This window comes from Triticum dicoccoides, chromosome 4A, assembly GCF_002162155.2.
Source record: "Triticum dicoccoides isolate Atlit2015 ecotype Zavitan chromosome 4A, WEW_v2.0, whole genome shotgun sequence".
In the NCBI taxonomy this organism is placed as follows: Eukaryota; Viridiplantae; Streptophyta; class Magnoliopsida; order Poales; family Poaceae; genus Triticum; species Triticum dicoccoides.
The window spans coordinates 474112511-474184599 of NC_041386.1; positions in this window are offsets into that span (position 1 = coordinate 474112511).

Genomic DNA, 72089 nt, shown 5'->3' on the forward strand with positions numbered 1-72089 from the left:
TAGGTTTTGTATGACGACGTGGACAGTGAGGATGAAGATGGCTAGAGGAGGTACAAGAGGCAAATCCTGAGGGGGCTTTATGTGGGAAAGCATAGCAGGCGTATTAGGACCTGGAACGGTGGCTATCGATGCTCATTTTGCAACCACAAGCTTCATGACGCGTATCTAAGTGTTCTGGCGCATGCAAAAGGACAGACCGTTGGCTCCTTCAAGCAGAAGTATTCTCGCAGGGTGGCGCATGGCGCGTACGCCGAGTACCTAGAGAAGCTTCAGGATCGTGCCGGTATGTGAGATGAGATGTTGGATCAAACTATGCGCTTGAGTATGCTTAATGACGGTTGAACTATGTACTTATGGTTGAACTATGCTTGTGTACGTGCACGCTTATTATCTATGTCTGAGTATGTTTAATCTATGTTTACTTAAGTCTAACCATAGGATATGGATGCACTCAGTCCGGTTGATGGAATCTACCTCCGTCTTGGTTTATTGGCCCCCTTTGTAATTTGTGTTAAGTTTTGACCAAAGGTCTAACTGACAAAATGTTAGTGCAGGTCAGCAATAATTATATCGTTGGATGGGTATTTGAGCATAGTGTTCAATGATATAATTTTTGGTGACATGCATAAACATTTCCTAGTTAAATATTTGGTCAAAATTTGGTAAAAATTACAAAGGGGACCAATAAACCAGGACGTAGGTAGTACGTCAATCACACACGGTTCCCAAAATTGGATCTATGTGCAATGACTTTCATTTTGCCTGTTGCATCAATCACACACGGTTGGCTCTAGCAAATCGTCGCCTCCAAAATTCTTTGTGGGACAGAAAACCCTCACCACCCAATTCAAAAAATAAAAAGGAAAACCCTCACCATCCCCACGTCATAAAAAACCTCAGCCTGCCCGCCACCCCCCGGTCCCCACTCACACATGCACAAGCTCCTCTGCGTCCATGCATGGCACCACCTATCGCGGCGGTAACCACTTAGCTCGACGCCTGCCGCCGCCGCCAGGATACCGGCAAAGCCCACCGCATTTCGCCACTTCCGCTTGCCGCCGCCTATCGCCATCGACTTTCTCGACGCTACTCGCGGTCGACCCAACTCCGCTCGGTTGGAGAATCTGCCGTACTGAGGGTTCTTTCTCATGGACAACAAGGTAACTAATTTAATGAGATATTATCTCATCTCTTATCCCAGTTCATCCGCCTCCTTTAATCACCCAGCCAAAATTGCCGTGAATTCATTTTTCGAGCTGGTTTGAGGGTTTTCTTCCGTTCATAGAGTGTATAGTGCGCGGACACATCAGGACCTTGCGAGCTTCGCCAGACATTCCATCTCACCGTACCAGATGACTTGAGGATGCGCGCGGTATGTTCAATCTCACCCTAAATCGGCTGGCATGGCCTACTTTCCTGAACATATTCTAAATATTACTACATTTGGATAAAAGGTGCCGCATGCACCATATACGTCAAAGGGGATTCCCCCCTCTTCTTTCTATATTAGGCAAATTAATGATGTATTGTTCTTTCGATTACTCTCATATTCCCATGACATCATGTTTACCCTATCTGTTTAATTATAGATTTTTGTCCTTCGATTTCAAATGTTGTATGGGCCCATATTTGCATGTTACCATATTTTCTTTAACAATACTACCATTTTCTGAAGCGCGTCCCTTGCGATGCATCAGAATTTGTTGTGCACAATCTTTCCCTTTGCATAAATCAAGACTTCAGGGATGTCATACTACACACAAACCATGGATTTACAATCATTGCTACTGTAAGACTTGATGAACGTGGTGACTCCTATTTTGGCACTGGCTTTTGGAAAGAAATTTCTAAGTTTTATGAACTGAAAGCTGGCACTAGAATTGCACTGCACATAAAAGGGCCTGATCATGAGATATATGGTAACTTCCCCGACGATATGATCCGTCTAAACTTTGTTCGAAGTAAGTTTTATTTTCAACTATTTGCATGTTGACTTACCCAACAATATCAAATGAATTGTGTAGTATTTAAGCAACCATTTGTTATTCCCTTTTCTTACTATATTCCTACCTAATAACTTCTAGTTACCAATATACTTTTCTATTGCCCTGTTTTAACTAAATATTCCCTGTACTCCCATTTCTATCAGAAAGCGCCGCTGACAAGGAGACTCTGGAGGTGGAGAACGGGGTTGCCAACAAGCGGAGGCGGGGCGAGCTAGAACCGCAAGCTACTCCAGCAGGCCTAGACTTCATCAGCAACCTCCCCGATGACATGTTGAAAGTCATCATCTCCCTGCTCCCAATCAAATATGGGGCGCAGACAACCATCCTTTCCCGGCGGTGGCGCCCCCTATGGAACTCCAGCCCTCTCGATCTCATCGACACCCACGAGCTCTGCCATGGCTATCGCAAAAGCTTGGATGTGTTCTCCAAGATCCTCGGCAGTCACCTTGGCCCAACCAGAGGCCTTAGAATGGGCAAGTTCTGTTCCAACGGCAAGGACCGAGCCAAGCTTGACGACTTGTTCTGATCCCCCACCATAGATCGGCTCGAGCATCTCACTTTTGATGATGGGCATATGTGCTCGCTGCCAATGTCCGCACTCCGCCTCGCGCCCACGCTACGCGTCGCCAAGTTCAGGAACTGCCATCCCCTCCTTAATGACGCGCCCGCTCTTATTCTACCACGACCGAAGCACCTCGAGCTCGTCGCCATCTGCCTCTCAAACGGTGACATGGAGCGCCTGCTCAGTGGCTATACTGCACTTGAGTACCTTCGTCTTCAGGCGATCAATGGGTTGAGTACCTTCCACATCACCTCCATGACTCTTTGGACTATTTTCGTGTGTTGCTGGTGCGGCAGGAAGACATCACAAGATGTGTACCACTGTATGGTCACTGAGGACACACATGCACTTGAGAGATTACTTGTAGTTGATCAATAAGGTCCAACAAGAATCAATGCCATTTTGTGCCGAAATTGAAAGTGGTGGGCTAATCGTCTGACAAATACTTCGAACTTGTTATTGGATCCACACCTGTTCAGGTACAACAAACACCTTCTACCTCTCCTTCTACAAATTAACATTATTTCTAATTTTGAAGATGTTTGTTTGTCTGTCATTCAGAAAATTATTCCGACAAGCTTGACCCCAAAACTGCGCATAGTGAAGGTCTTGGCACTAGTATCTATCGGCCCCAACCTGGAGCAAGTTGTCAGTTTCCTTAGATGCTTGCCGTGCCTGGAGAAGCTATATATCGAGGTGATGTTCCTTTCCTGTTAAACGTTAACCATAAGGGAGTTCAATTTGTGACACCATTTTCCAAGTTTACAGACAATGTACTATGATTTCTGAAGGATTCTTTTGGAGGATTTCAGTACATATATCTTCCCCCCATATTGGTTGCTTGATCCATATGGTTACAATCAATAATCATCTCTCCTTTGGATTCATCTATACTAGTTTTCTTAGGGAACTTTTCACCCACTCCAACCTCTTGTGAAGAAGGCTACATTTTTCTAGAATGTAATCAAATGCCCATGTTAATCATGTCAGATTGAAGATGGCATGTTAGTGCACTTTACAAATCCTGCAAACCAAATAGGCATGTAGTAGTGTTCAAAACTGCATGTAGGCACTAACACGCTTTCTTCTTTTGCAGATAAGATTAGGCCCAGTGGTGGATAATGTGATACAATATAACAATCACATCGAATGCCTAGATCTGCATCTCTCAGAAATTACTTTGAACTCCTACGAGGGACCTTACCGGAGATTATTCGCCATGTTCTTTGTTCTCAGAGCAAGGGTGCTGAAAGTAATGAGGTTTGCCCTACATTTGTTTCGCAAAAATGAATGGTTTGTTGATCAGCGCCAGCGCCTACGGCAGAATGGAATAGGCTCCAAAAATGCTGAATTTCATTTTGGAACTTCAGATGATAGAGTAATCGGAAGTCATCATGTCAACCCCATACATGACTTCTCAGTGGCTGACCCCTTTGCAAAAATTGTGAGGTTTCAAAACCAGACTTAGAAGTGGTAATATTAGTTTGAACCTCTATGATATCCATGTTTAGTGGATCAGCGCGAGCGTTTGTAGCTGAGGAGCTGAATTTCATTTCTAATATCAGTTTGAACATTGCAATCTTCAAATTTGAGCCACATAACTCTGGAATTTGAACCTTGTAATATTTCGAGCTTTTGTGGTACAATCGTTGAAATGGCAGCGTATGAGACTCGTATATTGGTAGCACTATTTTGAACTTAATATGTAGTGGTCTTAGATTTTAATAACCATTCTTGAATCTGTTTACCTTGTTGATCTCACAAGACATGATATGTATAGCTAACTCGACTACGATCTTCGACATTATTGCACACAATTGGTTTCTTCCACTGTGTGCCCTGTAGAGCACAGAATTAATTATCGCACTCGAGTGTCCATCATCACCCTTGTGTGTAACTTTGACCTCATCACCCATGGGTAAACTTATGACCAAAGTCATTCCACACACTTAATTTTTACAAAGCTTTTTGCCAATAAACGCCCACGATTTGTCCCTCTTCTAGCCGACGCGTGGCCAAACTAGCCCGGCAGGAAGCTTGCGCAGTAAACTGCGCGGTAGCGTGGGAACATGCTCACCGACGATACATTTGGAGCCTTTTCGAGCTGACATGTGCAGTGCAGTGTGTTACAATCGCCATTGGAGCCGACGATTATAGGCCGGTCGGCCCCCATTTATTACAGCGGCCATTTAACCCTTGTGTCTCTTCAACCTTTTGATTGGGCCCCACCATTGCAAGAAGCACACCCACCGCGAGAAATTCTTAGAGGGTATCCTGCGCGGCTCCAATGGCGCTCCGAGCGGCTGTCAACGACGAGCACTAGTTCACCTTGCGTGCCATGGTGGACACCCACAGAAGGTTCATGGAACTCTCGATGGTGTACACCAACAACCCGGTCTGGGTGGAGCACTCCATCCACATCATGGAGTTGTTGCTTACTGAGGAGAAGTACAAGGTGGTCGGGTTCGACCTCGAGTACACCCGCGCTTGTGTCGGGTCTCGTCCCAAGGTCGTAGTTGCCTAGATGTGCGTGCGCCACCACGTCCTCGTCTACCACTATTGCCTAGCCACAAGGCCTTGCGAGTGTTTCGCCAAGTTTGTCAACAACCCCCACTACATGTTCTCTATGATAGACATCACCAATGATGTAAAGGCGCTCGAGAATTCGGGCATCGTCTGCCAGAATCTTGTCGACATCCAGGGCCAATATAAGATCTGGGGCAACAAGGAGCATGAGAAGGACTTACTTGTTCACCTCGCCGAGGCCATCATCGACCCCTACTACAGAGACATGAATGATCCATGCAACAAGGACAAGCGTGCCTGGCACTTGACCTGGATGGAGAAACTCGACAAAGCTCACGTTGTGTACGCGACCAAGGAGGCATACACGAGCTACGACATGTACAGGCGGATCGTTGACATGAGGAAGTGCCTCCTTCCCCAAAACAGCTAGGGATCCAGCCGGAAGCAGAGCAATGTCAAGCGTCGTCGCAACAATAAGTAGATGATTAGATCCTCGTTTCTCCTAGTTTAGTATGCATGTAATTGCTTACTTTGGTGTGTGTGGAAATGTTATGTGTGTAGTCACTTGTGTAATTGTATGCTTAATTTGGTTATGCAATGCTGTCTTTTTAAGTATATATTGATGCTCTGTAGACAGAGCGTATATGTTGTGCAGACAAAGAAAACCACATCGCACACGGACTAAACAATGGAACCCATCGGTGATGTTTTTATCAATCACTCACAATTGTATACCAGCAATCATTTGCTGAACACACACGGCTTGTTAGCAGCAATCATCTGTGTTGTTATCGGCCTTCGCACATGTTTCCGATTACAGACCAGTTTGCCGCGTATCACACACATCTTGTTAAGTTGAACCATTTCTGTTCTCTTGTCTCAATGCAAACAGTTCATGCGAGTGAACCGCATGCCGTATATCGCACACACCTTCATCTGGCTGACCATTTATTTTGTGTTGCCTAATCACAAACAGTTCATCCGAGTGAACCGTATGTTGTATATCGCACACACCTTCATCTGGCTACCCATTTCTATTGTTCCTCCTCATTGCAAATAGTTAATTGAACTGAACCGTATGCCTTGCATCACACGCACAACTAAAATCTGAACCGTGTTTGATGCATTCTCCATCGCAAATGTTTTGCATCTTTTTGATGGTTTTTTTACACCATCGTTCACGATTATTGCATTGCACACAGTTTCGTCGAAGGTTCTCTGATCGTAGTGTTGCGTTAGCAGCATCCTGCAGTAGTGCAAGGTGATGTACGGAATGAGTAAAGAGACTTGCCGGTAACAAGATTAAACTAGGTATGAAGACACCGATGATCGAATCTCGGGCAAGTAACATATCAATGGACAAAGAGAATTACGTATGTTGTCATAACGGTGTGACCGATAAAGATCTTCGTAGAATATGTAGGAGCCAATTTGGGCATCCAGGTTTCCGCTATTGGTTATTAACCGGAGAGGTGTCTCGGTCATGTCTACATAGTTCTCGACCCCGTAGGGTCCGCACGCTTAACGTTCGTTGACGATATAGTATTATATGAGTTATGTGATTTGGTGACTGAATATTGTTCGAAGTCCCGGATGAGATCATGGACATGACGAGGAGTCTCGAAACGGTTGAGAGGTAAAGATTGATATATAGTACGATGGTATTCGGACACCAGAAGTGTTTCGGAGGTTATCGGGTCACCGGAAAGGAGTTTCGGGCACCCCCGGCAAAGATATGAGCCTTATGGGCCAAGAGAGGGAACACACCAGCCCACAAGGGGCTGGTGCGCCCCTATAGTGGCCGGCCCTATGAGGAGGAGGAGGAAATAGGGGAGGGAAAGGAAAGTGTGGAGTAGGACTGCCCCTTCCTTTCCTCTCCCCCCTCTTTCCTCCCCCCTTCTTCTTACAAGGAAAGGGGGGCGCAGGGCAAGGCAGCAGCCCTAGGGCTGCCGCCAGGTCTCTTGGGGTGCTCTAGGGGCTGCATCCTCCCCTCCCACTTATATATACATGGGTAGGGGGTGTGTGACACCCTCGATTCAATCGTACACTAATCATACACACAAACGTGTATGATCAAGATCAGGGACTCACGGGAAGATATCACAACACAACTCTAGACACAAATAAAATAATACAAGCTTCATATTACAAGCCAGGGGCCTCGAGGGCTCGAATACAAGCTCAATACACAAGCATCAGCGGAAGCAACAATATCTGAGTACATACATCAAGTTAAACAAGGCTGCCTTAAGAAGGCAAACACAAAAGCAATAATGATCGAGGAGGCAAGGCCTCCTGCTTGGGACCTCCTAACTACTCCTGGTCGTCGGCGGTCTCCATGTAGTAGCCTCCGTCAGCGGTAGCTTCTGGCTCTAGGGATCCACCATCTGGTTGCAACAACTGGAAAGAATAAAGAAGGGAAAAAAGGAGTAGCAAAGCAACCGTGAGTACTCATCCAAAGTACTCGCAAGCATCAGATCTATACTAAGTATGCATTGGTAGCAAAGGAAGGTAAGTATCTGTGGACTGAACTGCAGAATGCCAGAATAGAGGGGAAGGCCTAGGCTATCAAAGACTAGCATCTTCAAGCAGCTCCAAGCATCTTGCAGCATGTAGAAGAGTATAGAATAGCAGTTTATAATTAACAAGCATGTTGTAACACTAACGCCCAGAGATCCTTCCTCGACTCCCTGCGATAAAGCAATCCCGGAGCCACATATCACAAGTATCCATTTCTAGTTGTAAAAGATCAGGATATAAGTCTGAACGTCTGTTACCATGGACACGACTATTAATAGATAATCTTCCCTGCAGGGGTGCACCATGTTTTCCAACACGCTTGATTACTTTGGCCGAACACACTTTTCTGGGTCAGTGTCCGGCCTCAGAAAATCAACACGTCGTAGCCCTACCTAGGCTCAGCAGAGAGGTCCCCGCCAGTCTACATCCTAAGCACTCCGGGGTCTGGGCCCATCGCCCGTTGCACTCCAGGTCGTTGCGAGCAGGGCGGATCCAGGCTCCACCACTACAGGATGGTGCCGGCCCATCCGTGCTGCAATGCTGAACCGAACGTCTGACAAAGCTTCGGCTGATAATACATCGCCGAGGCCCATAACTATTCTTGCGTGGTGGTTAGTGCATAAAGGCCAAAGGCCAACTCAGAACAAATACCCAAACCATAGTGTATCATTAGCTTGCGGAGACGAGCAGAGACTCACAATCGATGTGACCCCGTCGCCCCATCTCGTGGACTTACGGCAAGGACCCAGAATGCCCGACCGTGCCACATAATGATCTTGTGGGTTCTCTCCGATCCCACCCGACTTTCCAAAAGGTCTCAAGTAAAGTCAAGGTAACGGTGTGTCCAAACATCAAGGGGAAAACCCGAGGAATCACCCTTGGTGGATTCCACTCGATGTAATCGTCAAGGTGAACGTAAGAGGAACCACCCTCGAGGTTCACACTTCAGGGGTTGCACGACAGAGTCGTATTGGGAGTGGTAAAGGAGGAATCACCCTCGATGACTGCTATGTCTTGAGCTTGCGTTGGTTTCCCCGAAGAGGAAGGGATGATGCAGCAGAGTAGCGTAAGTATTTCCCTCAGTTTTTGAGAACCAAGGTATCAATCTAGAAGGAGCCCACGCTCAAGTCCCTCGTACCTGCACAAAGCGATAGCTACTCGCAACCAACGCGATTAGGGGTTGTCAAGCCCTTCACGGTCACTTACGAGAGTGAGATCTGATAGATATAATATTTTTAGTATTTTTGGTATAAAGATGCAAAGTAAAAAGTAAAGGCAAAGTAAAAAAGCAAAGCAAGATTAAAGTAATGGAGATTGATATGATGAGAATAGACCCGAGGGCCATAGGTTTCACTAGTGGCTTCTCTCAAGAGCATAAGTATTCTATGGTGGGTGAACAAATTACTGTTGAGCAATTGATAGAATTGAGCATAGTTATGAGAATATCTAGGCATGATCATGTATATAGGCATCACGTCCGTGACAAGTAGATAGAAATGATTCTGCATCTACTACTATTACTCCACTCATCGACCGCTATCCAGCATGCATCTAGAGTATTAAGTTAAAAACAGAGTAACGCCTTAAGCAAGATGACATGATGTAGAGAGATAAATTCATGCAATATGAAATAAACCCCATCTTGTTATCCTCGATGGCAACGATACGATACGTGCCTTGCTGCCCCTTCTGTCACTGGGTAAGGACACCGCAAGATCGAACCAAAAGCTAAGAACTTCTCCCATGGCAAGAACTACCAATCTAGTTGGCCAAACCAAATGGATAATTCGAAGATACTTGCAAAGATAACCAATCATACATAAAAGAATTCAGAGAAGATTCAAATATTATTCATAGATAGACTTGATCATAAACCGACAATTCATCGGTCTCAACAAACACACCACAAAAAGAAGATTATATCGAATAGATCTCCACAAGAGAGGGGGAGAACTTTGTATTGAGATTCAAAGAGAGAGAAGAAGCCATCTAGCTACTAACTATGGACCCGAAGGTCTAAGGTAAACTACTCACACTTCATCGGAGAGGCTATGATGATGTAGAAGCCCTCCGTGATGACGGCCCTCTTCCGGCGAAGCTCCGGAACAGGCCCCAAGATGGGATCTCGTGGATACAGAAAGTTGCGGCGGTGGAATTAGGTTTTTGGCTCCCGTTCTGATCGTTTGGGGGTACGTGTGTATATATAGGAGGAAGAAGTACGCCGGAGGAGCAACGAGGGGCCCACGAGGCAAGGGGGCGCCCCCCACCCTCATGACCGCCTCATTTGTTCCTTGGAGCAGGGTCCAAGTCTCCTGGATCATGTTCGGTGAGAAAATCACGCTCCCGAAGATTTTATTCCGTTTGGACTCCGTTTGATATTCCGTTTCTTTGAAACACTGAAATAGGCAAAAAACAGCAATTCCGGGCTGGGCCTCCGGTTAATAGGTTAGTCCCAAAAATAATATAAAAGTGGAAAATAAAGCCCAATATAGTCCAAAACAGTAGATAATATAGCATGGAGCAATCAAAAATTATAGATACATTGGAGATGTATCAGGCATCCCCAAGCTTAATTCCTGCTCGTCCTCAGTAGGTAAATGATAAAAAGAGAATTTTTGATGCGGAGTGCTACTTGGCATAATTTCAATGCAAATCTTCTTAATTGTGGTATGAATATTCAGATTAGATAGATTCAAGACAAAAGTTTATATTGACATAAAAATAATAATACTCATACTAACAAATATACCTGGCCAAACCTCGGGCCGGGCCGGGCTTCGGGCCGGGCCTAGCCAAGCCCGAGCCAAAAAACCTGGGCCCGAGCCCGGCCCGGCCCGGCCATCGGGCCTAGTTTTTGGGCCCAAGCCCGGCCCGAACATGCAAAAGCCCGCCGGGCCTCGGGCCTCGGGCCGGGCCCCTTCAGATAACGACAATAATGACGGGCCTGGTCCCGGCCCGGCCAGGCCACCGGGCTCAAAATCTAGGCCCGAGCCCGGCCTGGGAGCAGCGTCGGGCCGGGCCGGGTCGGGCTTTTTCGGGCCGGCCGGGCCAGGCTGCCCATGGCCAGGTCTACTAACAAAGCAATTATGTCTTCTCAAAATAACATGGCCAAAGAAAGTTATCCGTACAAAATCATATAGTCTGGCTATGCTCCATCTTCACCACACAAAGTATTTAAATCATGCACAACCCCGATGACAAGCCTAGCAATTGTTTCATACTCTAACTTTTTCAAAACTTTTTCAATCTTCATGCAATACATGAGCGTGAGCCATGGATATAGCACTATAGGTGGAATAGAATGGTGGTTGTGGAGAAGAAAAAAAAGGAGAAGATGGTCTCACATCAACTAGGCGTATCAATGGGCTATGGAGATGCCCATCAATAGATATCAATGTGAGTGAGTAGGGATTGCCATGCAACGGATGCACTAGAGCTATAAGTATATGAAAGCTCAAAAAGAAACTAAGTGGGTGTGCATCCAACTTGCTTGCTCATGAAGACCTAGGGCAATTTTTGAGGAAGCCCATCATTGGAATATACAATCCAAGTTCTATAATGTAAAATTCCCACTAGTATATGAAAGTGATAACATGAGAGACTCTCTACTATGAAGATCATGGTTCTACTTTGAAGCACAAGTGTGGTAAAAGGATAGTAACATTGTCCCTTCTCTATTTTTCTCTCATTTTTTTATTTGGGCCTTTTCTCTTTTTTTATGGCCTCTTTTTATTTGGGCTTCTTTGGCCTCCTTTTTTATTTTTTTTTATTTTTCGTCCGGAGTATCATCCCGACTTATGGGGGAATCATAGTCTCCATCATTCTTTCCTCACTGGGACAATGCTCTAATAATGATGATCATCACACTTTTATTTTTCTTATAACTCAACAATTACAACTCGATACTTAGAACAAAATATGACTCTATGTGAATGCATCCGACGGTGTACCGGGATATGCAATATGACAATGATGGAGTGTGTCATGATAAATGGAACGGTGGAAAGTTGCATGGCAATATATCTCGGACTGGCTATGGAAATGCCATAATAGGTAGGTATGGTGGCTGTTTTGAGGAAGGTATATGGTAGGTGATACCGGCGAAAGGTGCGCGGTATTAGAGAGGCTAGCAAAGGTGGAAGGGTGAGAGTGCGTATAATCCATGGACTCAACATTAGTCATAAAGAACTCATATACTTATTGCAAAAATCTAGAAGTTATCAAAGCAAAGTATTACGCGCATGCTCCTAGGGGGATATATTGGTAGGAAAAGACCATCGCTCGTCCCCGACCGCTACTCATAAGGAAGACAATCAATAAATAAATCATGCTCCGACTTCATCACATAACGGTTCACCATACGTGCATGCTACGGGAATCACAAACCTTAACACAAGCATTCTTTGAATTCACAAGTACTCAACTAGCATGACTTTAATATTATCACCTCCATATCTCAAAACAATTATCACGCTTCAATCTTTTCTTAGTATTCAACACACTCAAAAGAAAGTTTCACAAATCTTGAATACCAAGCATATTATTATTAAGCAAATTACCATGCTATTAAGAGACTCTAAAAATAATTTAAGTGAAGCATGAGAGATCAATAGTTTCTTTAAAACAAATCCATCACCGTGCTCTAAAAGATCTAAGTGAAGCACATAGAGCAAAATTATAACACTCGAAAGATATAAGTGAAGTACATAGAGCAAAACTACTACGCTCGAAAGATATAAGTGAAGCACATAGAGTATTCTATCAAATTTTAATTCATGTATGGCTCTCTCAAAAGGTGTGTACAGCAAGGATGATTGTGGCATACTAATACACAAAGACACAAATAATACAAGACGCTCCAATCAAAACACATATCATGTTGGTGAATAAAAATATAGCTCCAAGTAAATTACCGATGGAAGTGGACGAAAGAGGGGATGCCTTCTGGGGCATCCCCAAGCTTTGACTTCTTGGTGTCCTTGGATTATCTTGGGGGTGACATGTGCATCCCCAATCTTAGGCTCTTGCCACTCCTTGTTCCATGATCCATCAAAAGAATTCACCCAAAACTTGAAAACTTCACAACACAAAACTCAAAATAGAAAACTCGTGAGCTCCGTTAGCGAAAGAAAACAAAAGACCACTTCAAGGTACTGTAATGAACTCATTCTTTATTTATATTTGTGTTAAACCTACTGTATTAAAATTCTCTATGGATTATAAACTATTTTACTAGCCATAGATTCATCAAAATAAGCAAACAACACACGAAAAACAGAATCTGTCAAAGACAGAACAGTCTGTAGTAATCTGTAGCTAGCGCAAGATCTGGAACCCCAAAAATTCTAAAATAAATTTCTGGACGTGAGGAATTTATCTATTAATCATCTTCAAAAAGAATTAACCAAATATCACTCTACAAATAAAAATGAAAGCAGTTCTCGTGACCGCAAAAGTTTCTGTTTTTTACAGCAAGTTCAACAAGGCTTTCCCCAAGTCTTCCCAACGGTTCTACTTGGCACAAACACTAATTAAACACAAAAAACACAACCAAAACAGAGGCTAAATAATTTATTTATTACTAAACAGGAGCAAAAGGCAAGGAATAAAAATAAAATTGGGTTGCCTCCCAACAAGCGCTATCGTTTAACGCCCCTAGCTAGGCATAAAAGCGAGGATAGATCTAAGTATTGCCATCTTTGGTAGGCAATACATAAGTGGCTATCATGATAGTTTCATATGGTAATTTTATTTTCTTTCTTGTAAAGTGTTCCATGCCCTTTTTTAATGGAAATTGAAATCTAATATTCCCTTCCTTCATATCAATAATCGCACCAACCGTTCTAAGGGAAGGTCTACCAAGAATAATAGGGCAAGAAGGATTGCAATCTATATCAAGAACAATGAAATCTACGGGCACATAATTCCTATTTGCAACAATAAGAACATCATTAATCCTTCCCATAGGTTTCTTAACAGTGGAATCCGCAAGATGCAAGTTTAGAGAGCAATCATCAAAATTACGGAAATCTAGTAAATCACACAAAGTCTTGGGAATAGTAGAGACACTAGCACCCAAATCACACAAAGCATAAAACTCATGATCTTTAATTTTAATTTTAATTTTAATAGTTGGTTCCCACTCATCATAGAGCTTTCTAGGGATAGAAACTTTTAACTCAAGTTTTTCTTCATAAGATTGCATCAAGGCATCAACAATATGTTCGGTGAAGGCTTTATTTTGACTATAAGCATGTGGAGAATTTAGCACGGATTGCAACAAGGAAATACAATCAATTAAAGAGCAACTCTCATAATTAAATTCCTTGAAATCCAATATAGTGGGTTTAGCAACATCTAAATTTTTATTTCTTTCAATCCCACTTTCATCAATTTCATCATTAAGATCTAAATACTCCGAATTTCTAGAACGCCTTCTAGGTAAAGGAAGATCATATTCAATTTCATCAAGATTCATATTGCAAAATAAAGATTTAATAGGAGACACATAAATAACTTTTAGATCTTCATCTTGATTTTCATAGGTATTGGAAGAACACGCTTTAATAAAGGCATCTTTGGAAGCACGCATCCTAGCGGTTCTTTCCTTGCACTCATCAATGGAAATTCTCATGGCTTTGAGAGACTCATTGATATCATCCTTAGGAGGAATAGATCTAAGCTCTAAAGAATCAACCTCAAGAGAAATTCTATCAACGTTTCTAGCCAAATCATCAACTTTAAACAATTTCTCCTCAAGCAAAGCATTAAAATTCTTTTGTGAATTCATAAACTCTTTAACACTATTCTAAAATTCAGAGGGCATCTTATTATAATTTCCATAAGAGTTGTTGTAGGAATTACCATAATTATTAGAAGGATTACTAGGATATGGCCTAGGATTAAAATTCCCTCTATAAGCATTGTTACCAAAATTATTCCTACCAACAAAATTCACATCCATAGATTCATTGTTATTCTCAATCAAAGTAGAAAAAGGCATATCATTAGGATCAGAAGAAACACTCTTAGTAGCAAATAATTTCATAAGTTCATCCATCTTTCCACTCAACACATTAATTTCTTCATGCGCATGCACTTTTTATTTAGAAGATCTTTCAGTATGCCATTGAGAATAATTAACCATAATATTATCTAGGAGTTCAGTAGCATCTCCTAAAGTGATTTCCATAAAAGTGCCTCCCGCGGCCGAATCTAAAAGATTTCTAGAAGCAAAATTCAATCCGGCATAAAAAATTTGTATGATCATCCACAAATTCAAACCATGAGTAGGGCAATTACGTATCATTAATTTCATTCTCTCCCAAGCTTGTGTAATATGTTCATGAGCAAGTTGTTTAAAGTTCATAATATCGTTTCTAAGAGAGATGATCTTAGCGGGAGGAAAATACTTAGAGATAAAAGCATCTTTGCACTTGTTCCATGAATCAATACTATTCTTAGGCAAAGACGAAAACCAAGCTTTAGCACGATCTCTAAGCGAAAAAGGAAATAGCTTCAATTTAACGACATCATTATTGACATCTTTTTTCTTTTGCATATCACATAAATCAATGAAGCTATTCAGATGAGTAGCGGCATCTTCACTAGGAAGGCCGGTGAATTGATCTTTCATAACAAGATTCAATAAAGCAGTATTAATTTCACAAGATTCAACATCGGTAAGAGGAGGAATCGGAGTGCTAAAGAAATCATTATTGTTGGTATTGGTGAAGTCACACAATTTAATAGTATCTTGAGCCATCGCGACAAGCAAGCAATCTAACACATGAGCAAACAAAAGCAAACGGGCAAAAAGAGGCAAATAGATAGGGAGGATAGGGAGAGAGAGGGCAAATAAAATGGCAAGGGTGAATTGGGGGGAGAGGAAAACGAGAGGCAAATGGCAAATAATGTAATGCGAGAGATAGGGATTGTGATGAGTACTTGGTATGTTGACTTTTTGCGTAGACTCCCCGGCAACGGCACCAGAAATCCTTCTTGCTACGTCTTGAGCTTGCATTGGTTTTCCCCGAAGAGGAAGGGATGATGCAGCAGAGTAGCGTAAGTATTTCCCTCAGTTTTTGAGAACCAAGGTATCAATCCAGTAGGAGCCCACGCTCAAGTCCCTCGTACCTGCACAAAGCAATAGCTACTCGCAACCAACGCGATTAGGGGTGTCAAGCCCTTCACGGTCACTTACGAGAGTGAGATCTGATAGATATAATATTTTTGATATTTTTGGTATAAAGATGCAAAGTAAAAAGTAAAGGCAAAGTAAAAAAAGCAAAGCAAGATTAAAGTAATGGAGATTGATATGATGAGAATAGACCCGGGGGCCATAGGTTTCACTAGTGGCTTCTCTCAAGAGCATAAGTATTCTACGGTGGGTGAACAAATTACTGTTGAGCAATTCACAGAATTGAGCATAGTAATGAGAATATCTAGGCATGATCATGTATATAGGCATCACGTCCGTGACAAGTAGATCGAAACGATTCTGCATCTACTACTATTACTCCACTCATCGACCGCTACCCAGCATGCATCTAGAGTATTAAGTTAAAAACAGAGTAACGCCTTAAGCAAGATGACATGATGTAGAGAGATAAATTCATGCAATATGAAATAAACCCCATCTTGTTATCCTCGATGGCAACGATACAATACGTGCCTTGCTGCCCCTTCTGTCACTGGGTAAGGACACCGCAAGATCGAACCCAAAGCTAAGCACTTCTCCCATGGCAAGAACTACCAATCTAGTTGTCCAAACCAAATGGATAATTCGAAGAGACTTGCAAAGATAACCAATCATACATAAAAGAATTCAGAGAAGATTCAAATATTATTCATAGATAGACTTGATCATAAACCCACAATTCATCGGTCTCAACAAACACACCGCAAAAAGAAGATTACATCGAATAGATCTCCACAAGAGAGGGGGATAACTTTGTATTGAGATTCAAAGAGAGAGAAGAAGCCATCTAGCTACTAAGTATGGACTCGAAGGTCTGAGGTAAACTACTCACACTTCATCGGAGAGGCTATGATGATGTAGAAGCCCTCCGTGATGACGGCCCTCTTCCGACGGAGCTCCGGAATAGGCCCCAAGATGGGATCTCGTGGATACAGAAAGTTGCGGCGGTGGAATTAGGTTTTTGGCTCCCGTTCTGATCGTTTGGGGGTACGTGTGTATATATAGGAGGAAGAAGTATGCCGGAGGAGCAACGAGGGGCCCACGAGGCAGGGGGCGCGCGCTAGGGAGGGGGGGGGGGCGGGCGCCCCCCACCCTCGTGACCGCCTCATTTGTTCCTTGGAGCAGGGTCCAAGTCTCCTGGATCACGTTCGGTGAGAAAATCACGTTCCCGAAGATTTTATTCCGTTTGGACTCCGTTTGATATTCCGTTTCTTCCAAACAGTGAAATAGGCAAAAAACAGCAATTCTGGGCTGGGCCTCCGGTTAATAGGTTAGTCCCAAAAATAATATAAAAGTGGAAAATAAAGCCCAATATAGTCCAAAACAGTAGATAATATAGCATGGAGCAATCAAAAATTATAGATACGTTGGAGACGTATCAATGACCACGACTGAATAGCTACACTACAAAGTCATCACCAGGAGTGCGTTACGAGGTATCACCCTCGGCACTTGATAGTAGCTCTGCAGAGTCGAGCAACAAAGGGGGTGCGATGTGATGTGAGGTGTCAGGCTCTAGTCGTCGATCACATTGCTCAAGTCATCGATGATGAAGCAGGGGAACCAAGGACAAGGTGGGGGTCACTGATGGATCACTAACCAACCTATACTAAGCAACTTAGGATAAGCAGGTAAGGTACAATAGCATGTTACAAAAGCAGGCTATGCATCAGAATAGGAGCAATCAATTACAGCAGAAAAATCTAATGCAAGCATGAGAAAATGTAATGGGTGTGTCGGGATGATCAATGGGGGGCTTGCCTGGAAGCTCCGCCGAAAGGGAAGAAGGGTCGTCGTCGACGTAGTCGATCAGAGTGGAATCAGCAGCGATCTTGAGGTCTACCGGAGAGAAGAGGGGGAAGAAACAATAAATACAGAGCAAACAGATGGATGACAAGCAATAAGCAATGCTAGGGGTGTTCTAACGCAGGGCTACACGATACCGGCGAAGGGGGATAACATCCAAGAAAGTTTTCCCGAAGTTTGGCATTTTCGGACAAACAAACCGGAGGGGTAAGGTTAGATGTTCGCTATTCCAGGGACGCATGGCAGATGAACGTACCACGTATTTGGATTCGTCTCGTCGTTCTGAGCAATTTTCATGTATAAAACTTTTTCATCCGAGTTACGAATATTTTTCTATGATTTTCCAAAGTTTTAAAAGATTTCTGCAATTAACTTTACTTCAAAAAACGGACTTAATGCGATAGCATGACATCAACATGACGTCAGCGGTCAAGTCTGACCGCTGACCAGTCAAACAGGGCAATGGGGCCCAACTGTCATAGACTCAACTAATTGAGCAGGTTTAAATAGACTAATCTAGTTTATTAGGCTAATCAAGAAAGGTTAATTAAGTTAATTAATTATGAAACTAATTAATTAATTAACTAATTATTTTTTTAATTTTATTTTTTTAAGTTAATTTTTTAATTTTATTTTTTTAATTTAATTTTTTTAATTTCTTTTTTTACAGGGGCCCGGGCCCCACCTGCCATAGGCAAGTGGCCTAGCGGGGCGGGTTAATGGGCGCGGGCGCCCGTGGAGGACAAAGCCTGCCCGGGACGGGGCGAGGCCATGGCCTCGACGAGGCTCACCGCAGTGGGGCACGAGGGCCATGGCAGCGGAGCCGGTAGCCGCGGCCGGCGAGATCAGGGCGGGGGAAGCGGGTGCGGGGTGCCAGAGATCGGTGCACGATGCAACGGTGGAGGCAGGCTCGGCGTGCGTGCGGCTGCAGTCGCAAGCGCGGGCCGGTGGTGGTGGGGTAGCAGGGTGGAGCCGGCGCGGCTAGTCAAGCGGGGCACGGCGAGCACAGATGCGGCACGGGCGCGGCTAGGTGCCGGCGGGTGTAGCGGTGGCGGCGGCGGCTAGCGGCAACAGAGGAGGGCAGGAGCCGGGAACAGCAGCAGTACAGCAGCACGCAGCGCAGCCGTAGCAGTGAAGCAGCATGCAGGGAACGGAGTGGGGCCAAGTGCAGGCGGGCGTGGGCACGGACGGGAACGCGCGAGGCAGTCAGGGGCGTGGTCGGGGCGAGCAGGGTGTGGGCGGTAGCAGCATGGGTCGCATGAGGGCGCGGCGAGAGAGATCCGGGGGGCGAGCGGGAGGGTTCTACGGCGTCCTCACGATGCGCTGAGCATGATGTAGTGCTCGGAGGGGCACGGGAATGGCCCTAGCTATGGCGGCGAGCTACGACAACGATGGGGACGTCAGCATGGAGCTCGGATTGGTGGAGGAAACAAGGGGGGATGGTGCGGTGCTCACTGCGGAGGCACACGAAGGCCCGTTGGGGACCGGGAGTGTAGAACGGTGTCGGGGTCACGGGAGATGGCCTGCGGCAGTGGCGGCGACTGGAGGTGGGAAAGAGATCGGGGCGACAACGCTAAGGCCTCCTCGTCTCGATCCGGTGCGGAGGTCGATGAAGAACAGCCAGGCGGTGCTCCCCGACATGTCGACTAGGCGAGATGTGGCTGGTGGCCACGCCAACGGGGCGACTCGGCGATGTGAGCACACGGCGGCGCGAGTCCATAAGGTGTGTGTGTGTGTGGGGGGGGGGCGAAGCAAATCTGGGCCAGGGCGGAGAGGGAGTGGAAGTGGGAGAAATATCTCAAGAGGAGGCCTCGGTGGAGGCCTTATCGCCTCCCGCGTCGTCGACGAGGTGGTGTGGTGCCGACCGCGGGCGGGAGCGCCCTATAGCGGCCGAGTCCAAGGAACATGAAGGAAGGGGGAAGCGACTGGGGGTCTTGGTGGGCCGGCTGGGCCGACCTGGTGGGTCTGGTGGCCAAGTTGCCAAGGTGAGGGGGGAGGTTTTTCCTTTTATTATTTTCTTTAAACAGTTTTTTTTAATTTTTGTGCACTAAAACACTTAAAAAAATGTTGGTTCACCACCATAATCACTTATGGAAAATTTGCCATAGTTTGTACATTTTAGTTTTGACATATGAAAACTTTTATTTTTTTGACTTTATTTTAAATTTGAATTTGGACCTGATTCGAACCAATGCTAGTTTAACAACAATAACCACGGTGATGTGGCATCATTAGCAGAGGGTTACCGTAGCTTAATTATCCGGGCGTCACAGGGCGCCACACAAGGACAAAACATTGTCTTAGCCGTGTGCGGCGCCCCCGTCCACCGTTTACTCCCTTGGTCATATTTTTGTAGTGCTTAGGCGAAGCCATGCGGAGATCACATCACCGTCACCACGCCGTCGTGCTGCCGGAACTCATCTACTACCTCGCCGTCTTGCTGGATCAAGAAGGCATAGGACGTCATCAAGCTGAACGTGTGCAGAACGCGGAGGTGCTGTGCGTTCGGTACTAGATCGATTGGAGTGGGAAGAAAGTTCGACTACATCAACCGCGTTGTCAAATGCTTCCGCTTACGGTCTATGAGGGTATGTAGACACACTCTCCCCCTCGTTGCTATGCATCTCTATGGATAGATCATTGCGTGTGCATAGATTTTTTTTGTTTTCCATGCAACAATTCCCAACAGTGGCATCATGAGGTAGGTCTATGCGTAGATGATATGCACGAGTAAAACACAAAGAGTTGTGAGAGTTGTTAGTCATACTTATTACCACCATCATCTTATTTTGATTCGGCGGTATTATGGGATGAAGTGGCCCGGACCAACCTTGCATGACCACGCACATGAGACCGGTTCCACCGACTGACATGCAACTAGTTTTCCATAAAGGTGGCTGGCGGGTGTCTGTTTCTCCAACTTTAATTGAATCGAATTTGACTATGGTCTGTCCTTGAAGAATGTTAAAATAGCAAACTTGACGAATCACCGTTGTGGTTTTTGCCGTAGGTAAGAACGGTTCATGCTAGAAGCCCATAGCAGCCACATAAAACTTGCAACAACAAAGTAGAGGACGTCTAACTTATTTTTGTAGGGTATGTTGTGATGTGATATGGTCAAGGCATGATGTGATATACGTTATTGTATGAGATGATCATGTTTTGTAAGTTATCGGCGACCGGCGGGAGCCTTATGGTTGTCTCTTTATTGTATGAAATGCAAACGCCATGTAGTTGCTTTACTTTATCACTATGCATTAGCGATAGTTGTAGAAGCAATAGTTGGCGAGACGACCACGACGCAACGCTGGAGATCAAGGTGTCGAGCTAGCGACGATGGAGATCATGACGATAGTTCGGAGATGGAGAACCAAAGTACATGATGATGATGGCCATATCATGTCACATATTTTGATTGCATGTGATGTTTATCTTTTATGCATCTTATTTTGCTTAGTATGGCGGTAGCATTATAAGAGGATACCTTCACTAAATTTCAAGGTAAAAGTGTTCTCCCTGAGTATGCATCGTTGCTACAGTTTTCGTGTTGAGACACCACGTGATGATCGGGTGTGATAGACTCTACATTCACATACAACGGGTGTAAGACAGTTTTGCACATGCGGAATACTTGGGTTAAACTTGACGAGCCTAGCATGTACAAACATGGCCCCGGAACACTGTCGACCCAAAGTTCTAACATGACTCATATAGTAGATATGATCAACATAGATATGTTCACCATTGATGACTACCCCATCTCACGTGATGATCGGACATGGGTTAGTTGATTTGGATCACGTATCACTTAGATGACTTGAGGGATGTCGATTTAAGTGGGAGTTCATTAGTAATTTGATTAATTGAACTTAATTTACCATGAACTTAGTCTTGATAGTTTTGCAAATCTATGTTGTAGATCAATAGCTCGCATTTTAGCTCCCTTATTTTTTATATGCTCCTAGAGAAAACTAAGTTGAAATATGATAGTAGAAATTATGTGGACTAGGTCCGTGATCTGAGGATTATCCTCATTGCTACATAGAAGAATTATGTCCTTGATTCACCACTTGGTGATAGACCTATTGCAGGAGCAAATGCGGACATTATGAACATTTGGCAAGCTCGATATAATGACTACTTAATAGTTTAGTGCGCCATGCTTTACGTCTTAGAACCGAGACTTCAAAAACGTTTTGAACGCCACAGAGAAAATGAGATGTTCCAAGAACTGGAAATTGGTATTTCAGACTCATGCCTGTGTCGAGAGGTATGAGACCTCTGACAAGTACTTTGCCTACAAGATGGAGGAGAATAGCTCAGCCAGTGAGCATGTGCTCAGAATGTCTGGGTACTACAATTGCTTGAATCAAGTGGGGGTTAATCTTCCAGATAAGATAGTGATTGACAGAGTTCTCTAGTCACTATCACCAAGCTACTAGAACTTCGTGATGAACTATAATATGCAAGGGATGACGAAAACGATTCCCGAGCTCTTCGCGATGCTGAAATCAGCGAAGGTATAAATCAAGAAAGAGCATCAAGTGTTGATGGTTGACAAGACCACTAGTTTCAAGTAAAAGGGCAAGGGAAAGAAAGGGAACTTCAAGAAGAATGGCAAGTAAGTTGCCACTCCCATCAAGAAGCCCAAAGCTAGACCCAAGCCTGAAATTGAGTGCTTCTACTGCAAACGAAATGGTCACTGGAAGCGGAACTGCCCCAAATACTTGGCGGATAAGAAGCATGGCAAAGTGAACAAAGGTATATATCATATACATGTTATTGATGTGTAATTTACTAGTGTTCATAGAAACCCCTGGGTATTTGATACTGGTTCAGTTGTTGAGATTAGTAACTCTAAATAGGAGTTGCAGAATGAACAAAGACTAGTTAACAGAGAAGTGAAGATGTGTTTTGGAAGTGATTCCAAGCTTGATACGATCACCATCGCACACTCCCTCTACCTTCGGGATTAGTGTTGAACCTAAAATAAATGTTATTTGGTGTTTGCGTTAATCATGAATATGATTAGATCATGTTTATTGCAATATGGTTATTCATTTAAGTCAGAGAATAATTGTTGTTCTGTTTACATGAATAAAACCTTCTGTGATCATACACCCAAGGTGAATGGTTTATTGAATCTCGATCGTAGTGATACACATATTCATAATATTGAATCCAAAAGATGAAAAGTTGATAATGATAGTGCAACATACTTGTGGCACTGCCATTTAGGTCATATTGGCGTAAAACGCATGAAGAAACTCCATGCAGATGGACTTTTGGAGCCACTTGCGAACCATGCCTCATGGGCAAGATGACTAAAACTCAGTTCCCCGGAACAATGGAGCGAGCCAATGACTTATTGGAAATAATACACACCGATATATGCGGTCCGATGAGTGCTAAGGCACGCGGCGGGTATCGTTATTTTCTGACCTTCACAGATGATTTGAGTAGGTATGGGTATATCTAATTGATGAAACACAAGTCTAAAACATTTGAAAAGTTCAAATAATTTCAGAGTGAAGTGGAGAATCATCGTAACAAGAAAATAAAATTTCTACAATCTGATCGCGGAGGTGAATATTTGAGTTATGAGTTTGGCCTTCATTTAAAACAAAGTGGAATTGTTTCACAACTCACGCCACCTGCAACACCACAGCGTAATGGGCTGTTCGAACATCATAACCGTACTTTATTACATATGGAGCAATCCATGATGTCTCTTACCGATTTACCACTATCATTTTGGGGTTATGCATTAGAGACATCCGCATTCATGTTAAATAGGGCACCATCTAAATCCATTAGGACGACACCGTATGAATGGTGGTTTGGCAAGAAACATAAGCCGTAGTTTCATAAAGTTTGGAGTTGCACTTATATCAAAAGGCTCCATCCTGATAAGCTCGAACCCAAATCGGAGAAGTGCGTCTTCATAGGATACCCTAAGGAAACAATTGGGTACACCTTCTACCATAGATCCAAAGGCAAGATCTTTGTTTCTAAGAATGAATCCTTTCTAGAGAAGGAGTTTCTATTGGAAGAAGTGAGTGGGAGGAAAATAGAACTTGATGAGGTAATTGTACCTTCTCGTGAATTGGAAAGTAGCACGTCAGAGAAAACCGTTCTCGTGATGCCTACACCAACTAGAGAAGAAGCTAATGATGATGATCATAAAACTCCAGATCAAGTTACTACTGAATTTTGTAGGTCAACCAGAACACGTTCCACACCAGAGTGGTGCAGTAATCCTGTCCTGGAAGTCATGTTACTAGACCAAGGCAAACCTACGAACTATGAAGAAGCTATGATGAGCCCAGATTCTGACAGATGGCTTGAGGCCATGAAATCTGAGATAGGATCCATGTATGAGAACAAAGTGTGGACTTTGGTGGACTTGCCCGATGATCGGCAAGCCATTGAGAATAAATGGATCTTCAAGAAGAAGACATACACTGATGGTAATGTCACCACTTACAAAGCTTGACTTGCCACAAAAGGTTTTCAACAAGTTCAAAGGGTTGACTATGATGAGACTTTCTCACCCGTAGCGATGCTGAAGTTTGTCTGAATCATGTTAGCAATTGCCACATTTTATGATTATGAAATCTGGCAAATGGACGTCAAAATTGCATTCCTTAATGGATATCTTAAAGAAGAGTTGCATATGATGCAATCAGAAGATTTTGTCGATCCTAAAGGTGCTAACAAAGAATGCAAGCTCCAGCGATCCATCTATGGACTGGTGCAAGCATCTCGGAGTTGGAATATATGCTTTGATGAGGTGATCAAAGCATATGATTTTATACAGACTTATGGTGAAGCATGTATTTACAAGAAAGTGAGTGAGAGCTCTGTAGCATTTCTGATATTATATGTAGATGACACATTGTTGATTAGAAATGATATAGAATTTCTAGAAAGCATTAAAGGATACTTGAATAAGAGTTTTTCAGTGAAAGACCTCGGTGAAGCTGCTTATATATTGGGCATCAAGATCTATAGAGATAGATCATGACATTTAATAGGACTTTCACAAAGCACATACCTTGACAAAGTTTTGAAGAAATTCAAAATGGATCAGTCAAAGAAAGGGTTCTTGCCTGTTTTACAAGGTTGAAATTGAGTAAGACTCAAAACCTGACCACGGCAGAAGATAGAGAAAGAATGAAAGTCATTCCATATGCCTCAGCCATAGGTTCTATAAAGTATGCCATGCTATGTACCAGACCTATTGTGTACCTTGCCATGAGTTTGGCAAGGGGGTATAATAGTGATCCAGGAGTAGATCACTGGACGACGGTCAAAATTATCCTTAGATACCTAAAGAGGACTACAAAAATGTTTCTCGGTTATGGAGGTGACAAAGATTTCGTCGTAAAGGTTTATGTTAATGCAACCTTTGACACTAATCTGGATGACTTTGAGTCTCAATCTGGATACATATTGAAAGTTGGAGCAATTAGCTAGAGTAGCTCTGTGCAGAGCATTGTAGACATAGAAATTTGCAAAATACATGCGTATTTGAATATGGCAGACCTGTTGACTAAACATCTCACATAGGCAAAACATGATCACACCTTAGAACTCTTTGGGTGTTAATCACATGGCGATGTGAACTAGATTATCGACTCTAGTAAACCATTTGGGTGTTGGTCACATGGCGATGTGAACTATGGGTGTTAATCACATGGCGATGTGAACTATTGGTGTTAATCACATGGTGATGTGAATGAGATTATTGACTCTAGTGCAATTGGGAGTTGAAGGAAATACATATGGATCTCAATGTAGCAGACCCATTGACTCAGCCTCTTCCATGAGCAAAACATGATCAACACCAAGACTCCATGGGTGTTAGATTCATTACAATGTAATCTAGATTATTGACTCTAGTGCAAGTGGGATACTGAAGGAAATATGCCCTAGAGGCAATAATAAAGTTGTTATTTTATATTTCCTTATTCATGATAAAGGTTTATTATTCATGCTAGAATTATATTGATCGAAAACCTTAATACATGTGTGAAAACATAAACAAACAATGTGTCCCAAGTGAGCCTCTACTAGACTAGCTCGTTGATCAAAGATGGTTAAGGTTTCCTAACCATTGACATGAGTTGTCATTTGATAATGGGATCACATCATTAGGAGAATGATGTGATGGATAAGACCCATCCGTTAGCTTAGCATAATGATCATTCAGTTTTATTGTTATTCATTTCTTCATGTCAATTACATATTCCTTCGACTATGAGATTATGCAACTCTCAAATACCGGAGGAATGCCTTATGTGCTATGAAACGTCACAACGTAACTAGATGATTATAAAGATGCTCTACAGGTATCTCCGAAGGTGTTTGTTGAGTTGGCATAGATCGAGATTAGGATTTGTCACTCCGAGTATCGGAGAGGTATCTCTCGGCCCTCTCGGTAATACACATCATAAGCTTGCAAGCAAACGACTAAGGAGTTAATCACAAGGTGATTTATTACGGAACGAGTAAAGAGACTTGCTGGTAACGAGATTAAACTAGGTATGAAGATACCAACGATTGAATCTTAGGCAAGTAACATACTGATGCACAAAGGGAATTAAGTATGTTGTCATAACGGTTCGACCGATAAAGATCTTCGTAGAATATGTAGGAGCCAATATGGGCATCCAGGTTCCGCTATTGGTTATTGACCGGAGAGGTGTCTCAGTCATGTCTACATAGTTCTCGAACCCGTAGGGTCAGCACGCTTAATGTTCGTTGATGATATAGTATTATATGAGTTATGTGATTCGGTGACCGAATGTTGTTCAGATTCCCAGATGAGATCACAGACATGACGAGGAGTCTCTAAATGGTCGAGAGGTAAAGATTTATATATAGGATGATGGTATTCAGACACCGGAAGTGTTTCGGAGGGTACCGGGTACTTATCGGGTCACCGGAAAGGAGTTTCGGGCACCCCCGGGAAAGATATGGGACTTATGGGCCAAGAGAGGGAACACACCAGCACACAAGGGGCTGGTGCGCCCCTATAACGGCCGTCCCTGTGAGGAGGAGAATGAAAGAGGGGAGGGAAAGGAAAGTGTGGAGTAGGACTCCCCCTTCCTTCCCTCTCCCCCCTCTTTCCTTCCCCCTTCTTCTTACAAGGAAAGGGGGTCTCTTGGGGCGCCCTAGGGGCTGCCTCCTCCCCTCCCACGTATATATACATGGGTAGGAGGCACCACACAAGGACACAACATTGTCTTAGCCGTGTGTGGCGCCCTCGTCCACCGTTTACTCCCTCGGTCATTGAGGGAGTCCTGGGTTAGGGGGTCCTTGTTGGAGAACGTAGCAGAATTTAAAAAAATTCTACGCATCACCAAGATCAATCTATGGAGTTATCTAGCAACGAGGGAAAGGGGAGTGCATCTACATACCCTTGTAGATTGCGCGCGGAAGCGTTCAAGAGAACGAGGTTGATGGAGTCGTACTCGTCGTGATCCAAATCACCGACGACCGAGCGCCGAACGGACGACACCTCTGCGTTCAACACACGTACGGTTGGGAAGACGTCTCCTCCTTCTTGATCCAGCAAGGGGGAAGGAGAGGTTGATGGAGATCCAGCAGCACGACGGCGTGGTGGTGGAAGCAACGGTGTTCTTGGCAGGGCTTCGCCAAGCTCAACGAGAGGGAGAGGTGTCACGGGAGGGAGAGGGAGGCGCCAGGGGCTAGGGTGCGGCTGCCCTCCCTCCCCCCACTATATATAGGGCCCCTAGGGGGGGGGCGGCCCTAGAGATTGGATCTCAAGGGGGGCGGCGGCCTAGGGGGGTGGCTTGCCCCCCAATCCAAGTGGGGCGCCCCCACCCCTAGGGTTTCCAACCCTAGGCGCAGGGGGAGGCCCAAGGGGGGCGCACCAGCCCACCAGGGGCTGGTTCCCTTCCCCTCTTCAGCCCATGGGGCCCTTCGGGATAGGTGGCCCCACCCGGTGGACCCCCGGGACCCTTTCGGTGGTCCCGATACAATATTGGTGACCCCCGAAACTTTCCCGATGGCCGAAACTGGACTTCCTATATATAATTCTTCACCTCTGGACCATTCCAGAACTCCTCGTGACGTCTGGGATCTCATCCGGGACTCTGAACAACTTTCGGGTTACCGCATACTAATATCTCTACAACCCTAGCGTCACCGAACCTTAAGTGTGTAGACCCTACGGGTTCGGGAGACACGCAGACATGACCGAGACGACTCTCCGGTCAATAACCAACAGCGGGATCTGGATACTCATGTTGGCTCCCACATGCTCCTCGATGATCTCATCGGATGAACCATGACGTCGTGGATTCAATCAATCCCGTATACAATTCCCTTTGTCAATCGGTACGTTACTCGCCCGAGACTCGATCGTCGGTATCCCAATACCTCGTTCAATCTCGTTACCGGCAAGTCACTTTACTCGTACCGTAATGCATGATCCCGTGATCAACCACTTGGTCACATTGATCTCATTATGATGATGCATTACCGAGTGGGCCCAGAGATACCTCTCCGTCATACGGAGTGACAAATCCCAGTCTCGATTCGTGCCAACCCAACAGACACTTTCGGAGATACCCGTAGTGCACCTTTATAGTCACCCAGTTACGTTGTGACGTTTGGCACACCCAAAGCACTCCTACGGTATCCGGGAGTTGCACAATCTCATGGTCTAAGGAAATGATACTTGACATTCGGAAAAGCTCTAGCAAACGAACTACACGATCTTTGAGCTATGCTTAGGATTGGGTCTTGTCCATCACATCATTCTCCTAATGATGTGATCCCGTTATCAATGACATCTAATGTCCATAGTCAGGAAACCATGACTATCTTTTGATCAACGAGCTAGTCAACTAGAGGCTCACTAGGGATGTGTTGTGGTCTATGTATTCACACATGTATTACGATTTCCGGATAACACAATTATAGCATGAACAATAGACAATTATCATGAACAAGGAAATATAATAATAACCATTTTATTATTGCCTCTAGGGCATATTTCCAACAGTCTCCCACTTGCACTAGAGTCAATAATCTAGTTACATTGTGATGAATCGAACACCCATAGAGTTCTGGTGTTGATCATGTTTTGTTCTAGGGAGAGGTTTAGTCAACGGATCTGCTACGTTCAGGTCCGTATGTACTTTACAAATATCTATGTCTCCATTTTGAACACTTTCACGAATGGAGTTGAAGCGACGCTTGATATGCCTGGTCTTCCTATGAAACCTGGGCTCCTTGGCAAGGGCAATAGCTCCAATGTTATCACAGAAGAGAGTCATCGGGCCCGATGCATTGGGAATGACTCCTAGGTCGGTAATGAACTCCTTCACCCAGATTGCTTCTTGTGCTGCCTCCGAGGCTGCCATGTACTCCGCTTCACATGTAGATCCCGCCACAATGCTTTGCTTGCAACTGCACCAGCTTACTGCCCCACCATTCAAAATATACACGTATCCGGTTTGTGACTTAGAGTCATCCAGATCCGTGTCGAAGCTAGCATCGACGTAACCCTTTACGACGAGCTCTTCGTTACCTCCATAAACGAGAAACATATCCTTAGTCCTCTTTAGGTACTTCAGGATATTCTTGACGGCTGTCCAGTGTTCCATGCCGGGATTACTTTGGTACCTTCCTACCAAACTTACGGCAAGGTTTACATCAGGTCTGGTACACAGCATAGCATACATGATAGACCCTATGGCCGAGGCATAGGGGACGACACTCATCTTTTCTCTATCTTCTGCCGTAGTCGGGCATTGAGCCGTGCTCAATCTCGTAACTTGCAACATAGGCAAGAACCCCTTCTTTGACTGATCCATATTGAACTTCTTCAATATCTTGTCAAGGTACGTACTCTGTGAAAGACCAATGAGGCGTCTCGATCTATCTCTATAGATCTTGATGCCTAATATGTAAGTAGCTTCTCCAAGATCCTTCATTGAAAAACACTTGTTCAAATAGGCCTTTATGCTTTCCAAGAATTCTATATCATTTCCCATCAACAGTATGTCATCCACATACAATATGAGAAATGCTACAGAGCTCCCACTCACTTTCTTGTAAATGTAGGCTTCTCCATAAGTCTGCATAAACCCAAACGCTTTGATCATCCCATCAAAACGAATGTTCCAACTCCGAGATGCTTGCACCAGCCCATAGATCGAGCGTTGGAGCTTGCACACCTTGTCAGCATTCTTAGGATCGACAAAACCTTCCGGCTGCATCATATACAATTCTTCCTTAAGGGAACCATTAAGGAATGCCGTTTGGACGTCCATTTGCCATATCTCATAATCATAGAATGCGGTAATTTCTAACATGATTCGGACGGACTTCAGCTTCACTACGGGTGAGAAAGTCTCATCGTAGTCAACCCCTTGAACTTGTCGATAACCCTTAGCGACAAGCTGAGCTTTATAGATGGTTACATTACCATCCGTGTCTGTCTTCTTCTTAAAGATCCATTTATTTTCTATGGCTCGCCGATCATCGGGCAACTCAGTCAAAGTCCATACTTCGTTTTCATACATGGATTCTATCTCGGATTTCATGGCTTCCAGCCATTTGTCGGAAACTGGGCCCGCCATCGCTTCTTCATAGTTCGAAGGTTCACCGTTGTCTAATAACATGATTTCTAGGACAGGGTTGTCGTACCACTCTGGTACGGAACGTGCCCTTGTGGACCTACGAAGTTCAGTAGCAACTTGATCTGAAGTTTCATGATCATCATCATTAACTTCCTCTCTAGTCGGTGCAGGCACCTCAGGAATATTTTCTTGAGTTACGCCACTCTCCGGTTCAAGAGGCAATACTTCATCAAGTTCTACTTTCCTCCCACTTACTTCTTTCAAGAGAAACTGTTTCTCTAGAAAGGATCCATTCTTGGCAACAAAGATCTTGCCTTCGGATCTGAGGTAGAAGGTATACCCAATAGTTTCTTTAGGGTATCCCATGAAGACGCATTTTTCCGATTTGGGTTCGAGCTTTTCAGGTTGAAGTTTCTTGACATAAGCATCACATCCCCAAACTTTTAGAAACGACAGCTTAGGTTTCTTCCCAAACCATAATTCATACGGTGTCGTCTCAACGGATTTCTACGAAGCCCTATTTAAAGTGAATGCGGTAGTCTCTAAAGCATAGCCCCAAAATGACAGCGGTAGATCGGTAAGAGACATCATAGATCACACCATATCCAATAGAGTGCGATTACGATGTTCGGACACACCATTACGCTGAGGTGTTCCAGGCGGCGTGAGTTGTGAAACTATTCCACATTTCCTTAAGTGCGTGCCAAATTCGTGACTCAAGTATTCTCCCCCACGATCTGATCGCAATAACTTGATTTTCCTGTCACGTTGATTCTCAACCTCACTCTGAAATTCCTTGAACTTTTCAAAGGTCTCAGACTTGTGTTTCATTAAGTAGACATACCCATATCTACTCAAGTCATCAGTGAGGGTGAGAACATAACGATAGCCACCGCGAGCCTCAACACTCATTGGAGCTTCTTCATGCGTTTGACACCTATGTGACCAAGGCGGCAGTGCCACAAGTATGTAGGACTATCATTATCAACCTTACATCTTTTGGTATTCACACTATGAATATGTGTAACATTACGCTCGAGATTCATTAAGAATAAACCATTCACCAGCGGGGCATGACCATAAAACATATCTCTCATATAAATAGAACAACCATTATTCTCGGATTTAAATGAGTAGCCATCTCGAATTAAACGAGATCCTGATACAATGTTCATGCTCAAAGCTGGCACTAAATAACAATTATTGAGGTTCAAAACTAATCCCGTAGGTAAATGTAGAGGAAGCGTGCCGACGGCGATCACATTGACCTTGGAACCATTCCCAACGCGCATCGTCACCTCGTCCTTCGCCGGTCTCCGCTTATTCCGCAACTCCTGCTTTGAGTTACAAATGCGAGCAACCGCACCGGTATCAAATACCCAGGAGCTACTACGAGTACTGGTAAGGTACACATCAATTACATGTATATCACATATACCTTTAGTGTTGCCGGCCTTCTTGTCCGCTAAGTATTTGGGCCAGTTCCGCTTCCAGTGACTACTTCCCTTGCAATAAAAACACTCAGTCTCGGGCTTGGGTCCATTCTTTGGCTTCTTCCCGGCAGCTTGCTTACCGGGCGCGGCAACCCCCTTGCCGTCCTTCTTGAAGTTCTTCTTGCCCTTGCCTTTCTTAAACTTAGTGGTTTTATTCACCATCAACACTTGATGTTCCTTTTTGATCTCCACCTCCACTGATTTCAGCATTGAATATACCTCAGGAATGGTCTTTTCCATCCTTTGCATATTGAAGTTCATCACAAAGCTCTTGTAGCTCAGTGGAAGTGACTGGAGGATTCTGTCAATGACCGCATCATCCGGGAGATTAACTCCCAGCTGAGTCAAGCGGTTATGCAACCCAGACATTTTGAGTATGTGCTCACTAACAGAACTATTTTCCTCCATCTTACAACTGAAGAACTTGTCGGAGACTTCATATCTCTCGACCCGGGAATGAGCTTGGAAAACCATTTTCAGCTCTTCGAAGATCTCATATGCTCCGTGTTGCTCAAAACGCTTTTGGAGCACCGATTCTAAGCTGTAAAGCAGGCCGCACTGAACAAGGGAGTAATCATCAGCACGTGACTGCCAAGCGTTCATAACGTCTTGGTTCTCTAGGATGGGTGCATCACCTAGCGGTGCTTCTAGGACATAATCTTTCTTGGCAGCTATGAGGATGATCCTCAGGTTCCGGACCCAGTCCGTATAGTTGCTGCCATCATCTTTCAGCTTGGTTTTCTCTAGGAACGCGTTGAAGTTGAGGGCAACATTAGCGTGGGCCATTTGATCTACAAGACACATTGTAAAGATTTTAGACTAAGTTCATGATAATTAAGTTCATCTAATCAAATTATTCAATGAACTCCCACTCAGATAGACATCCCTCCAGTCATCTAAGTGAAACATGATCCGAGTCAACTAGGCCGTGTCCGATCATCACGTGAGACGGACTAGTCAACATCGGTGAACATCTTCATGTTAATCGTATCTTCTATACGACACATGCTCGACCTTTCGGTCTTCCGTGTTCCGAGGCCATGTATGTACATGCTAGGCTCGTCAAGTCAACCTAAGTGTATTGCGTGTGCAAATCTAGCTTACACCCGTTGTATTCAAACGTTAGAACCTATCACACCCGATCATCACGTGGTGCTTCGAAACAACGAACCTTCGCAATGGTGCACAGTTAGGGGGAACACTTTCTTGAAATTATGTGAGAGATCATCTTATTTAAGCTACCGTCGTTCTAAGCAAATAAGATGTAGAAACATGATAAACATCATATGCAATCAAATAGTGACATGATATGACCAATATCATTTGCTCCTTTTGATCTCCATCTTTGGGGCGCCATGATCATCATCGTCACCGGCATGACACCATGATCTCCATCATCATGATCTCCATCATCATGTCTTCATGAAGTTGTCTCGTCATCTATTACTTCTACTACTATGGCTAACGGTTTAGCAATAAAGTAAAGTAATTACATGACGTTTATGTTGACACGCAGGTCATAAATAAATTAAGACAACTCCTATGGCTCCTGCCGGTTGTCATACTCATCGACATGCAAGTCGTGATTCCTATTACAAGAACATGATCAATCTCATACATCACATATATCATTCATCACATCCTTTTGGCCATATCACATCACACGTCATATGCTGCAAAAACAAGTTAGACATCCTCTAATTATTGTTGCAAGTTTTTACGTGGCTGCTATAGGTTTCTAGCAAGAACGTTTCTTACCTACGCCAAAACCACAACGAGATATGCCAATTTCTATTTACCCTTCATAAGGACCCTTTTCATCGAATCCGATCCGACTAAAGTGGGAGAGAGAGACACCCGCTAGCCACCTTATGCAACTAGTGCATGTCAGTCGGTGGAACCAGTCTCATGTAAGCGTACATAAGGTCGGTCCAGGCCGCTTCATCCCACGATGCCGCCGAATCAAGATAAGACTAGTAACGACAAGTAAATTGACAATATCGACGCCCACAATTGCTTTGTGTTCTACTCGTGCATAGAAACTACGCATAGACCTAGCTCTGATACCACTGTTGGAGAACGTAGCAGAATTTAAAAAATTTCTACGCATCACCAAGATCAATCTATGGAGTTATCTAGAAATGAGGGAAAGGGGAGTGCATCTACATACCCTTGTAGATCGCACGTGGAAGCGTTCAAGAGAATGGGGTTGATGGAGTCGTACTCGTCGTGATCCAAATCACTGATGACCGAGCGCCGAACGGATGGCACCTCCACGTTCAACACACGTGCGGTTGGGAAGACGTCTCCTCCTTCTTGATCCAGCAAGGGGGAAGGAGAGGTTGATGGAGATCCAGCAGCACGACGGCGTGGTGGTGGAAGCAAGGGTGTTCTCGGCAGGGCTTCGCCAAGCTCAGCGAGAGGGAGATGTGTCACGGGAGGGAGAGGGAGGCGCCAGGGGCTAGGGTGCGGCTGCCCTCCCTCCGCCCACTATATATAGGGCACCTAGGGGGGCAGCTATAGAGATTGGATCTCAAGGGGGTGGCTTGCCCCCCAAGCCAAGTGGGGCGCCCCCCAACCCTAGGGTTTCCAACCCTAGGCGCAGGGGGAGGCCCAAGGGGGGTGCACCAGCCCACCAGGGGCTGGTTCCCTTCCCCACTTCAGCCCATGGGGCCCTCCGGGATAGGTGACCCCACCCGGTGGACCCCCGGGACCCTTCCGGTGGTCCCGGTACAATACCGGTGACCCCCGAAACTTTCCTGATGGCCGAAACTAGACTTCCTATATATAATTCTTCACCTCCGGAACTCCTCGTGACGTCCGGGATCTCATCTAGGACTCCAAACAACTTTCGGGTTATCGCATACTAATATCTCTACAACCCTAGCATCATCGAACGTTAAGTGTGTAGACCCTATGGGTTCGGGAGACACGCAGACATGACCGAGACGACTCTCTGGTCAATAACCAACAGCGGGATCTGGATACCCATGTTGGATCCCACATGCTCCTCAATGATCTCATCGGATGAACCACGACGTCGTGGATTCAATCAATCTCGTACACAATTCCCTTTGTCAATCGGTACGTTACTCGCCCGAGACTCGATCGTCGGTATCCCAATACCTCGTTCAATCTCGTTACAGACAAGTCACTTTACTCGTACCGTAATGCATGATCCCGTGATCAACCACTTGGTCACATTGATCTCATTATGATGATGCATTATCGAGTGGGCCCAGAGATACCTCTTCGTCATACGGAGTGACAAATCCCAGTCTCGATTCGTGCCAACCCAACAGACACTTTCGAAGATACCCGTAGTGCACCTTTATAGTCACCCAGTTACGTTGTGACGTTTGGCACACCCAAAGCACTCCTACGGTATCTGGGAGTTGCACAATCTCATGGTCTAAGGAAATGATACTTGACATTCGGAAAAGCTCTAGCAAACGAACTACACGATCTTTGAGCTATGCTTAGGATTGGGTCTTGTCCATCACATCATTCTCCTAACGATGTGATCCCGTTATCAATGACATCTAATGTCCATAGTCAGGAAACCATGATTATCTTTTGATCAACGAGCTAGTCAACTAGAGGCTCACTAGGGACGTGTTGTGGTCTATGTATTCACACATGTATTACGATTTCCGGATAACACAATTATAGCATGAACAATAGACAATTATCATGAACAAGGAAATATAATAATAACCATTTTATTATTGCCTCTATGGCATATTTCCAACAGTCCTCGGGTGTCCGTCCTATTCGATATGGGTCGGACTGATGGGCCCTGAAGATAAAGCAGAAGATTATCCCCCGTATCCGGGAAGGACTCCTATATGCATGGACGGCAAGTTTTGGTGTCTGTATCTACTATTTCCTTCCTCTGCAAACCGACTCTGTACAACCCTAGGCCCCTCCGGTGTATATATAAACCGGAGGGTTTAGTCCGTAGATGCTATCAGAATAATCGTAGGCTAGACAGCTAGGGTTTAGCATTTACGATCTCGAGGTAGATCAACTCTTGAACCCTTATACACATCAAATATAATCGAGCAGGACATAAGGTTTTACCCCCTTTAAGAGGGCCCGAACCTGGGTAAAACATTTTGTCCCTTGTTACCATCGATCCTCAGATACACAGCTTGGGAGCCCCTACCCAAGATTTGTCGGTTTTGACACCGACATTGGTGCTTTCATTGAGAGTTCCGTTGTGTTGTCAACAAAAGGATTGATGGCTTGCCTCATCATCGACAACGACGCTGTGTCCAGGGAGACTTTCCTCCCTGGCCAACTCTTCGTGTTTGGCGGCTTCATGCTACATGCCAACTCAACCGGTCACCTTGAGCAGGTCGACAGCTACGCCCCTGGTCACCAGATCAGGTTTAGAAGTTTGAACTACATCGCCGATATCCGAGGAGATTTGATCTTCGAAGGGTTCATGGCCTCGACCGCCGCTCCCCACCTGTACGAAGAAGGCCCTTCGGATCTATCATTAAATCCCGTTCAGGGGTCGACTCTCATCCCTGCCCTGGCCTTAGATCCGGGGTGGGCCACTCTGTCCATAGACGGGAGGGTGAACCCTGCCGGACTCTCTCCCATCAAGGAGCTTCTAGCCGGAGACCCAGATGCGACCACGTTGTCGGCGGACCTGAACTCGAAAGTGACTCTTCCCGTCATCAGGAAGCCGAACTCGCCTCTGGACGCCAGCTCCGAACTCTCAAGGTCTGTGTCCGTCGGGCTCGATCAAGTGGTTATCATTGAGCTTGGCTCCGCCGATCCTGAGATGCCTGTCCAGCCTTCACTCTTAAACGAAATGTTGGACTTGATACAATCTCTCGCCATCACGGAGGTATCGCCTCCGAACTACACCCAACTTAAACTAGGGACCGAGAGTAGGGATTTTTTTGTCCCACCCACCACCCACTTCATAGCCACTTTCGAGGATTTAACCGACATGCTAGATTATGGCTCCAAAGACATCGATGGCATGGACGACAATGTAGGAGCCGAGACAGATCAAAACCCGCCCATCACTGGGTGTTGGACGGCCACTTCTACTTATGATGTATACATGGTGGACATGCCTAAGAAGAAGGATGACGATGGCACTCAAGATCCAGATGAGGATAAGCCTGCCGATGAACCACCAAAACGTCGGTGTCAGTGGTGCCGCTCACGACCGCATCGGGCAAGAGAAAGCAATACCGGCACCGGAGATAATGACACTCCAGACAACATCGAAGACTCGGACCACCCCGTTGAGCCTGTGTTGGAGTAGGATGAGGGGGAAGAGGGTGAAGTTAACCTCGACGAACTTGCCGATCACGGGGATTCGGAAGATAGTAACTACTTACCTATCTCTGAAGAGCATGTTAGCCTTGGTAACGAAGATTTCATCGTCCCAGAGGAACCCCTCAAACAAGAACGCTTCAAGCGATGGCTCATCGCTACTACACAGAGCCAGAAAAAGAAACAACAACAGATTCAAGCCGAACAGGATACGCTTAACGACAGATGGACCAAGGTCCTAGTCGCCGAAGAAGGATATGGCTTTGAGAGCCAAACAAAAAGTTGTCCTAAACACAGGTTGCTGCCACAATTCGACGATAAGGCCTTTGAGCCAATACAATCAAAATACAATCATGCAGATCAACCGGACCGACCACCACGTGGACGGGACAAAATGGCTAATTATACCGAACACCAGCCCGCGCCCCCTTACCGTAGAGGCAAGCAGATAGCGGCTCCGGGCTACACGTATGACCTACGTCAGGACCTGACCAATAGAGCCGACCAGACCCAATAAATCTATGGATCACGACGACGTGCTCCAGCACGATATGACGGCCATCAGGCCTGGCACGACAAACATAACCAAGTCCGGGGTCAGCCCCGAACTCAGATGTCATCGGAACTCCGTCGCGATGTTGCCTGGTATAGAGGTGCTGCGCACCCCATGTGCTTTACCAATGAGGTAATGCAGCACCAGTTTCCGAAAGGGTTTAAACCCGTAAACATCGAACCATACGATGGAACAACAGATCCCGCTTTATGGATTGAAGATTTCCTTCTCCACACTCACATGGCTCGCGGAGATGATCTCCACGCCATTAAATATCTCCCTCTAAAGCTAATAGGACCAGCACGACACTGGTCGAATAGCCTCCTAGAGAACTCCATTGGTAGCTGGGAGGACTTAGAGGACGCTTTTCAGGACAACTTTCAGGGCACTTATCTATAATTTTTGATTGCTCCATGCTATATTATCTACTGTTTTGGACATTATTGGGCTTTATTATCCACTTTTATATTATCTTTGGGACTAACCTATTAACCGGAGGCCCAACCCAGAATTGATGTTTTTGCCTATTTTAGGGTTTCGAAGAAAAGGAATATCAAACGGAGTCCAAACGGAATGAAACCTTCGGGAACGTGATTTTCTCAACGAACAAGACCCGGGAGACTTGGACCCTACTTCAAGAAAGAAAAGAGGAGGCCACGAGGTAGGGGGGCGCGCCTACCCCCCAGGCACGCACTCCACCCTTGTGGGCCCCCTGTTGCTCCACCGACGTACTCCTTCCTCCTATATATACCTATGTACCCCCAAATGATCAGATACAGAGCCAAAAACCTAATTCCACCACCGCAACTTTCTGTATCCACGAGATCCCATCTTGGGGCCTGTTCCGGAGCTCCGCCGGAGGGGTCATCGATCAAGGAGGGCTTCTACATCAACACCATAGCCCCTCCAATGAAGTGTGAGTAGTTTACCTCAGACCTACGGGTCCATAGTTAGTAGCTAGATGGCTTCTTCTCTCTTTTTGGATCTCAATACAATGTTCTCCCCCTCTCTTGTGGAGAACTACTCGATGTAATCTTCTTTTTGTGATGTGTTTGTTGAGATCGATGAATTGTGGGTTTATGATCAAGTCTATCTATGAATAATATTTGAATCTTCTCTGAATTCTTTTATGTATGATTGGTTATCTTTGCAAGTCTCTTCGAATTATCAGTTTGGTTTGGCCTACTAGATTGATCTTTCTTGCAATAGGAGTAGTGCTTAGCTTTGGGTTCAATCTTGCGGTGTCCTTTCCCAGTGATAGTAGGGGCAGCAAGACACGTATTGTATTGTTGCCATCGAGGATAACAAGATGGGGTTTTCTTCATATTGCATGAGTCTATCCCTCTACATCATGTCATCTTGCTTAAGGCGTTACTCTGTTTTTAACTTAATACTCTAGATGCATGCTGGATAGCGGTCGATGAGTGGAGTAATAGTAGTAGATGGAGGCAGGAGTCGGTCTACTTGTCTCGGACGTGATGCCTATATACATGATCATGCCTAGATATTCTCATAACTATGCTCAATTCTGTCAATTGCTCAACAGTAATTTGTTCACCCACCGTAGAATACTTATGCTCTCGAGAGAAGCCACTAGTGAAACCTATGGCCCCCGGGTCTATCTTCATCATATTAATATCCTACTACTTAGTTATTTCCTTTGCCTTTATTTTACTTTGCATCTTTATCATAAAAATACCAAAATATTATCTTATCATATCTATTAGATCTCACTCTCGTAAGTGGCCTTATAGGGATTGACAACCCCTATTTGCGTTGGTTGCGAGGATTTTTTTGTTTTGTGCAGGTACGAGGGACTCGCGCGTAGCCTCCTACTGGATTGATACCTTGGTTCTCAAAAAATGAGGGAAATACTTACGCTACTTTGCTGCATCATCCCTTCCTCTTCGGGGAAAACCAACATAGTGCTCAAGAGGTAGCAAGAAGGATTTCTGGCGCCGTTGCCGGGGAGGTCTACTCAAAAGTCAACATACCAAGTACCCATCACATACCCTTATCTCCCGCTTTACATTATTTGCCATTTGCCTCTCGTTTTCCTCTCTCCCACTTCACCCTTGCCATTTTATTCGCCCTCTCTCTCTATCCTCCCTCTCTTTCTCTTTTTGCCTCTTTTTGCCCGCTTGCTTTTTGTTTGCTTGTGTGTTAGTTTGCTTGCTTGTCACGATGGCTCAAGATAATACTAAATTATGTGACTTCACCAATACCAACAACAATGATTTTATTAGCACTCCGATTGCTGCTCTTACCGATGCTGAATATTGTGAAATTAATACTGCTTTGCCGAATCTTGTCATGAAAGATCCGTTTTCCGACCTTCCTAGTGAAGATGCCGCTACCCATCTAAATAGCTTCGTTGATTTGTGTGATATGCAAAAGAAGAAAGATGTGGATAATGATATTGTTAAATTGAAGCTATTTCCTTTTTCGCTTAGAGATCGTGCTAAAGCTTGGTTTTCGTCTTTGCCGAAAAATAGTATTGATTCATGGAACAAGTGCAAAGATGCTTTTATCTCTAAGTATTTTCCTCCCGCTAAGATCATCTCTCTTAGAAACGCTATTATGAATTTTAAGCAACTTGATCATGAACATGTTGCACAAGCTTGGGAGAGAATGAAACTAATGATACGTAATTGCCCTACTCATGGTTTAAATTTGTGGATGATTATACAAAAAATTTATGCTGGATTGAATTTTGCTTCTAGAAATCTTTTAGATTCGGCCGCGGGAGGCACTTTTAGGAAATCACTTTAGGAGAAGCTACTAAACTCCTAGATAATATTATGGTTAATTATTCTCAATGGCATACTAAAAGATCTACTAATAAAAAGGTGCATGCGATAGAAGAAATTAATGTTTTGAGTGGAAAGATGGATGAACTTATGAAATTATTTGCTAATAAGAGTGTTTCTTATGATCCTAATGATATGCCCTTGTCTACTTTGATTGAGAATAATAATCAATCTATGGATGTGAATTTTGTTGGTAGGAACAATTTTGGTAATAACGCGTATGGAGGAAATTTTAATCGTAGGCCTTATCCTAGTAATCCCTCTAATAATTATTGTAATTCCTACAACAATTCTTATGGAAATTATAATAAGATGCCCTCTGATTTTGAATCTAGCATTAAAGAATTTATTACTTCACAAAAGAATTTTAATGCTATGATTGAAGAAAAATTGCTTAAGATTGATGATTTGGCTAGGAACGTTGATAGAATTGCTCTTGATGTTGATTCTTTGAATCTTAGATCTATTCCACCTAAGCATGATATCAATGAGTCTCTCAAAGCCATGAGAATTTCCATTGATGAGTGCAAAGAAAGAACCGCTAGGATGCGTGCTAAGAAAGATGCCTTTATAAGAGCGTGTTCTTCTAGTTCCTATGAAAATAAAGATGAAGATCTAAAATTTATTGATGTGTCCCCTATTAAATCTTGGTTTTTCAATATGAATCTTGATAATGATGGGACTGAATATGATCCACCTTTACCTAGAAGGCGTTCTAAGAATTCGGAATTTGTTGATCTTGATGCTAAATTTAATAAAAGTGGGATTGAAGAAATTAAAACCCTAGACGTTGCTAAACCCACTATTATGGATTTCAAGGAACTTAACCATGAAAATTGCTCTTTTATTGATTGTATTTCCTTGTTGCAATCCGTGCTAAATTCTCCTCACGCTTATAGTCAAAATAAAGCGTTTACTAAACATATCGTTGATGCCTTGATGCAATCTTATGAAGAAAAACTTGAATTGAAAGTTTCTATCCCTAGAAAACTTTATGATGAGTGGGAACCAACTATTAAAATTAAAATTAAAGATCATGAATGCTATGCTTTATGTGATTTGGGTGCTAGCGTTTCCACGATTCCAAAGACTTTGTGTGATTTGTTAGGTTTCCGTGATTTTGATGATTGCTCTCTAAACTTGCACCTTGTGGATTCCACTATTAAGAAACCTATGGGAAGAATTAATGATGTTATTATTGTTGCAAATAGGAATTATGTGCCCATAGATTTTATTGTTCTTGACATAGATTGCAATCTTTCATGTTCTATTATTCTTGGTAGACCTTTCCTTAGAACGTTTGGTGCAATTATTGATATGAAGGAAGGAAATATTAGATTCCAATTTCCATTAAGGAAAGGCATAGAACACTTTCCTAGAAATAATATTAAATTACCTTATGAATCTATTATGAGAGCCACTTATGAATTGCCTACCAAAGATGGCAATACCTAGATCTATTCTTGCTTGTTATGCCTAGCTAGGGGAGTTAAATGATAGCGCTTGTTGGGAGGCAACCCAATTTATTTTTATTCCTTGATTTTTGCTCCTGTTTAGTAATAAATAATTTATCTAGCCTCTGTTTTGGTTTGTGTTTTTTGTGTTTAATTAGTGTTTGTGCCAAGTAGAACCGTTGGGAAGACTTGGGGAAAGTCTTGTTGAACTTGCTGTAAAAAACAGAAACTTTAGCGCTCACGAGAACTACTGCTATTTTTATTTGAAAAGTGATATTTAGTTAATTATTTTTTCAGATGATTAATAGATAAATTACTCACGTGCAGAAATTTATTTTAGAATTTTTGGGGTTCCAGATCTTGCGCTAGCTACAGATTACTACAGACTGTCCTGTTTTTGACAGATTCTGTTTTTCGTGTGTTGTTTGCTTATTTTGATGAATCTATGGTTAGTAAAATAGTTTATAAACCATAGAGAAGTTGGAATACAGTAGGTATAAATAAATAATGAGTTCATTACAGTACCTTGAAGTGGTCTTTTATTTTCTTTCGCTAACGGAGCTCATGAGATTTTCTACTTTAAGTTTTGTGTTGTGAAGTTTTCAAGTTTTGGGTAAAGATTTGATGGATTATGGAACAAGGAGTGGCAAGATCCTAAGCTTGGGGATGACCATGGCACCCCAATATAATCTAAGGACACCTAAAATCCAAAGCTTGGGGATGCCCCGGAAGGCATCCCCTCTTTCGTCTACTTCTATCGGTAACTTTACTTCGAGCTATATTTTTATTTGCCACATGATATGTGTTTTGCTTGGAGCGTCTTGTATTATTTGAGTCTTTGCTTGTTAGTTTACCACAATCATCCTTGCTGTACACACCTTTTGAGAGAGCCATACATGATTTGGAATTTGTTAGAATACTCCATGTGCTTCGCTTATATCTTTTGAGTTATATAATTTTGCTCTAGTGCTTCACTTATATCTTTTAGAGCACGGTGGTGGATTTGTTTTATAGAAATATTGATATCTCATGCTTCACTTAGATTATTTTGAGAGTCTTAAATAGCATGGTAATTTGCTTAAAATCCTAATATGCTTGGTATACAAGATGAATAATAAAAGAACTTTCTTATGAGTGTGTTGAATACTATGATAAGTTTGATATTTGATAATTGTTTTGAGATATGGAGATGGTGATATTAAAGTCATGCTAGTTGAGTAGTTGTGAATTTGAGAAATACTTGTGTTAAAGTTTTTGATTCCCGTAGCATGCACGTATGGTGAACCGTTATGTGATGAAGTCGGAGCATGATTTATTTTTTGATTGTCTTCCTTATGAGTGGCAGTCGGGGACGAGCGATGGTCTTTTCGTACCAATCTATCCCCCTAGGAGCATGCGCGTAATACTTTGCTTTGATAACTTGTAGATTTTTGCAATAAGTATATGAGTTCTTTATGACAAATGTTGAGTCCATGGATTATACGCACTCTCACCCTTCCACCTTTGCTAGCCTCTCTAATACCGCGCACCTTTCGCCGGTATCATACACCCACCATATACCTTCCTCAAAACAGCCACCATAACTACCTATTATGGCATTTCCATAACCATTCCGAGATATATTGCCATGCAACTTTCCACCATTCCGTTTATTATGACACACTCCATTATTGTCATATTGCTTAGCATGATCATGTAGTAGACATTGTGTTTGTGGCAAAGCCACCATTCATAATTCTTTCATACATGTCACTCATGATTCATTGCATATCCCGGTACACCGCCGGAGGCATTCATATAGAGTCATATTTTGTTCTAAGTATCGAGTTGTAATTCTTGAGTTGTAAGAAAAATATAAGTGTGATGATCATCATTATTAGAGCATTGTCCCAGTGAGGAAAGGATGATGGAGACTATGATTCCCCCACAAGTCGGGATGAGACTCCAGACGAAAAATAAAAAAAAGAGAAAGAAAAGAGGCCATAAAAAAGAGAAAAGGCCCAAAAAATGAGAGAAAAAGAGAGAATGGACAATGCTACTATCCTTTTACCACACTTGTGCTTCAAAGTAGCATCATGATCTTCATAGTAGAGAGTCTCTCATGTTATCACTTTCATATACTAGTGGGAATTTTTCATTATAGAACTTGGCTTGTATATTCCAATGATGGGCTTCCTCAAAATGCCTTAGGTCTTCATGAGCAAGCAAGTTGGATGCACACCCACTTAGTTTCTTTTTGAGCTTTCATATACTTATAGCTCTAGTGCATCCGTTGCATGTCAATCCCTACTCAGTCACATTGATATCTATTGATGGGCATCTCCATAGCCCGTTGATACGCCTAGTTGATGTGAGACTATCTTCTCTCATTTTGTCTTCTCCACAACCACCACTCTATTCCACCTATAGTGTTATGTCCATGGCTCACGCTCATGTATTGCGTGAAGATTGAAAAAGTATTGAGAATGTCAAAAGTATGAAACAATTGCTTGGCTTGTCATCGAGGGTGTGCATGATTAAAATATTTTGTGTGGTGAAGATAGATCATAGCCAGACTATATGATTTTGTAGGGATAACTTTCTTTGGCCATGTTATTTTGAGAAGACATAATTGCTTTGTTAGTATGCTTGAAGTATTATTATATTTATGTCAATATGAACTTTTCTCTTGAATCTTTCAGATCTGAATATTCATACCACAATTAAGAAGAATTACATTAAAATTATGCCAAGTAGCACTGTGCATCAAAAATTCTGTTTTTATCATTTACCTACTCAAGGACGAGCAGGAATTAAGCTTGGGGATGCTTGATACGTCTCCAACATATCTATAATTTTTGATTGCTCCATGCTATATTATCTACTATTTTGGACATTATTGGGCTTTATTATCCACTTTTATATTATTTTTGGGACTAACCTATTAACCGGAGGCCCAGCCCAGAATTGCTGTTTTTGCCTATTTTAGGGTTTCGAAGAAAAGGAATATCAAACGGAGTCCAAACGAAATGAAACCTTCGGGAATGTGATTTTCTCAACGAACAAGACCCGGGAGACTTGGACCCTACGTCAAGAAAGAAAAGAGGAGGCCACGAGGTAGGGGGGCGTGCCTACCCCCCAGGCGCGCCCTCCACCCTCGTGCCCCCTTATTGCTCCACCGACGTACTCCTTCCTCCTATATATACCTACGTACCCCCAAACGATCAGATACGGAGCCAAAAACCTAATTCCACCGCCACAACTTTATGTATCCACGAGATCCCATCTTGGGGCCTGTTTCGGAGCTCCGCCGGAGGGGGCATCGATCATGGAGGGCTTCTACATCAACACCATAGCCCCTCCGATGAAGTGTGAGTAGTTTACCTCAGACCTACGGGTCCATAGTTAGTAGCTAGATGGCTTCTTCTCTCTTTTTGTATCTCAATACAATGTTCTCCCCCTATCTTGTGGAGAACTATTCGATGTAATCTTGTTTTTGCGGTGTGTTTGTTGAGACCGATGAATTGTGGGTTTATGATCAATTCTATCTATGAATAATATTTGAATCTTCTCTGAATTCTTTTATGTATGGTTGGTTATCTTTGCAAGTCTCTTCGAATTATAAGTTTGGTTTGGCCTACTAGATTAATATTTCTTGCTATGGGAGAAGTGCTTAGCTTTGGGTTCAATCTTGCGGTGTCCTTTCCCAGTGACAGTAGGGGCAGCAAGGCACGTATTGTATTGTTGCCATCGAGGATAACAAGATGGGGTTTTCTTCATATTGCATGAGTCTATCCCTCTACATCATGTCATCTTGCTTAAACTGTTACTCTTTTTTTAACTTAATACTCTAGATGCATGCTGGATAGCGGTCGATGAGTGGAGTAATAGTAGTAGATGCAGGCAGGAGTCGGTCTACTTGTCTCGGGCATGATGCCTATATACATGATCATGCCTAGATATTCTCATAACTATGCTCAATTCTGTCAATTGCTCAACAATAATTTGTTCACCCACCGTAGAATACTTATGCTCTCGAGAGAAGCCACTAGTGAAACCTATGGCCCCCGGGTCTATCTTCATCATATTAATCTCCTACTACTTAGTTATTTCCTTTGCTATTTACTTTGCCTTTATTTTACTTTGCATCTTTATTATAAAAATACCAAAAATATTATCTTATCAGATCTCACTCTTGTAAGTGGCCTTATAGGGATTGACAACCCCTATTTGCGTTGGTTGCAAGGATTTATTTGTTTTGTGCAGGTATGAGGGACTCACGCGTAGCCTCCTACTGGATTGATACCTCGGTTCTCAAAAACTGAGGGAAATACTTATGCTACTTTTTTGCATCATCCCTTCTCTTCGGGGAAAACCAACGCAGTGCTCAAGAGGTAGCATCCAGCACGAGATGATGGCCACTAGGCCTGGCATGACAAACATAACCAAGTCCGTGTGTCGGTGTCAAAACCGGCGGATCTCGGGTAGGGTGTCCGGAACTGTGCGTCTAGGCCGGATGGTAACAGGAGGCAGGGGACACAATGATTTACCCAAGTTCGGGCCCTCTTGATGGAGGTAAAACCCTACGTCCTGCTTGATTAATATTGATGATATGGGTAGTACAATTGTAGATCTACCACGAGATCAGAGAGGCTAAACCCTAGAAGCTAGCCTACGGTATGATTGTATGTTATGGTTGTTGTCCTACAGACTAAAACTCTTCGGTTTATATAGACACCGGAGAGGGTTAGGGTTACACAAGGTCGGTTACAAAGGAGGAGATATCCATATCCATATTGCCTAGCTTGCCTTCCACACCAAGTAGAGTCCCACCCGGACACGAGACGAAGTCTTCAATCTTGTATCTTCATAGTCTAATGGTCCGGCCAATGGAGATAGTCCGGCTGTCCGGAGACCCCCTAATCCAGGACTCCCTCAGTAGCCCCCGAAGCAGGCTTCAATGGCGCTGAGTCCGGCGTGCAGTATTGTCTTCAGCATTGCAAGGCGGGTTCCTCTCCAAATTCTGTGTACCTGTCGAAATAATGTCCGGTTTCTTGTGAATGTTGCACTCCTTGGCTTCCACGCCTAATAATGGCCACTTTCCACGCGTCGAGCGAATGTGAAGAGCCAGGGTGTTTTCACATTTTCCCCCCCTAGCTGTGTGAATGAGCTGCCTATTTAAAAGACGAGGATTCAGATCCAAATCACACCATCCTCCCTTGGTGAGCCTTCATCGGAGCACACCCAACAGAGATCCATTCCAACATGGCCGGTCAACGCAGCTCCTCCTCTCGCGCCCCTAGCTCCAAGTCTGGAGATTGGGAGAGATGTTTCGTCCCGCACAGCAAATTAGTGATGCTCCAGTCCAAGGGATTTCTTCCCCCAGCGTGCATGGTCCCGGTTCGAGCCGGGCTTGCCACCTATAATGGCGGAGAGCAAGCGGAGAGCCTCCCCAATCCCTCCAAGGGAGAACGGGTATGCCTTGTCCCTTATTTGGTAAGAGGCCTCGGATTCCCAATTCATCCGTTTCTCCGGGGGCTCCTGGAGTTCTACGGCCTCCAGTTGCACAACCTTACGCCTGCCTCCATGCTGCATATCGCGGGATTCGTAGCCCTTTGCGAGTTGTTTTTGGGTTGTGAGGCTCATTTCGCTCTGTGGAAGAAGTTGTTCTGCCTTGTGCCCCGCTCTCAGAAGGGGTCAATATATAAAGTGGGCGGAGCCAAAGTGTGGCGTATTGCCGGGACCGGATACCTGTCCGAAACCCCAAAGAAGACGTCCAAAGACTGGCCTTCAGAATGGTTTTATATAGAAGATGTCCCCCTCCCGGATCCTATTCGGATCGGCCTTCCTGAGTTCCACAACACCCCTTTGAAGAAGCGCCGGAGCTGGCGTCCATGGAGCCCCCTGGAGGAAGATGACAGGGACGTTCTTTACCTGATGAGCCGGATAAGTTTTTTAGCTCGATCCGGATTGACCATGATCGAGGTCATGGCCATATGTATCATGCGGGGGGTGCAGCCGCCTTAGTATAGAGGCCACCCCATGTGGGATTTCAACGGGGAGGATGACGACACCCGCTACGGCCGTAAAGGGCCAGGATCGGTTGATGATCTAAGAAAGATCTTATCCACTTTGTACAAGGGAGAAGAGGAGGAATTCCTTCGTGTCAACCCGCAGGGCGGATTTTCTATGTACAATCCTCCGAGCTGGGTAAGCGGAGACTTTTTCTCGCCCATCCGTTTCATATTTCCGCAGTTAAGTACTCAGTCTAGCGATTTCTATGCAGGAACTGTGCCAGGATGTAAGGGAGATAAACAACCCCCCTCCACAACCCGAGGACCCTCAACGGTCCCTCGACCCGGTCTCCCAAGAGGATCCGGACATATCTGTGGAGCTGATCGATGGGGTGTTTTACCAATCGAGCAATGATAACGCTTTGGTGGCCATTACGGCCAATTACCCTGGGCTAGTTCCAGCCTCACAGGTGACTGAGACCGAAGTCCCAGAACTTCAAAAAGGGATCCGTCCTTGCGTGTTTTTGATCGCCGTATAACAGCCGTGTTTTGCAGGGGAGGTCCTCGAGGCAGAAGGCCGAGCCTGCGGCGACTGGCCAACAAGGGGCCGCGAGGCCAGGCAGGCTGAAAAGACCCGCAGTCCGGTTTGAGACACCGGCGCAGCGGTACAGCGCACCGTCTTTATTGCAAGACATTATTCTCAGAGGCATATTAACGCCCATGCCTTCCTTTCAGGAAAAAGAGCGCTCGCCGGACTATACCCGGAGAGGCTACCAATCGCGCCTCCACAAGACAGGCTCCAAGGCCGGATTCGGAGGCGAGAACGAATACGAGACGTGCGTCGGGTGCTCCTCTGACAGAGGATGCGGATAAACTGTCCACCACCCATTCCAAGGTGGAAAGTGCCATGAACCACAGGCGTCGCCGAACTGTTCTTCGTGACGCTTGTTTCTCCCAAGAGGCTTTGGATGCCTTCAACTCGGGAGACGCGCACCTCCGTGCCGCTCAAAATGGTCTAGCCAGAGCCACAGAGCAGTATGTAAAAGACATACGGGTAAGAAAATTTGGTGATTATATATATCAGTAGCCCCTGAGACTTGAAACCGTTAGGATAACTGATTTAGGGATCATTTGTTATGCAGGTTCTTACAGAAAAGAATACACAACTATCCCAAGAGCTGAAAGAGTGCAAAGCCCAACTTCAGGCCGCACTGGCCGCAGCAAGGGAGCCCAAAGAGACCCCCTCTGGTAACATATTCTTCAAATGATAAGTATCATATAGAATGCGACGTGTATGCAGATCTGACAATAAAATTGTAGATGACACTGGAGTAAATCCGGATAAGCAACAGCTCCAACGCCAGCTGAAGGCCGGTGAGAACGTGCTTACGAGGGTGAGGCAGGAGAAAAATGACCTCCAAGATGCCAACACCAAGCTGGGCGTGGAACTACAAGATGTTCGCGCCCAACTGTCGGACTCTGTTAAGGAAAATCGGCGGCTTCGACGCGGCATATTTAGTAAGTGCTTGAACGAACTTTGAAAAAGAGTTCGGTGAGGAAGCTGGCTGACAGAGTTATTTATGTAGGTATGCTGACAGGTCGTCCTGCCGAGGAAATGCCAGGTTCAATGGGTGACCTTCTTCCCGAGCTCTCACAGCTGCACGAACGAGTTCGGCAGGTGATGCAAGGCGTCGCCCAGGCCTTGTGGCCATCCGTCTCCATACCCGAAGGCCTTGGAGAGCTTGCAGAAAAGCTAAAGGGAGCGCGGCAGCGCTTCCGATTATGGAAGATATCGGCCTGCTGTCAGGGCGCCAGGGAGGCCTGGGCAATGGTGAAGACATGGTACATGAAGGCTGACCCGAACCACATGGCTGAAGTCGGACCTGTGGGGCCCGATGGGAAGGAGATCCCTGTGAGCTTAGTGTACGATCAAGTAGAATTGGCCGCAAAGTATTCCCAACAGGACTGTAAACTAGATAGCCTTTTGGATGGTATTGAAGAGGAATTCAACCATTCAAATTGAATATGTAATTTTAAAGTGACATGTATAATGCCTTCTAGCCGGATTGTAGATCGTTTGTCGTGGTGGACCTTTTCGCTTCGACCTCGGGACCCGACGGTCCGTAGTGTATTCGAATACCCTCTCGGTTATGTAAGAACCGGAGCATGCGTGGAGACCAGGCGTAGGGGTCATTAGTGCTTTATCAGACAAGTGCCCAACTAGTTATGTTATATTACATGGGTAGTAAGAAACATCTTCCAGGGAGAATAGTTCCGTTAAGGGTTCCTTTCCCTGGGTAAGCATGCCCTAAAGTGCATGTTCGGACTGCGACAAGAAGCACAGAAAAAGCATCTGGGGGTAGATATGGATAATAAATAAAAGTCATATTTTGTTCACCGATCGAATATTCCCTTAAGAACGCTAGCTTTCGGCTTCACCCAGTCTGAGGTACACGTCCGGCTGACCCGGCGGTAACAATCGTAGAGGTGCTCCCCTTATGCCCTAGCCGAATTAACGGTAACGTAGGGCATAAATACAAGAGCCAGGCAACCCAGCTTGGCCAAAACTTAAGTCATATCGACGCATAATGGTGAAAAAAGGTACATGCGGAAGTATAACACATGTGTTGGGCGTGAGGCCCAGGTAAATAATTTAAGCTTCTGTGAAAGAAGCCCCCAGGTATGAAGAGTGCGGCTAGCGCATCTGTAATGTATGAGTCAGGCACAAGGTGACCCTTGAAGGCCTAGAGAAAGAAAATAAAGAAAGGGAAACAAGATAGATGATGCATATGCAGAAAATGGACAAAGGGAGGGGACTAACATAGAGTCTGGTGCTAGGCGTAGAATCTTCGAAGCCTGGCTGCGTTCCATGGGTTCGGCTCGAGTCGACTAGTCGATGCATCCCGCAGCCGGTACGCTCCACCGGTCAGAACTTGGTCGATAATGAAGGGACCTTCCCATTTGGGCTCGAGCTTGTTCTTTTTCTTATCCGGCAGTCGTAGAACTAGTTCGCCAACGTTATAAGTTTTGGCCCGTACTTCTCTGCTTTGGTATCTGCGAGCCTGTTGCCGATAAAATGTGGAACGGGCTTTGGCTACGTCGCGCTCTTCCTCCAAGGTGTCCAGACTGTCCTGCCGATCGAGCTCAGTTTCTCTTTCTTCGTACATGCGCACTCGAGGTGAGTCATGAATTATGTCACAGGGCAGGACTGCCTCTGCGCCGTACACCATAAAAAACGGTGTATATCCGGTACTACGATTCAGCGTGGTTCGCAGCCCCCAGAGTACAGAGTCGAGCTCCTCTACCCAGTGCGTGTCAGACTCCGCTAAGGAGCGCATTAATCTGGGTTTAATGCCGCTCATTATAAGACCATTTGCTCGTTCGACTTGACCGTTGGTTTGTGGGTGATAGACTGAAGCATAATCGAGCTTGATGCCCATTTTGCTGCACCAGGGTTTTACCTCGTCGGCCGTGAAGTTCGTGCTGTTATCAGTGATGATGTTGTGGGGGACGCCGTAATGGTGTACAACCCCGGATATGAAATCTATCACCGGTCCGGATTCGGCTGTTTTAACCAGTTTAGCCTCTATCCATTTGGTTAACTTTTCCACCATGACCAATAAGTATTTTTTCTTGTCGGTTCCCCCTTTAAGGGGTCCAACCATGTCAAGCCCCCAAACCGCGAAGGGCCATGTAATGGGGATTGTTTGGAGGGCGGTGGGTGGCATGTGGCTTTGATTTGCAAAGAGCTGGCAACCGACGCAATGTTGGACCAAGTCCTGTGCATCTGCCCGGGCCGTTGGCCAATAGAATCCTGTATGGAAGGCCTTGCTTACAAGAGCTCGGGCTACGGCGTGATGACCGCCGAGTCTGGCGTGAATCTCTGCCAAAAGGTTCCGCCCTTCCTCTTCAGAGATGCACCTTTGAAGGACTCCAGTAGCACTTTTTTGTACAATTCTCCCTCATGGACCCTGCAGGCCTTGGATCGCCGCACTATGCAGCGTGCCTCATTTTGGTCCTCCGGAAGTTCCTGTCTAGTTAGGTAGGCCAGGAATGGTTCTGTCCACAGGGTAATAATGGCCATTATTTCGTGGGCTAAATGTGTTATTTCGGTGGCGGAGCCTCCGATTGTGTCAGAGAGTTCGGTATCCGGTATGTTGGCCGGGTCCGGACTGTTGTTACCGGTGTCCCCTTCCCATGCTACGGATGGCTTGAAGAGCCATTCCAGAAATATGTTGGGAGGGACCGCACGCGTTTTGCGTCGATGCGGGTGAGGATATCCGCCGCCTGATTGTTTTCCCGAGCCACATGGTGAAATTCGAGCCCCTCGAACTGAGCTGACATTTTTAGGACGACATTGCAATAAGCTGCCATTTTCGGATCCTTTGCATCAAAATCTCCATTTATTTGGGATACTGCGAGGTTCGAATCCCCGCGCACCTCTAGGCGTTGAATGCCCATGGATACTGCCATCCGGAGACCATGTAGAAGGGCCTCATATTCGGCTGCATTGTTGGAGTCTGTATACATTATCTGTAGTACATATTGAACGGTATCTCCTGTTGGGGACGTCAAAACGATGCCAGCCCCCAGACCAGCCAACATTTTGGAGCCGTCGAAGTGCATGATCCAGTTTGAATATGTGCCATACTCTTTAGGGAGTTCGGCTTCCGTCCACTCAGCGATGAAGTCAGCCAAAACTTGCGACTTAATGGCTCGCCGTGGCTTGTAAGTTATGTCAAACGAGAGGAGCTCAATGGCCCATTTGGCAATTCGTCCCATCGCGTCGCGGTTGTTTATAATATCGTTAAGTGGCACTTCCAAGGCTACCGTTATCGAACACTCTTGAAAGTAGTGTCGCAGCTTCCGGGATGCCATAAATACCGCGTACGCTATCTTTTGATAATGTGGGTACTGTGATTTGCATGGAGTAAGGACAATGGACACATAGTAAACTGGCTTTTGAAGGGGGAATTTGTGTCCGTCCACTTCTCGCTCGACGACGAGCACTGCGCTTACTACTTGATGAGTTGCCGCAATGTATAATAGCATTGGTTCGCCAATGTTTGGCGCGGCCAGGACTGGGTTTGTTGCCAATATGGCTTTTATTTTGTTGAGTCCGGCCGTGGTGGCATCCGTCCACTCGAAGTGTTCGGTGCGCTGGAGGAGGCGATAAAGGGGTAATGCCTTTTCTCCGAAGCGGGAGATAAAACGGCTTAGAGCCGCCACACATCCAGTCAATTTTTGTATTTGTTTGAGGTCTGTTGGGGTAGCCAACTGTGACAACGCTCGGATTTTGGCCGGATTAGCTTCAATACCTTTACTGGAGACAATGAATCCCAGGAGCTTTCCGGCTGGTACGCCGAAAACGTATTTTTCTGGATTGAGCTTGATGTCATATGTTCGGAGGTTGTCGAATGTGAGCCTCAAGTCGTCTACTAGGGTTTCGATATGCTTGGTTTTAACGACCACGTCATCCACGTATGCCTCCACTGTTTTGCCGATCTGGTTTGCCAGACATGTCTGAATCATGCGCTGATATGTTGCACCGACGTTTTTGAGCCCGAATGGCATTGTGTTGAAGCAGAATGGGCCGTATGGTGTGATGAATACCGTTGCGGGTTGGTCTGGCTCCGCCATTTTAATTTGATGGTAGCCGGCGTATGCGTCGAGGAAACACAATGAATCATGTCCTGCGGTAGCATCGATGATTTGATCGATGCGGGGGAGGGGGAAGGGATCCTTTGGGCAGGCCTTGTTAAGGTCCTTAAAATCGACGCACAAGCACCAGGATTTGTCCTTCTTTGGTACCATCACCAGGTTTGCTAGCCAGTCCGGATGTTTTATGTCTCTGATGAATCCGGCCTCCAATAGCTTGGCTAGTTCTTCTCCCATGGCTTGTCTCTTAGGTTCGGAGAAACGTCGAAGAGCCTACTTGAGTAGCTTGAATCCTTTTAGGATATTTAGGCTGTGCTCAGCCAGTCTGCGTGGGATTCCTGGCATGTCTGAAGGGTGCCAGGCAAAAATGTCCCAGTTCTCGCGTAGGAATTCTCGCAGTGCGGCATCGACATCAGGGTTTAATTGTGCCTCGATGGAAGCTGTTTTTGTAGGGTCTGTTGGATGGACTTGGAATTTGACTATTTCGTCCGCCAGTTTGAAGGAGGTGGACTTGGATCTTTTATCGAGTATCACATCGTCCCTGTTCACCGTGGAGCACAGCGCAGTTAGTTCCTCGGCCGCTAGGGCTTCGGATAGTGCCTCGAGGGCCAGTGCAGCTGTCTTATTTTCGGCGCGGAGTGCTATGTCCGGATCACTAGCAAGAGTGATGATTCCGTTGGGCCCGGGCATTTTGAGCTTCATGTACCTGTAATGGGGTATGGCTTGGAAGATTGTAAACGCCTCCCGCCCTAGTAGAGCGTGGTATCCGCTGCTGAACGGGGCCACTTGGAATGTAATTTCTTCGGACCTATAATTATCCGGCGTGCCGAATACCACATCTAGTGTGATTTTCCCAGCACAGCGTGCCTCCCGACTGGGGATGATTCCTCTAAAGGTTGTGCTACTTTGCTCAATGTGGCTCCAGTCTATTTCCATCTTTTGAAGAGTTTCCTCATAGATGAGGTTTAATCCGCTGCTGCCGTCCATGAGTACCTTGGTGAGTCGAAAGCCGTCCATGATTGGACTGAGGACCAGTGCGGCTGGTGCTCGGGCTGTTTGGAATTTAGGTTCGTCACTGGCATCGAAGGTAATAGTTGTGTCACTCCAAGGATTTATTTCTGCTATGTGGCGGATTTTGGCCATGCTGCGGAGTGTTCGCTTGCGTCTGTTATTTGAACAGAAGGTCTCAAAGACCGTTAACACCGTATTGTTGTCCACGGGATGCTGCTATGTGGTATTTGGGAGGAGTAGATCCTCACCACTTTTGGCCACCTGCCAGAGTATTCAACATGCTCTAAGGCTATGCATTGGTATTGCATCTGCTGTACTATGAATTTTGCAGGGTCCATTGAGCCATCCCTCCAGTACGGTTCCTTGCCCCATAGAGGGCTTTTGCTTTTTGGTAGTTAACCCAGGTGTATTGTGATAATGCACCCTTTCATTTCGGACTGGGTTTGTGTTCAGGGCCGGATTATCCCAAAATTTTATTTCTGTTTTCCAGGCACTTTCCATCGCACAATACTTTCGTACTATGGACGCCAAGTCGGCAAAGCGTGTAATTTCACGGCGACTTATGGCATTGAGGATTCCCTTGTCCGTGCAATTATTGTAGAAGAATGAAATTGCGTCTTCCTCGCGGCAGTCCTTTATCCTGTTCATGACCAAGAGGAATCTGGCCTAGTAATGGTGTACTGTTTCTTCGGGCTCTTGCCTAATTTGGGATAGATCACGTATGTTTGTGTGGGTGGGTGGAATTTAATCCGAATCCTCACCCAATCTAAGACTCAAGGGCCAAGGAGTTTCCGAACTCGGAAGTTTGGATTCTTGGATGTTTTCCGATAAATCTGGCCCGCTGCCTGATTCTAGGTTCAGGCCTTGAGTGACGTCCTCCCCTCCGCGGGTATCCGGCTTGGAGGGATCGGGAATCCGGACATAGCTAGTCCTTAAGATAGATGAAGGGTTGCCGCATTGTTCCTCCACCACTGCAACGTGATGGGTGACCTGGGGAGAGTTGATCTCTCTCAGATCGGGTTTAGGCCCAATCTGATTGTAGTCTGTAGCGACTCCTAGGGCGGCGATGCGATCCAAGAGCTCATTCGGGGAAGAAAGCTCCATTGGATCTAACTGCTCGGCGAGTTCCGAGTTGACATGAAGATTGCTTTCGATGACCCGAGAAGTCATCGTCGGCGCAGCGGCCGAATAGGCGGTCATAAGAAAACCACCTAGCCGGAGAGTTTGGCCGATAGCCAAAGCTCCCTCAGCAACAGTGTCGTCTTTAAAGACGGGATGAGACATCCTTCCTGATGGTGACGGCACAGCGGAACTCTCAATGAAAGCACCAATGTCGGTGTAAAAACCGGCGGATCTTGGGTAGGGGGTCCCGAACTGTGCGTCTAGGCCGGATGGTAACAAGAGGCAGGGGACACGATGTTTTACCCAGGTTCGGGCCCTCTTGATGGAGGTAAAACCCTACGTCCTGCTTGATTAATATTGATGATATGGGTAGTACAAGAGTAGATCTACCACGAGATCAGAGAGGCTAAACCCTAGAAGCTAGCCTACGGTATGATTGTATGTTATGGTTATTTTCCTACGGACTAAAACTCTTCGGTTTATATAGACACCGGAGAGGGTTAGGGTTACACAAGGTCGGTTACAAAGGAGGAGATATCCATATCCGTATTGCCTAGCTTGCCTTCCACGCCAAGTAGTGTCCTACCCAGACACAAGACGAAGTCTTCAATCTTGTATCTTCATAGTCTAATAGTCCGGCCAATGGAGATAGTCCGGCTGTCCGGAGACCCCCTAATCCAGGACTCCCTCACCGGGGTCATCCTCGAACTTAGATGTCATCTGAACTCCTTCACGATGTTGCCTGGTATAGTGGTGCTGTGCACCCCATGTGCTTTACCAATGAGGTAATGCAGCACCAGTTTCTGAAAGGGTTTAAACCTGTAAACATCGAACCATACGATGGAACGACAGATCCCGCTTTATGTATTGAAGATTTCCTTCTCCACATTCACATGGCTCGCGGAGATGATCTCCACACCATTAAATACCTCCCTCTAAAGCTAAAAGGACCAGCACGGCACTGGTTGAATAGCCTCCCAGAGAACTCCATTGGTAGCTGGGAGGACTTACAGGACGCTTTTCGAGACAACTTTCAGGGCACTTATGTCTGGCCACCGGACGCTGATGACCTGAGTCACATAGTCCAGCAACCCGGAGAGTCAGCCCGCAAACTTTGGACTCGGTTCTTAATTAAAAAGAACCAAATCGCCGATTGTCCGGATGCCGAAGCCTTAGCGGCATTTAAGCACGTCGACTGTGACGAATGGCTTGCCCGACACCTCGGTCAGGAAAAGCCGAAGACTATGGCAGCTCTTACTGCACTTATGACCCGCTTCTGTGTGGGCGAAGATAGGTGGTTAGCTCGTAGAAGCAACAGTACCAGCGACCCCGTCACCTCCAAGGCCAGGGATGGCAATGGAAGGCCATGACACAGCAAAAACAAGCGTCAGAACAACAACGAAGAAACAGAGGATACAATAGTAGACGCCGGATTCAGTGGCTCTGAACCCAATCATCGGAAGAAGCCGTTCAAAGGAAATAGGGGCGGTCCATCTAATTTAGACAAAAATCTGGATAGGCCTTGGCAGATCCATGGCGCCCCTAACAAGCCTGCCAACCACACCAACAGAAACTTCTGGTTTTTAAATAGGCCGATAAATTAAATACCGAACATAAGGGGAAGGGACCTCAAAGCGAGGACGATGATGAGCCTCACCCTCCGAACACCGGGGGACAGAAGAAGTTTCCCCCTGGGGTGAAAACGATGAACATGATATATGTCACCCACATCCCCAAGAGGGAGCGCAAGCACGCATTAAGGAACGTCTATGCCGTAGAGCTTGTCGCCCCAAAATTCAACCCATGGTCGGCTTGTCAAATCACCTTTGATCGCAGGGACCACCCAACCAGTATCCGTCACGGAGGCTCGGCGGCCCTGGTATTCGATCCTATCATCGACAGATACCATCTCACTAGAGTCCTTATGGACGGCGGCAGCAGCCTCAACTTGATCTATCAAGATACTGTCCGTAAGATGGGTATCGACCCATCAAGAATCAAGACCAGTAACACTACCTTTAAAGGAGTAATACCCGGCATGGAGGCCCGCTGCACAGGCTCCTTAACACTGGAAGTAGTATTCGGCTCTCCAGACAACTTCCGAAGCGAAGAATTGATCTTCGACATCGTCCCTTTCCGTAGTGGTTATCACACACTGCTTGGACGAACTGCTTTTGTCCACTTTAATGTAGTCCTGCACTATGCTTATCTGAAGCTCAAAATGTCCGGACCGCGTGGCGTCATTACAGTAAATGGAAATATGGAGCGCTTCCTCTGTATTGAGGAGCACACCGCGGCCCTATCAGCCGAGGTATTGGGCGGCCTCATTAAGTAGAATAGATCATCGGCCATCAAGAACCATGACACTGCTGAGCGAGTCCGATCCGCATTACAGTGCAATAGCTCGGCGGATCCAGAGCTTGAATAGCAGTTTAGCCTCCGCCGATCGCCCCATAAGGTTGTGGCATACGTACCGCACGTACATAATTACACACTTAAAATACCTTGGGCAGCGCCGGAGGCACATTGCGGAAAAGGTCTACAGTTCGGCTTGAACCTATTCGGACCTTAATTTTTTTCCACTGCAGGTTCGTTAAAAACCTTCCTACTCTACGGTTGTACAGGGGCTTGATACGTCTCCAACGTATCTATAATTTATGAAGTATTCACGCCGTTATATCGTCATTCTTGGATGCTTTACAATCATTTTATAGCAACTTTATATCATTTTTTGGGACTAACCTATTGACCCAGTGCCCAGTGCCAGTTGTTGTTTTTGCTTGTTTTTTACATCGCAGGAAATCAATATCAAACAGAGTCCAAACACCGCGAAACTTTTTGGAGATTTTTTATTGATCAGAACACCCAGGATGGGCCAGAGAAGCACCTTGGGGGTGCCCCGAGGGGGGCACAACCCACCAGGGCACACCCGGGGGCCCAGGCGCGCCCAGGTGGGTTGTGCCCACCTCGGTGGCCTCCCGGACCCCCTCTTTGCACTATAAATTCCCAAATATTCTGAAACCCTTCGGGGTTAACCTAGATCAGAAGTTCCGCCGCCGTAGGGCTTTGTAGCCACCGAAAACCAATTTAGACCCTTTCTGGCACCCTGCCGGAGGGGGGGAATCATCTCCGATGGCCATCTTCATCATCCCGGTGGCCACCACGATGAGGAGGGAGTAGTCCACCCTCAGGGGTGAGGGTTTTTAAACCAGTAGCTATGTGTTTAATCTCTCTCTCTCTCTCTCTCGTGTTCTTGAGATGTCACGATCTTGATGTATCGCGGGCTTTGTTAATATAGTCGGATCATATGGTGTTTTCCCCTCTCTATCTTGTTGTGATGAATTGAGTTTTTCCCTTTGAGATGTCATTGCTACCAGATTGAATACTTTTATGGATTTGAGAGCACTTAATATATGTCTTGCATATGAATACTCGCGGTGACAATGGGGTATCATACTGATTCACTTGATATGTGTTTTGGCACTCAACTTGCGGATTCCCGCGGTGACATTGGGGTAATCTATGTATAGGGGTTGATGCACGTTCTTGTCTTTGTTTCTCCGGTAGAAATCTTGGGGCACTATTTGAAGTTCTTTGTGTTGGATTGAATATTATGAATCTGAATTTGCTTTGGTGTTATTTTTCTACGAACTCTTGGTTAGATCGATCGAAAAGAATAGCTTTGTGTTATTTTAGTACGAACTCTAGGATAGATTGATCGGAAAGAATAGCTTTGAGGTGGTTTCGTACCATACAAACAATTCCATCTTATGTTCTCCGCTAGATAGGAACTTTGGAGTGATTCTTCATTGCATGTTGAGGGACAGTTATACGATCCAATTATATTAGCATTATTGAGAGATTGCACTAGGGAAAGTACGGACCCTAGGCCTCATTTTTAAGCATTGCAATACCGTTTTTGTGCCCGTTTACTATTTTCTACCTTGCTGTTTTTATTTATTCAGATTATAAAAATATATTTCTACCATCAATATTACACTTTTATCACCATCTCTTCTCTGAACTAGTGCACCTATACAATTTGCCATTGTATTGGGTGTGTTGGGGACACAAGAGATTTCTTGTATTTGATTGCAGGGTTGTTTGAGAGAGACCATCTCCATCCTATGCCTCCCACAGATTGATAAACCTTAGGTAATCCACTTGAGGGAAAATTGCTATTGTCCTACAAAACTCTGCGCTTGGAGGCCCAACACGAGTCTACAAGAATAAAGTTGCGTAGTAGACATCAAGCTCTTTTCTGGCACCGTTGCCAGGGAGGTTAGGTATGCGACACTCACATTCCGTCAATGAAGCTTTTTTCTGGTGCTGTTGCCCGGGAGGTGAGTGCTTGATGGTATATCTTTAGATCTTGCAATTGAATCTTTTAGTTTCTTGTTTTATCACTAGTTTGGTATATAAAAGAAAACTAAAAAATGGAATTGAAGTTGCATCATATTATTCATCTTTATAATGTATTTCATGAAAGTGATGGAAAGGAAAATTTTGCTCAATTGGTAGAAGAAGAATTTAATAATATGTTTGGCATAAATGATGAGCATGACTGTAATGTTGTTAGTATGAATTCTTTGAATATCCATGATGCTAATGATATGCAAAGCCATAATCTTGGGGATGCTATGTTTGATGAAGATGATACTTTTAGTCCCCCAAGATTTGATGTGCAAATTTGTTATAATTATTGCATGCCTCCTATTTATGATGATTATAATGATGAAAGTGGATTTGGAGAGGCCATGACTTTATTTAGTGATGAATCCACCATTTTGGATGAGGCTTCAATTGACTATGATAACAAAGTTGCTATCTATGATGATTATGGTGACGACATGTATGCTATAAATAATAATGATAACCATGAAACTTGTCATCATGATTTTAATTTTCACTATCATGATAGTTATTTTGTTGAGTTAGCTCCCACTACTATTGATGAGAAGAAATTTGCTTATGTGGAGAGATAATAAGTTTTCTATGCTTTTGTGTCATGAAAAGAATGCTTTATGTGATGGTTATATTGTTGAATTTATTCATGATGCTACTGAAAACTATTATGAGAGAGAAACATATGCTTCTATGTATTGCAATAATATCGAGTTTCCTCTCTATGTGTTGAAAATTTTGAAGTTATACTTGTTTTGCCTTCCTATGCTAGTTGATTCTTGCTCCCATAAGTTTTTTTGTCACAAAATCCCTATGCATAGGAAGTGGGTTAGACTTATATGTGCTTGCAATGTGCTTCATGATGCTCTCTTTGTATTTCAATTCTTATCTTTTATGCGAGCATCATTGAAATCATCATGCCTAGCTTAAAAGGCATTAAAGAAAAGCGCTTGTTGGGAGACAGCCCAAAACTTTTACCTACTATTTTTGTGTGTTCACATGATTAGGCTACTATAGCAATCATGTTTTATTGCTTTCGTTTCAATAAAGTGCCAAGTAAGACCTTTGGTATGGCTTACGGTGATAGTTGATTTGATCTTGCTGGAAAAAACTTTTGCGCTCAGGTAAAAAATTCCCATTTTTAACAGAAGCGTGATAAAATGCGGATTCGTTTTTCAGAAGATAATAGACAAATTACCCAGGTTTTCCTATTTTGTCAGAATTTTTGGAGCAGCCGAAATATGGTTGTAGTACAGATTACTATAGACTGTTCTGTTTTTGACAGATTCTGTTTTCAATGCATAGTTTGCTTGTTTTCTAGTTTCCATGTCTTATATTGCTCAATATAAATTGTGGAAATGATATGCTACAATAGTAATTGTGTGAGAACAATTATTAATCTTGTCTCTGACAGTACCAAAAGTGAAATGGTTTGCTCTTTATCATACTAACCTATCTCACAAAGTTCTGTTATGTTTTGTGTGATTGGACTTTTCAAGTTTTGGGTGAGATGTCGATATGAGGAAAATAAGGAGTGAAAAGACGCTAACCTTGGGGATTCCCAAGGCACCCCAAGTTAATATTCAAGGAATATCGAAGCAACTAAGCTTGGGGATGCCCCGGAAGGCATCCCCTCTTTCGCCTCCAACATTATCGGCAACCTCACTTGGAGCTATGTTTTCATTCATCACATGATATGTTTTTTTCTTGGAGCATCAATTTATTTTGTTAGGATTTGCTTGATGTTATTTATAATAATGTTTTGCATCTTTTATTTCAATAAAAGTGACACTGATAGGCTTTACTATGCTTATTTTACAAGTCTACATGTTGCTGTTTGAAAACAGAAAGTTTACGGCTGTTGCAAAAATTCCCTAGAAAAGTCAGAATGTGATAAAATTTTGAAACCTTTTGCAAAATAAGATATGATAAATTTTCTACAGGGTGGTAAATTTTCATAATCTTTGGAGTTTAAGAAGTATTGATACTTTTGCATTCTTTACAGACTGTACTGTTTTGGCAGATTGCTGTTATGTTTGCATTGTTTGCGTATGTTTGCTTGTTTAACAATTCTATTTGAGGATAGGAGTATTAAATATGCAGAGGCGTTTAGTATTAAATGTTGAATAATAATTTTAGTGATTTGCTACATTAGAGATTGATAAGGTTTTTGCATTGGTTTATACTAACTTATCTCATGAGTCCTTGTTGAGTTTTGTGTGGATGAAGCTTTTGAGATTTAGGAAAACCATGATATGAGAAGAATTAAGGAGACACAAAAGCTCAAGCTTAGGGATGCCCAAGGCAACCCAAGATAATATTTCAAGAAGTCTCAAGCATCTAAGCTTGGGGATGCCCCGGTAGGCATCCCACCTTTCTTCTTCAACAATTATCGGTTAGTATCGGTTGAGCCTAAGTTTTTGCTTCTTCACATGATGTGTTCTATTCTTGGAATGTTATTTTATTTTGTTTTGCTTGCTGTTTTAATAAAATGCTTATATCTGAAAGTTTTGAATAAGAGAGAGTCCTCAAATAGCTACCTGTTTACTTAACTACTCGCTTGATCTTCACTTATATCTTTTTTGGAGTAGCTTGTCATTTACTCTTGTGCTTCACTTATATTCTATGAGTAAATCGTTGAATGAATTGAATATCATGAAGTTGAAATTACATCATGCCTAGTGGTAGCTTCACATTGGGTTTATAAAGTGAATCTTTTGAGGTTTGACAATCACAATATTAGTCATACAAGCAATTCACGAATAATTAGTATAAGGAAGAGAACTTTCACATGCAAAAACACTATCATGGAAATCTTTTGTGATTGTGAGTCCCCATCAAAATATTATATGCCAAAATTGTTGACGTTGGACAAGGAAGAAAACGTAATGGTTTATGTTTGTTCATATTCACATAGAAGTTATATTGTCATAGATCCTTCAACATGTGGTGCTTTCCCCCCATCCTTGCTAGCCAAAAATTCCGCACCAAGTAGAGATACTACTTGTGCAACCAAAAACCCTTAAACCCAAATCTTATCTTCAAGAGTCCACCATACCTACCTAAGGATTGAGCAAGATCCCTCAAGTAAGTTGTCATCGGTGCAACAAGGCAATAAAAATTGCTTCTAAAAGTGTGAGATCATTTAGTGTAAGAGAAAATTGCATTGTACGAACTTGTGATGGTGAAGAATAAAAGCGACAGACTGCATAATAAAGGTTGCCATCACAAGGGGCAATACAACATGACATTCTTTTGCACTAAGGGGTTGAGCATACAAACAAATAAGCGCATGGCAACCTCTGCTTCCCTCTGCGAAGGGCCTATCTTTTACTTTTATGTATTTACTTTCATGTAAGAGTCAAAGTTTTTCCATCTATTCCTTTTTATTTTTCTCTTTTGGCAAGCATCATGTGGTGAGGAAAGATCTAGGAACATATATCTAGTTGGATATGGGTAGCATGAGTTATTATTATTGACACCACCCTTGAGGTGAATATGTTGGAAGGCAAAACAATAAGCCCCTATCTTTCTATGTGTCCGGTTGAAACGTTTACTCATGTGTATGCAGTGAGTGTTAGCAATCATAGAAGACTATAGGATGGTTGAGTATGTGGAGCTCTTACTTAAACTCCGTTGAATAAGTTGAATTGCAATTGCTTGGTGACTAAAAACATAGGTTGTTGAGTTTCAAGAGAGTTCATTGTTTGAACCTTAACATGTGAATTGGTTGCTACTTTAACATGAGAAGTTTTATAAGAAAGAATTGATGTTATGATGCTAGGAAAAGTGATTGAAATTGTCATTGATCAAACTTGTGCACTTTGCTAGCATTCACACTTCATAAATTATTTCTTTTATCATTTACCTACTCGAGGACGAGTAGGAATTAAGCTTGGGGATGCTAATACGTCTGCAACGTATCTATAATATATGAAGTATTCATGCCATTATATCATCATTCTTGGATGTTTTACAATCATTTTATAGCAACTTTATATCATTTTTTTGGGACTAACCTATTGACCCAGTGCCCAGTGCCAGCTGCTGTTTTGCTTGTTTTTTACATCGCAGGAAATCAATATCAAACGGAGTCCAAACACCGTGAAACTTTTTGGAGATTTTTTATGGACCAGAACGTCCAGGATGGGCCAGAGAAGCACCTGGGGGGGGTGCCCCGAGGGGGGCACAACCCACCAGGGCGCACCTAGGGGCCCAGGCGCGCCCAGGTGGGTTGTGCCCACCTTGGTGGCCTCCCGCACCCACTCTTTACCCTATAAATTCCCAAATATTCCGAAAACCGTCAGGGTTAACCTAGATCAGAAGTTCCGCCGCTGCAAGGCTCTGTAGCCACCGAAAACCAATCTAGACCCCGTTCCGGCACCCTGCCGTAGGGGGGAATCATCACCGGTGGCCATCTTCATCATCCCGGCGGCCACCATGATGAGGAGGGAGTAGTCCAGCCTCGGGGATAATGGTTCATACCAGTAGCTATGTTTTAATCTCTCTCTCTCTCTCCCGTGTTCTGGAGATGTCACGATCTTGATGTATCACGGGCTTTGTTAATATAGTCGGATCATATGGTGTTTTCCCCTCTCTATCTTGTTGTGATGAATTGAGTTTTTCTATTTGAGATTTCTATGTTATCAGATTGAATACATTTATGGATTTGAGAGCAATTAATATATGTCTTGCATATTAATACTCGTGGTGACAATGGGGTATCATATTGATTCACTTGATATGTGTTTTGGCACTCAACTTGCGGATTCCCGCGGTGACATTGGGGTAATCTATGCATAGGGGTTGATCCACATTCTTGTGTTTGTTTCTCCGATAGAAATCTTGGGGAACTCTTTGAAGTTCTTTGTGTTGGATTGAATATTATGAATCTGAATTTGCTTTGGTGTTATTTTAGTACTAAGTCTTGGTTAGATCGATCGGAAAGAATAGCTTTGTGTTATTTTAGTACGAACTCTAGGATAGATTGATCGGAAAGAATAGCTTTGAGGTGGTTTCGTACCCTACAAACAATTCCTTCTTATGTTCTCTGCTAGATAGGAACTTTGGACTGATTCTTTGTTGGACGTTGAGGGACAGTTATATGATCCAATTATATTAGCATTTTGAGAGATTTCACTAGCGAAAGTACGGACCCTAGGCCTCATTTTTAAGCATTGCAATACCGTTTTTGTGCCCGTTTACTATTTGCTACCTTGATGTTTTTATTTATTCAGATTATAAAAATATATTTCTACCATCAATATTACACTTTTATCACCATCTCTTCGTCGAACTAGTGCACCTATACAATTTGCCATTGTATTGGGTGTGTTGGGGAGACAAGAGATTTCTTGCATTTGATTGCAGGGTTGTTTGAGAGAGACCATCTTCATCCTACGCCTCCCATGGATTGATAAACCTTAGGTCATCCACTTGCACTAAAAAAAAAGCAGTTCCGTGATGATATGTGTTTGTCACAGTATGTCACATTTTCTGTCATGCATGTACATCCATGACGATTTTATGACAGAATCAAGATAGTCATACCTGTGCTGTCGTAGAAGTGTTCCATGACATTACCAAAATTATCATCATGGAAGTGTCCACTTCCATGACGGTAAATCGCGCGTCATAGAAGTGCTTTCATCAAGGGTGACCGACATGTGGCATGCACCATAACGGGTCACCGTTAAGCTATCGGGTCCGGTTTTGGATCCGATAACCCGTTAACAGCCTGGACCAATGAGGATTTTCAACGTGTAAAATTGTCATTGGCCGCAGGAAACACATGTTGGATCACCGTTGGGACAGATGCCATCCATTCATTGGACAAGAGGCGCCTATGATACATTGACACGTGGCATGGCCCAACAGAGGTCCATTCCGGTGAAAAGGCCGGCCCGTTTGACTCGGTCAAACGGTAACGGGCCGGCCCACGGAATGCCTATTAACGGCCTGTTCGTATATAGCCCATTTATGGCCCGCTAACTCACAGACCGTTATGGCCTACCAGAATTAAGCCTAATAGTTTCATCTGGGCCGTCCAATATGAGTCCAGCCCATTGTAACTTCCTGCCCATGTATGGCCCATGATGTCCTTTGGCCCATACGAGGCCATTTGCAAATCTTGGCCCATAAACGGCCCGTGATAAATCTGGCCCGCTTTATACCCATTAACGGCCCATTATTCCATTGGGTCATTTCCATCCCATGTTATCTTTCTGCCTTCTAAGGGCCCATTTATTCTTGGTCTTATTTCCAGCATTCGGTTACTTACGGCTCGTTACGGGCCTTTTCTACTTGTGGGCCAAATTTAGCCCGTGGTTACAATCGCCTCGTTTGCGGTCCATTAATCCATCGGGCCGTTTTCGTAGCGTCATTAAATACAACAGATTAACGATGGCCCGTTATGGTCGGCCCATGCACGGACGATTCCAAATCTAGCCCGTTTACGACCCATAATGCGGTCTGTTATTGGCCCATGTTTGGCCGATCGATCAAACAGTTCGTAGAAGGCCCATTGATGCTACGGCCCGTAGAAGGCCCATTGTTTCTACGGCCCTTAGAAGGCCCATTGTTTCTACAGCCCGTAGGAGGCCCATGGTAACTATAGTAAATATGTAGCCCATGGTTATTGTGGACTAGTTTTAAAAAATAAGTTATTGCGTCCACTAGCAAACCGCGGAAAAAGAACTGCACTGACTACAAGAAAACAAATAAACAAGACAACAAGGAAATAAATAATCAAGCAACTTACGCTAGGATATCATTCCTATTACACATATTACATCCACTGGGCATCGAAGTTTTCCACCAGTGCAAATATAGGGAACAAAGCTGCATATCATATACACTGGTTGTCAAACTTGGCCCAGAACTAAACAAGCCCAGAACTAAAACCACTTCAGAAGAGCTCAAGAAACAATATCCTGGGTACCCATAATGTTGGCAAGATGCTTAGCAAGCTTATTAACTTTCTCTTGTTTGGCGCTTAAATCCTCCAGCACTTGCTGTTGCACAAGAAAGTATGCATCTGAATTCTGCAGGGACTTCCTCAGTCCTTCGGCTTCTTGCCGTAGCACAGCTGACTGATGCCTTTCATCTTGTAGCTGAGACTGAAGAAGCCGAAGTGATTTAGGCAGCAAGTTCGAAGAGCTTGTGCCTACGATACTGGCCAGTAACTCGAAAACTACATCAACGCAGGACTGTGGTGTTTTCTCACTGTCTACAAGATCGTTTTTGTCACCTTTCTTGGGGACCAACAGGGTTGTCTCACTATCTTGAACCTTATATGCATTACTTTCTCTACCATTGCATAGTGGGGTGCTCTTCTCCAATATTCTGTTCGCATACTACAAGAGAAACAAGCAGACACATCACAGGTTTAGCATGTAGTATACGAAACTCATTTTGGTAAACCGTTCAGTAGTAAGGTGGACAGGATAACAACATGAAACAAACATATATCTATGAACTATGGTCACTGTATTGTCCATATCATTCTAGTTTATGTTGCCAAATCAAGATAGAGACACAGTTGAACTCATATATTTTTGAGACACAACAACATAGACAGAATCTAAGTGTGAGAAACTACACAACATTGGCAACACTTGTAATGTGCATCACATGAGAATATAACTGTTTATACAACTGAAACTGAAATCAACATAGAGCAAGAAGTTAGAATAGCAATCTAGTTAAAGAAATAGGTTTAAAACATACCCGTTGCGCCATTGGATTTTCAATTGGATCCTTCAAATTCGAAAGTAGTTGGTATGAGTACATACAGTGATGCAACAGCAAAGTAGTATGGACCATAGCTACGGAATTTGACCTGAGAACAGTTGCTCTTCTGCTTTTAACATGGAGTTTGGGTTCACTGTGGTGGTCTTTATGCTTTGGGCACTATAGTTTCTTTACAAACTGCTCGTGTGGGGGTACTCTGTGGTGGACATGGTGCTTTGTTAACTAGAAGTGGGTTACCATCCGCTGGGGTTGGGGTTAGATGGGTTGTAGCTGGTTCTCTGCCCAACGGTGTAAGTATGCAATCTGGAAGAGTCTCGATTATGTGTGCTGGGGCTAGTTTGTGGGACAGTACAACCATGGTTCTATCTGCATCGACGTGTATCACCGTCTTTTGTGAAGAACAGGTTTTTCTCCCGTAGATACTGTCATCACCCCTCCAATTCAAATGGCTGATAAACAAGAAAAGAAATTGAACATACATACATTGTATGATAGACAGATGTGGTAATTCACATACATGTTGTCTAACCAAACAGGACAACATGACACAATTTCACATATATGATGCCTAACTAAACAGGATAGCATGACACAGTTTCAGATATATGATGGATAACTTAACAGGATATACTAGCATAATTCAACATATGATGAGTATCTAAACATGATGACATGACAAAACTATATGATGTCTTTCTAAAATAGGTTGGGATGAAATAATTCACATACATGTTGTCTAAGTATACAGAATGGCATGATACAATTGACATAATTGATTCATATACTAAGCAGTTGGCACTCGCATGTATGATCTATAAACTAAGCAGATGGAATTCAATATTGTGCATATGATGTCTAAACTAAGCAATGCAAGACACCATATGCATGATATGAGAAATATAAACATTGCAACTTAGAGCATACACCTCAGGTGGGATATAGGACTGGTCATCTGTCTTTGAATCCTCCTCTAAGGAGCTCCCTATAACCATCGAGATATATGCTTCAACAGGTACCATTGCCTGCTCTGAAGACCTTGTTTTCACTCCTAATTTTTTCCATAACCGCCTCAAATGGCTGATACACATGAAGATTAGTTCAATATATACAGATTGTCGAAAAATGGAATACGTAATGGAAAAAAAGTTGGCATGAGATAATTCACATATATGATGCCTGGCTACATGGCGGTGCATAATTCACATATATGATAACTGGCTGAAAAACAAGGCATTGCATAATTCACATTGAGGGAGTCCTGGATTATGGGGTGTTCGGATAGCCGAACTATGCTTTCAGCCAGACTCCTGGACTATGAAGATACAAGATTGAAGACTCCGTCCCGTGTCCGGAAGGGACTTTCCTTGGCGTGGAAGGCAAGCTTGGCGATACAGATGTTCAGATCTCCTACCATTGTAACCGACTTTATGTAACCCTAACCCTCTCCGGTGTCTATATAAACCGGAGGGTTCTAGTTCGTAGGAAAACATACACATCAACAATCATAACATAGGCTAGCTTCTAGGGTTTAGCCTCTCTGATCTCGTGGTAGATCAACTCTTGTAATACCCATATCATCAATATTAATCAAGCAGGACGTAGGGTTTTACCTCCATCGAGAGGGCCCGAACCTGGGTAAAACTTCGTGTCCCCTGCCTCCTGTTACCATCTGATAACCCACAAGTATAGGGGATCGCAACAGTTTTCGAGGGTAGAGTATTCAACCCAAATTTGTTGATTCGACACAAGGGGAGCCAAAGAATATTCTCAAGTATTAGCAGCTGAGTTGTCAATTCAACCACACCTGGAAACTTAGTATCTGTAGCAAAGTGTTTAGTAGCAAAGTAATATGATAGTGGTGATAACGGTAACAAAGTAAAGACAACAAAAGTAATGTTTTTGGTATTTTTGTAGTGATTGTAACAGTAGCAACGGAAAAGTAAATAAGCGTAAACCAGTATATGGAAAACTCATAGGCACCGGATCAATGATGGATAATTATGTCGGATGTGGTTCATCATGTAACAGTCATAACATAGGGTGACACAGAACTAGCTCCAGTTCATCAATATAATGTAGGCATGTATTCCGTAAATAGTCATACGTGCTTATGGAAAAGAACTTGCATGACATCTTTTGTCCTACCCTCCCGTGGCAGCGGGGTCCTATTGGAAACTAAGGGATATTAAGGCCTCCTTTTAATAAAGAACCGGAACAAAGCATTAACACATAGTGAATACATGAACTCCTCAAACTATGGTCATCACCGGGAGTGGTCCCGATTATTGTCACTTCGGGGTTGCCGGATCATAACACATAGTAGGTGACTATAGACTTGCAAGATAGGATCTAGAACTCACATATATTCATGAAAACATAATAGGTCCAGATCTGAAATCATGGCACTCGGGCCCTAGTGACAAGAATTAAGCATAGCAAAGTCATAGCAACATCAATCTCAGAACATAGTGGATACTAGGGATCAAACCCTAACAAAACTAACTCGATTACATGATAAATCTCATCCAACCCATCACCGTCCAGCAAGCCTACGATGCAATTACTCACGCACGGCGGTGAGCATCATGAAATTGGTGATGGAGGATGGTTGATGATGACGACGGCGACGAATCCCCCTCTCTGGAGCCCCGAACGGACTCCAGATCAGCCCTCCCGAGAGAGATTAGGGCTTGGCGGCGGCTCCGTATCGTAAAACGCGATGAAACTTTCTCTCTGATTTTTTCTCTCCTCGAAAGCCAATATATGGAGTTGGAGTTGGCGTCGGAGGGCCACCAGGGGGCCCATGAGGTAGGGGGCACGCCCAGGGGGGAGGGGCGCGCCCCCACCCTCGTGGACAGGGTGTGGGCCCCCTGGTCTTCATCTTTGGCGAGGATTTTTTATTATTTATTCTAAGATATTCCGTGGAGTTTCAGGTCATTCCGAGAACTTTTGTTTTCTGCACATAAAACAACACCATGGCAATTCTGCTGAAAACAGCGTCAGTCCGGGTTAGTTCCATTCCAATCATACAAGTTAGAGTCCAAAACAAGGGCAAAAGTGTTTGGAAAAGTAGATACGACGGAGACGTATCAACTCCCCCAAGCTTAAACCCTTGCTTGTCCTCAAGCAATTCAGTTGACAAACTGAAAGAGAAAAAGAAAAACTTTTACAAACTCTGTTTGCTCTTGTTGTTGTAAACATGAAAAGCCAGCATTCAAGTTTCAGCAATTATTATGAACTAACCATACTCACAATAACACGTAGGTCTCACAATTACTCATATCAATAGCATAATCAACTAGCGAGCCATAATAATAAAACTCGGATGATGACACTTTCTCAAAATAATCATAACATGATATAACAAAATGGCATCTCGCTAGCCCTTTCTGAGACCGCAAAACATAAATGCAGAGCACCTTTAAAGATCAAGGACTGACTAAACATTGTAATTCATGGTAAAAGAGATCCAGTCAAGTCATACCCAATATAAACCAATCATAATGAATGCAAACGACAATGTGCTCTCCAGCGGGTGCTTTTTAATAAGAAGGGTGATGACTCAACATAAAAGTAAATAGATAGGCCCTTCGCAGAGGGAAGCAGGGATTTGTAGAGGTGCCAGAGCTCGATTTTTGAAATAGAGATAAATAATATTTTGAGCGGCATACTTTCACTGTCAATGTAACAACTATGAGATGGCTGTATCTTGCATACTACATGCATTATAGGCAGTTCCCAAACAGAATGGTAAAGGTTTATACTCCCCCTCCTCCACAAGCATCAATCCATGGCTTGCTCGAAACAACGAGTGCCTCCAACATTCAACGGGTCCCAGGGGGAGTTTTGTTTAATTATTTTGATTTGCTTTGATCTTTTTGGATCATGGGACTGGGCATCCCTGTTACCGGCCCTTTCTCGTGAATGAGGAGCGGAGTCCACTCCTCTTGAGAATAACCCACCTAGCAAGGAAGATATAGGCAGCCATAGTTGCACATGAGCTGCTCGAGCATACAAAACAGAATTTCATTAGAAGGTTTGGAGTTTGGCACATACAAATTTACTTGGAACGGCAGGTAGACACCGCATATAGGAAGGTATAGTGGACTCATTTGGAACAACTTTGGGGTTTAAGGAGTTTGGATGCACAAGAAGTATTCCCGCTTAGTACAGGTGAAGGCTAGCAAAAGACTGGGAAGCGACCAACTAAGAGAGCGACAACAGTCGTAAACATGCATTAAAATTAATTCACACCGAATATAAGCATGAGTAGGATATAATCCACCATGAACATAAAT